General features: G+C 37.5%; 1 long non-coding RNA gene across 2 annotated transcripts; it reads right to left on the bottom strand.

Annotated features, from left to right (window-relative positions):
* Window positions 1-35,634: 35,634 nt before the first annotated feature.
* On the bottom strand, window positions 35,635-53,561 carry LOC132295055 (uncharacterized). Of its 2 annotated transcripts, XR_009478297.1 has the most exons (8): window positions 53,070-53,561; window positions 52,684-52,862; window positions 51,725-52,390; window positions 51,262-51,431; window positions 50,898-51,071; window positions 50,526-50,692; window positions 37,760-45,857; window positions 35,635-36,391 (listed from the first exon to the last, which is right to left on the bottom strand). It is a non-coding gene; the product is annotated as an uncharacterized LOC132295055 (long non-coding RNA). The 2 variants fall into 2 exon arrangements; XR_009478298.1 differs by having other exon boundaries at window positions 51,262-51,413; window positions 51,725-52,862.
* Window positions 53,562-72,089: the final 18,528 nt, after the last annotated feature.

The raw sequence follows: 72,089 nt of genomic DNA on the forward strand, positions 1-72,089 counted from the left end.
TGCTCTTAAAAATAAAATCAGAAAAATTAGATTGATTTTCTGAATAAAAATATCTCTCAAAGAAGGCTCTCAATTAAATCTGAATTTTGTATGCAAAAAGCCATGAAATCCTAATTGAGAAAACATGTTTTTATAGACTTTAAAAAACCTAGATATGCTTGGAAAATAAGGTAAATTCGTGCATAGAATTTTGGAAGGAAGTCTAGACCAAAAAGGAATCAAAACAGATCAGGAAACTGAAGTTACCAAAGCAAATATGAAGCCTTGAACTGGTACTGGATTTTGGATATCGGTTCAGGATGGGCAGAAAAGAATCCGACGTGATTGGCTACCTGTTCCCAAAGTTGGCTACCGGTTCAGGATGGGCAGAGAAGAATCCGACATGATTGGCTACCTGTTCCCAATGGACAGAATAAAATTCTTCTATTTGGCTACCTATTCCTTGATTTGGATACCAGTTCCCAATGGACAGGATGTAAACTTTCTACTTCAAACTTCCCAAACTTCCTAAATATTCTCACATACTCACATACCTTTCTAAAGCATTGTTCTCATCATCCCAAAGTGTATTAAAGTATGAACACTTGAACTTCTTCAAATCCGCATCCGATCTTCAATTTTGAAATTTTAAACCAAAAAATTACAACTCGATCAGACTTATTTTGACAACGAAATTAGCTAATTACAAAATATATATATCTCACAATTTTCCCAATATATATATATATGTATATATATATATCTCACAAATTGAACAACGTAACTTTGAATTGGGTTTGTAGGAAATCTAATTTAGTAGCTCATTTATTGAGTCATCTGGGGTTGAAGAAAAATGGTGCTAAAATATTTACCGATAATGTTCCCAAAGTGATTCTTCAACCCCAGATGACTCAATAAATGAGCTACTAAATTAGATTTCCTACAAACCCAATTCAAAGTTACGTTGTTCAATTTGTGAGATATACTAAATTAGATTTCCTACAAACCCAATTCAAAGTTACGTTGTTCAATTTGTGAGATATATATATCTCACAAATTGAACAACGTAACTTTGAATTGGGTTTGTAGGAAATCTAATTTAGTAGCTCATTTATTGAGTCATCTGGGGTTGAAGAAAAATGGTGCTAAAATATTTACCGATAATGTTCCCAGAGTGATTCTTGAAGCAGCACTGATGGATTGTAATCATACTTAATTTTTTTCTCTTTAATGAATTTTTTTCCTTACCTTGGGAAATAAAACAGGGGGCATTGCCTAGGGTTTGAACTTAGTGGTACTTCCTCACATTTCCAGTATAAGATAGATAGGTTCAAATCTCCAAAGAGACAAAAAGTAGCCTGGTGTGGTAGTTTCTTGCCAAGGTAGGTATAAAAAAAGGGGAAGGGGGGATGGGGGGCTTAGAGGTGCGTAATCGCTTCTTGAAGATAGTTGAAGTGTTTCATTGCTGTAAATGAAAAATTAAGCGGCATCATTAACAATCTCTATGTCCATAGAGTGGCACCCTTTATAAACCCATATGTTCAACTCTTTCCAACTATCCATAATAAAATTTAATTTGAGAAATTAAAGTTTTAGATTCGAAGTATAATTTCCAAGTTAAAATAATTTCAAACAACTTTTACTTTGAAAAAATAGCTTTTGAATGTATTAGTTAAAAATATTATCAATTTGGTATTCTTAATATTTTTGTCCACGGGAGCTTGAAGGTTGGAAACTTGCCCATCAGTCACATGGAATCCAACCACTAAGGTCATGTAACCAATTGACCAATATATTGATCCTTAAAAGAGAACCTGTGCGTTTATTCTTTTTGCCATTTTAATCTTGTCAGTTTCAGGGCTGAAGGATGCTATTGGTATTGGGGTTGGTTTCTGTAGTTTCAAGATTATATACTGGTCCCTCTCAATAGTCCAATTTGTGTTTGGAAATAGTGGAAGTTTTTTTGATGTCTGTTTTTGAGACATATTTTCTTTTGCATCTTTGTTTTTTTGTTTGTTTTTTTTTCTTTTACTGGCTTTAGATTTTGTTCTTTCCAGTAATTTTCTGAGGGTATGCCCTCTGTGAGTTTTTAAATATATATCTTTTTCATTTTATACAAAATCCATTTATGAAAAAAAAGATATCTACCAACTTGACAACTTCTTGTTTGTATTATAAAATAAGGAATTAATATATTTAAAAAATATTTTGAATAAATTTTACAAAAGGAAGCTAATTTAATTTTTGAAACATTTTCTAACAATCGGAAGTATAGCATGCTAAGATTTAGAATATGAGTTTGAGTAAAGAATTATTTGCTTTGTATGCGGGAAAAAAAAAAAAATTGTAAGTATAGAATGCTACGTTTTTTAATACGAGTTTGAGAAAAGAATTATTTGCACTGTATAAATAAATAAAAGTTAGGTTTTGTTATCTGTCAATCTCTCCCGACATAGAGGTATCCATTAGACACTTGAATACTCAATCTCTCTTTTATGATGATGTATAGTTTTAGTCAAGCATGTTACGATCACTATATGTTGAAAAGTAAAAGAGCACATGCAGCCTCACATAATTTTTATTTTTAATTTACTTAAAAGAGCATGGTACCAATGTCAGTTGATCACAGTGCCAAAAATTCAATGCACACATAACCGTGTAAAAATTTGAAGGACCTATGCGGGAACAACTTAGAGTAAGTTGTATAAGGCCTAACATGGGTTCCGGGTACTGGGTTGGGCTCCATGCACTAATACATCAATATTTTAGTGTATAAGAAGCACATGATCCCTTCTCGTGGGAGAATTCGATCTTGTGAGTCATGTGCATCAAAACGGTGCCATTGTGATGCACAAACACGCATAACACAAAATAACAAAACTCAAAACAAGAGTCTCACACTGGGCTATGAGTCTATTGTAATGGATGGGCGTTTCGCGATATGACCCAAAAGCTTAACCTATTAGGTGGGGCTAATACCCAACCCATTTATCATCATTTCACTTTCCATTCGGATCCGATGTGGGACAAGTCTCCATTGTAACATTCTCCCCCACCTGAACTCGCAACGCCCTCATTGCAGTCGGGCCACCCTGCCTATACAGGTGGCTCACCCGAACGCCTTTTCGGGTCGTGCGCTTGACGTGACACCGGATCAATGACTGAGTCTGTCTCTGATACTAAGTGTAACGGGTGGGTGTTTCGTGATCTGATTCAAAAGTTTAAGTTATTAGGTGGGGCTAACACCCAACCTATTTCTATTCATTTCACTTCCCATCCGAATCCGACACATTTTGGTGCACAGAAACATTGAGCTACGTGCCTATAAACAAACCGATACATTTCTAAAATTGAAATTTGACATCCCGGATTTTTTGACCGTTTTTCTTAATATTTTATATTTGCAAGGGGATGCATTCCACGTTGTATCGGGAGTTGGTTGGAACGTTTCTTCGGGTTTATACGGTTAGAAACACAATTGAGGTTATTGTGTTCATTTTTGGACTTTTGGATTAGGAGGTCCTGTGTGGCTTCGGGGTCACCCGATTGCTTGGGAATAGCAAGGGCTTAAATGAAAGGTTATTGGAGGGCATTATTGTTATCTTTTCGGTGGGATGTTACCTTAGTGTAAGTTTATGAAAGTTACTTGGAGGAAGGGAGTAATTAGCTATGAAAAATTAAGGTTAAGTGGCGTAAATAGAAGAAAGTTGTTTGGGACAATATATATGAAATGTTTGTCTAATTCCCTCCACTATTCATCATTTTCCTCCTCTATTTTCTCTCTCTATATCTAACCAAATATCAACCTCCATGTATAAGCTTGAGAAAGCTTAGATTTGAGGCCTTTAACCCATGATTTTGAGTGTACCATGAAGGGAAAGTTGCTCATCTCCTTCTCTTCTACACACCCATAGTAAGAAATTAGAGAGCCTTGGGATTTTTGAAATTCCTAGAGATTGGATTCGGAAGAGGGGCTAGTTAAAGAAGTTGTAGAGCATCTCTTGATCTACAAGATGAGGTGATTGGAGCACTTTAAGATTTTGACCAAGGCAAGGGTGGAGGCTTTTGGGGTTGCTTCAAAAGGAAAAGTTGGCCTCCTTCTCATCCTCTTCATTTTGGTGGCCATAGCTTGCATTTTGGAGTAGTTTTGCAATGAGTCAAAGCTAGGGTTTGTGACGACCCTGGTTTTTAGGCCAGCGTGTCCTGTGATGAACCGAAGATTAACCCGATAACGGATCCGATATGCTGAAGCAAAAACAGAAAACAAGACTCTAAGAAGTCAAAATGACCTTCCATGAGGTCGTGGAACTCAATGAGAACTGACGCGGAAGCAAAAGACCAAAAATATGACAAATAAGCCCCCAGGGGCAAAATAGTCATTTTTGAAAATTGTGGACTCGGGTGCCACCGAGCACACCACTGGAAGGAAAACGAAAAACTAATCAAGATGGACTCAAGAATCACTTGATTCGGAGTCCGAATGAGGAAAATATGAAACTCCAAAGTTTCATAAAAATCACATTTTTGGGTTTGAAATTAATGCAGCAAGGGTACTTCGCAAGGGGTAAAAAGGTCTTTTCAGACAAAATTGGATGTAACTGAGCATACCGTTAGATAAACTGGGAAAATTTAATGAATCTAGACTCAAGAATCATTTGATTCGGAGTCCGGACGAAGAAGATATGAAACGTCAAAGTTTCATAAAAACCAACTTTTGGGTTTAAAATCAGTGCGGCAAGGGTACTTTACAAAGGGTAAAATGGTCTTTTAAGATATAATTTGATGCAATCGTGCATACCGTTATATAGACCAGCAAAAACTAATAAACTTAGACTCAAAAATCACTTAATTTAGAGTCAGGACGAAGAAGATATGAAGCCTCAAAGTTTAAAAAAAAAAACAATTTTCTGGGTTCAAATCTAGGCAGAACCTGCCCAGATTTTTGGACTTCAAATGTGGTTTTGAGGGCATAAACCACATTTTTTGGCAAAAAGTTGTGAACAAACCCCCCCCCCCCCCCCCTCCCAAAATCATGTTTTTTACATGACCATGTTAAGAGAAGATTTTATTTTACAAGTGAAATACCCGAAATGCCCTTAGATCAGCACTTTTTCCGGAAAAACCTGGAACGACCAGATTTTCCAGATCTGCGAGTTGTTTTCGTCATCAAGATGATTTTTTTTTGTAAAAATATGAAGAAGAAACCCCCCCTAAAATCACGTTTTCTACCCGGACTGCGGACAAAAATGAAAAATAAACACTATAAAGTACCCAGAATACCCCTAGATCAGAAAAGGGCAAGAGGATTAAAAAGCTGCTATATGCATAACAGAAAACTGAACTTTGCGATCGATTTCTGGCACCAAGACGACCTTTTCTGGAAAAACACGAAAAAGAAACCCCCCCTAAAATCACGTTTTCTAAGCGACCATATTGAAAGAAGAAAATAAAACTGAGGTGAAAGGTTCATAATGCCCCTAGATCAGAATATGCAAAAAAAATGCGAAATGAATTCACAAGAGGCTCAAAACACAAACGATGAGGTTTTACCCGGAAACAACTATGTACGCAAACGTAACTTACCTATTTAGACGTGCTACAATGGTCCATGGCTTAAAAATATAGCAGATGCAAAATCCGACCCCCCAACGGGCAAAAAGGCAAAAATGGACTTGGAATGGAAAATATGGAATCCAAAAATGCAAAACGGGATCAAATGACCATTTGGCCCTTGGCCACACTTCATACAAGATTAATAAGACCTTATAAAAGAATGAAAATGGAATTCCCACACCCGATGCAACCGTGGTGAAGCCATGACTTGCGATTTTTCAAATTTTTCATAACATTTCATGAAGTTAAAAATTTCATAGAATACAATATACATGTCATTGGCCTCCGGCCTCATCTCATACATATCAAATACATTGAAAAGAGTGTACTTAAGTACACATTACATACATGGAATCAAACATACATATTTTGACATATAAGTCTACAAAATGACATTTCATGCTAATATTTGCATGAAATGGAAACTTGAAAGCTACTCGACATCCAAAGAATGCTAGGCTTCACGAACCAAGTCTTCGTACCTGAAATATGCCCCAGTGTCGTAGGGGTGAGTAACATAAAGCTGCTCGTAGGAGATGAGCATGCATCGACCTAGCATTTTACAAATTTATCACCTTAAGGTGAAACATGTTAAAGGGGCTCATGCCACCTAACGTCTATGTCCAAGTGAGACTCGGGAAGCATCCTAAGCTACCTTAGAGTCTAAGCAACAAGAATCATGATATACATACGTGTATGAAACGAATCATGGTTGGGATAATCTAAAAAACACGACAAGAAGAATGCTTGAGCATATATTAACATGAATTGCATTTTCAATACAATTGAACTAGGTCTAGAGTAATCCATACAACATAACAAAAGCATATTTGAATACAAGTTAACAAGAATCACATTATCCATACAATTCAACAACAAAAGAGCATGTTATACAATGCAACAAGGTTTAAGTTCTCAAAGCCATCAACTTAGAATCTAAAGCACAAAATAACAATAGTGGTTCATGCCACCTAACGTCTATGTTATAAATGAATCAATATGATCAATCTTAAGTTTTATTAGAACGTCAAAACACGATTTTCAATATCGATGCAATTTAACCAACATTGGAACTTCCAATACAACGCATAAAGTACAATTTCGCAAAGTTAACATCCTGTAACTTAAAATGGAACGACAAATAAGAAACAACAAGTTACAACATCATCTAGTTATCAACTTGAAAATGAAATGCGAAATCAAACAAAGTGGATACTCGGACGTCACGCCGGATCAGACCGACAACATAGTTACTTTAAGGTTACTAACCCATGGGTAACCTCCCTATGTGCGCACTAGACTATATATAGAGGGACTATCCCCCGTACTAAAACCACGTCCTAGCCATAGTCAAACAACGACATCCCCAAGTTTCCAAAATCAACAAGTTGTGTAACAACGCATATATCAACAGGAATATGCAAGATAATCAACTATCTACTAAGCACAACCAAATTTGGAAACCTATACAATACATACTTTAAATCTACAACTAATATGATATGATGAATATCGAATCTTCAGTGTGCGATTCGTTACACGCTATGCATGAAAGATGTTAAACACGAAGTGTGCAAATCATTACACAAGGCAACAATATATTCAATAAGGAAAACATATTCTCATGAATACAAACATAGCAACTATGTTATCCAATGTTCAAAACATAACTAAATGAATATACAACAAGTCCAAGTCTATGATTTGAATATAGAAACCACTTCTAAAACACAACTAGATCATGGAGTAAATTGATAGAATTTAAATAGATAAACACAATTAAATTCTCTAGATTTCCGATTCAATTTCAATTAACCTCAATTTAATACATGTTAAAGGGCATGGCAAGGTCATCACCTATATCCATTCTAAAACTCAATTAGGTTGTTAGAACAACAAAGTATAACTTTAATTAAATCATGCCAATTTAAATCCCAAGGTTCTAAAACAACTTCAGATAGTCCCAATTTAATATATACTAGTAAACAAGTCATGGCCAATACAAATATCAAGTTAAAACCTTAATTAAGCTATTGGGACCACAAAATAGATTTTAATTAATTCTTTTAATTAAGATCTCTAGATTTTCAAACTTAACCAAATGCTATCAATTTAACATATCTTAGAGAATATGTCAATGACTAATGTAATATCATATTACAAGTTTATTTCATTCAATTTAAGACCATGTGACTTAATGTTTCACTAAAGTTAAATATAAATTAAAAGTTGCAATTCTCATGCAATTAATCCCAATTTAATATATGTGAACAACCACACCAAAGCTTGATTTTCTAGCATACCACAATTCAATTCCAAGTTGTATATCACCATGAGGATTAAATCTTAAACAAGGAATTTAATTAAATGAAAGGTTTGAAAACTTAACCGAATATTCTAAATCAAACATATGTGAAGCTATATGGCATGTAAGTCAAGAATATCAAGTCGGAATTTAAATAGAGTGAATAGTGCACTCAGGGCAAATTAATTAATAATAACTAATTTTCAAAACACCTCCAATTACTTTCAAATTCAACTATGTCGGAGAGCATGCAAAGGCCTAATTTAATATACTAACACATATTGATTTTAAGCTAGTTAAGGCCATGTGAATTAATCTTTCACCTAAGATAAATATTAAATAAAATCTTTAATACTTATTCAAATGTTCCAATTTTAATACACGACAATGAGCATATCAAGGGGCAATATAAAATCATGCTACATGTTTAAACCAAGTCATGAGCAACCGGAAAAATTAGATCCCGTACAAAAAAAATATATAATAAAATCTCTAGATTTTATATTTAATCATGCAAACAAGTAGTATAAGCATCACAAGCATGCTATATAACAAGAATTTAAACCTAAAATATCTCCTACATCAATTTGAGATGAAAATCTCAAATACCATCAAAATGAAACGGCTCCGAATCCGACGAAACTACTAGGTTTTGTCAGGGACAACGCCTTGAACATAACCCCCATGAAAGCCCCATCAAAATCATAACTTGACCTCAAAACCAAACTCAAAAATGGTCAAAACTGAATTCTAGTAAGGGGGAAAGGTAGAGCACGGCGAGGGGAAAAACAAACGTTAAGGCCGAAGACTTTCCATCAAGGAAAAGTGAACCAAAAGAGGAGAGAGAAGATGGCAGCACCCCTTGGGCTGCCATGGGAGCTCCAGGTTGTGCATGAAGAGGGGAGAAGATGAAAAATGAAATATCTCACCCCCCTTTTATAGAAATATCAAAGAGTGCCCCGAACCGGCCCCGCCAGGTCTGAAAAAGTAAAATTTGAGCAGACGCGCTCAAATGGCAAAACTTTGTGAACAAAAAAGATTCAAAATGATAAAATATGAATAGCAGAAGAAACAGCGTTGAAAATTGAGTCCCGAGCAGAGAGTTATGCCCCGAACAAGTTCGGCGGCAACCGGGTCTAGAAAGTCTGAAACTGGAGAAAAACAACCAGAACAGAATTCTATGAATTTACAAGTCAACAAAAAGTGAAAATGAATCCCATACGAGGATACAAGCTCCAAACAAGACATTTTGTAATAACTTTCGTTAATTGCACAATGGCCCTTACAAAAAGGGTTAACTGCGAAACTGCCCCAGAATGAAAATATCTTCCAAAAGATATTTTCTTAGATGCCCCTGAAATAAAATATCTTCAAAAGATATTTATGAAAAACACCCCAAGAAATGAAATTAATTCCAAAGATTTATGCATCCATGTCTCTATGGGCACCGGGAGCAACCAGAGTACTTTCTTACAAAAGTAAAGATACATATTTCGTGGAAACCACTCACGATAAGGATACGTGAAGTCAAAAACCAACTCCAAGCTTGAAAAGTGAGGTTGTGCCAAAAACTGACAAACAGATATAAGACGAAATAGGGAAAATGACAATAGGGAAAAGACGAAATAACGCATAGTGTCCGAAAAACGAAAAATGCGAAAATGACTCGGTCCTCAAAGGAAGTTGTCAATTCACATGAAAGAGTCTCAGAAACCAATTCTGAGCACTCGAGATGACACTAAGCGACACGAAACAGAGCTCAAAAAGGAAAATTAAACGAAAAAAATTCATTCGTAAAATTTCAAGAAAAAGGAAAGGGAGGCAAATGACTGGGTCGTTACAGGGTTTGTGCATTCAAAAGGTAGAGGTGTCTAATTCATAGGGTCTTGGGTTTTTGTGACCATTTATGTGTTGATTTTGTGATATAGCATGTTATGGTTACTTTGTTGGTATAATTTGATTGACTATATGAAATTACAAATCATTGCCATGCTTTAAATGAGGTTTAGTTGTGTATACTTTGTGCCATTTATGTGGAAAGGTGACAAGCATGATCTGTATGTTAAATTTGTGCTAATATAATGCCAAAATGTTTATGTAAAGAAATTGTTAGCATGCCTTATATGATGGAAATATGCCAATTTTGTATATGAAGATGATAATGTGAATGTTTTATAAGCATGTTGAATGTTTGGTTAATTGGTTATGTGAAGTAACTTGTTGAGTTTTGTGTTGTGGAAACATGCTTGTATACTATGGTTTTGATATTGTTGGATGGCATATTCATTTGGTGATGCTAGCTAGAAGTATTTTAGCTCATGCATTTGGTAAAGAATGTGTGAGTGAAAGGGGAATGTGAAAAGGATAAAGTTTCAAGTTAGTGGAATTGTGATGGACGGAAGACAAACAATAGTCTTTTTTTTGAGATTTCGGTAGCTAAACACCAAATGGATTGGATGAGTGGTGCTCTTATGTGATACCCCTCGGATCCGAGACATGGGTTGATCAAGCCCAGGCCCAAACCCGAGGGAAATATCAAACAATTAATATATAACCGAACACAGAATACAAGATGAAATAATTAATAACAATAAGCTGGAAGAATACTAATTGAAATCCTCAAAATATCATTAATGAAAACTATTAAATCCAAACTCCAAAACTCCATAAGTTACAACTCGGGAATCCATTTAGTGGACCCCTTATTAAAATCCCAAAAGAAACTAAAATATCCGAAATAAAAGCTAAAGGTAAAAATAGCAAAGATTCCTACGTAGTCGGAGGAATGAATGTCTGTATCTGTTCTGCACGTCCAAGCTCTAACCCTGGAACTGACGAACACTTGAAAAATAAGAGAGTGGGTCAGGCCCACATGCAAGTCTTATTCTACTACGATCCAACCAGTAATTCGATACGCAGATACATCCTAGGAAGACTCAACAATATCTAGAGTAGTCCATATGTATATATATAGTACACACTATAGGACGATCGCTAGTCCAGTAGGTCTGTCTCAGCCTGAGTAGAGATACCATACAAATCGCACATAATGTAGTCATGTGTACCTAAACCTACTAGGGAACAACACCTATGTCCAGTTATCCATCCTAGGCGATATACGTGCCCTAACTATGGTCTTGAGACTCAAGCTCATACCATGGTACCATATAATAAATATATAAAGTCCGTACTCCTTTTAATACAAAATACCATCCATCTGTGTAGTGGTCAAGTATATGTATAATCATCCGTCCTGAAACCATATTAAGTCATCCAACTATTTTGTTAACTTGACACAAGTAGGTAATGGACTTAACCTATATGGTTAATCCGTACCTTAATCCAAATTAGGCAGGACTTAGTGTTTGAACTAGTCCATACCTAGTATGTCACCGTCCCATACCGGTACATACAATCCTCCAGTTTACACGGTTGACCAAACAGTGATAAATGCATATCAATTATACTCCAGAATAAGCACACATGCAAATCTAATAAGTGTAAGACCAAATTATATATCCGGTATATGATCTAGAAGTCACATTCTAGTCCTTTAAAATGTTAGAGGAAAACACAGCATCTAACTCCTTTAAAACAGTACCATAACTTGATGCAACAAATAGTATAGTTAAACATCAATTAATTTCCATTTAAGCATACCTATATTTTACTAGAATAAATAATATATGCTTATATAACAGTTGAACCATGAACAACAATTTAAAATTATGCTAGAAACCAAAATGCTTTATAGAAACGGTAAGCAACGTCAAGGTATAATTCAACCTTCCATATGCAGTGTATTAATTAAGTGTAGATTAACTCATGCTTCAAAATTAATATTAACATGCTTCCCAATCCTTTTACATCTCTAGAATAAATTTTATAAACCATCCACAGCCCTTGGAACCACTTAAAAACCTTCTTACCGGCCAAACCGAACACAAAACCACGTAAAAACCAAAAGCAGAGGCTGGAGCCGCCTCCCTCCACATTGGAGCCACCTCCACTGCATGTGGAGCCACCTCCAATGCATGTGGAGCCGGCCCAACCTCTTGTGGAGGCGGCTCCACCCTTGGGGTGAGCCGGCTCTACTCCACTGTGAGTCGTTGCGCATAATCTGATCATCTTCTTCGCCTCCGGTGAAGTTCAGAGGCTCTATACAATTTTTATAACTTATTCTAGAGTTCAATTGATGTTCCAGATTTAATTATAAGCATGGTCACATCCCACATACATGGAAGATTTTCAGGTTTAAACATTAACGCAAACAGACTTTCAAGTGAGAACTACTTCTAACCAACAACAGAATTATGCAACGATATAAAAATTGACACCCCATAATTACAAGATGAATTATAATATTTATTTAATCCATTTTAACATTGGTTTAATCCCTGGAGTCATCCTAAACATGCACAGATCACGAATTAAAGGGAAAGAGAAAAATAGTGACTTGCCTTTGAGTTTCAGATTTGAAACTCTGAACTGCCGTCTCCTGAATTTTTCGACGAGGTTTTCGACTGTTGTTCCACCTTCGTCACTCTAGGTTTAGTCTCAGTTGAAACCCACAACCCCAACTTCCTTCCTCTCTGTAACTCCCTCAAGTTCTCCTCTCTGCTTCTCCCAAAACCACAACTGTTGCTCTTTGTATATCTCTTTGTTTCACAGTCGTGACTATGAGGACTAGGGTTTTGCTTCTAACCCTCAACCAACGTAGAATATGCATATATATAGACTTTTAAATTCTAAACCCTAATCCTTATACAACTCGGCCCATTGAACAACCTAGGTTTAAACAGTGCCGGCTACATGAACTTACGTAAATTTATACGCACAAGAAAGAAAGAAATAAATAAATAAAAATAACCATTATCAACCAAGTAAATAATTAAAACAAATACATAATTAACAATTAAACAAAATACATGCAATTTAAGCAACACAACAAACAAGGAAACAATTAATCAAATAAAAACAATTAAATCAAAAATAAAATACCAGAAATATCCTTTTAAAATTAGGGGTATCACATCTTACCCCAGGGATAACTAACCAGTGTTCCAAATGGTGGACAAGCAGTAGACTTGTGCCATTTGGAGTTAGTGGCCTCTAGTATGGATTGTATAGTGAGATGGATTGGTTGGGAAAGTGCCATTGTGTGTAGGATGAGATTAAAGGATTGGTTCAGGGTGGATTCATGGCATAAACATTGATTGCATTTTTAGTTTTGTGGTGGAGTTGTGTGTGTGAATGTGGTTAAGTTGATACATATATGTTGTTGTTAATTCCGTTATTTCTCTTGTAATAGCGTGATCCTCTTACCTTGCTCTCCCTTTTCTATATGTGTTTATTCACGGGGTTTTAAGAGCCATGCCTTAGGTATACTCTACTGAGCGGTGATGCTCACCTTTTTACTTTAAACATTTTCAGAGCTTGGAAGAGAAGTGATGCGTGGTGTACCCATATGTGCTTAGGCATATATGTAAAGTTTATCTCCGACATTTTTTGTAACCGATGTTATATCTGTAAAGTTTTGGGCATGAATATGTATTAATTTGTAATTATTTTCATGAGACTGTAAATTTATTGTCTTGGCAATGACGTTTGGATGCTATATTATCTATGTATATGGATGCTTTAGGACAGGTTTGGCTTGGTCTAAATGACCAATTTATAATTTAGAGGAGACAGCAATAAAAAAAATGGGTCAATATAGCATTTTCTAGGTTCCGTCCTATCAATTGGATTTCAATTTGATCGATTGGATTTTTCCATACTTAGAATATTTTGAAATCTCTTTAAAATTTGCTCTCGGTCCGATCAATCGGATTTCAATCCGATCGATCTGATTTTCCCAAACATAGAAAATTTTAAGGTTGTCAAAAATCGCTTGGATTGGTCAGACTTCAAACAATCATAACTTGATTATTTCTAACCCAAGTTAAGCCACTCTTGAGTCTAGATTGATGCATTTTGAGCCACCTTTCCATTGGCATCAATCTGATTTTATAATTTTAACTTAAAATGACTATTTTACCCCCCGTAAGCATCTTTAATGATTTAATGTGGTTATAAATGACTAATATGACCTCATTATGATTCCTAACTCTTAGTAAGGTGCATAGTGCCATTTTGCCCTTAATTGACCTCTGGTTTGGGTGAGAATCCGGATAGCGATTCGGACCCCTCGAGTTCGGGTCGTTATATGAAAGGTCATAGAAATGTTTAAATAAATAAATGTCGCATCACTAATCATTATACTACCCATTCTAACAACAGTATAATTTTATAGTTCTAGGGGAAAAATATTTCTTTAGAAGTTACAGTAACGCCAAATAAAAAATTATTACCTATAAGGCAATTTATGGCATGTTTGGCAAGATTACAAAAATAAAAAATTAAGTGTGAGATTGCGAGAGGTAAAAAAAAATAACAATAAATAATAATAATAATAATAATAATAATAATAATAATAATAATAATAAACATTCAAAGACTTGAAGAACTTGTATCAAATCAGTGTCATATATTCAATCATCTTTATTGTTGCCATGTTTAAGGTACACAATCCTTCTGTAAAGAGCCCATTCTTTGATTTTCGTGGATGATCTGATTGAGTCATGGCCCCGGGCTTTGATTAGTTTTGTGTCCTAGCCATCAGGCAGTTGACCTTTCCATTAACTCGGCTGACCCTACCTTCTTGACCTGCACCTTGACCCTCTCTTTCCAAAACTATATTTGGAGTTCCTTAAGAATTGAGATGGATTGAGTGCTACCTATGAGTATGGGAAATGATGATTGTACCTTTAGTTGATCTCGGGTCTGAGTAAGGACCCGGTTAAGGATTCGGACCCAAGAGTTCGGGTTGTTACAAAAATCATACAAGAAGTGGCTCAAAAGTGAGCTTGAAAGTGTGTAACAATATTGGTAGAATGATGGAGGAAGAAAATAAGAAAGGAGAAGAAGGGTGGGCCGAAAGTGGTGGGTTTCTTATCCTCTCACATGTGTGGTCAAATAGTTGACCCACTTTTGACCACCAAAATGACTAAAATGCCCTCCCATAATCAATAAACCCCTATCATGCCACATTGATGCAAAAACCCACATATACCCTCACCTATACACCAAATAATATGTATAATATGTACAGGAATCTAGAAAATAACAAAATTTTTGGGCGTGTGGCCCGCGCGGGACATCCAGCCCTAAAAATCCAAAAAATGCTAAAATGCACCAAAATACATTTATAAGAGTTCTAACTCTAAAAAATGTCCCAAATAACCATCGAAGTCCTCATGGCACACTAATCGGTGCATGACACACAAAACGATGCATAAAAAATGTACCAAAAATTTTAAAAAAAAAAACAAAAAAATTTGATACGTCACAGATCAGCCGACCAAAACGATGCTCCAAAATATAAACTCTCAGGTCCAAAAAAGATGAACTGTCAGTCAACTGAAGATGAGGGTTCAGTCGGATAAAGATAAGGGTCCGGTTGGCTGACTAAGGTTGTTGACTGGCCGAAACGACACTTCCAAAGACCAAACTCTCTGGAATGGCCTTAGAATGCTCTGTCGGTCGGCTAACATGCCTTGTCAGCCAGCTGATAGGCCCTGCTATGCTAATATCTGCAAAAAATAGCTCCCCCCCCGGACTTGTTATGAGCCAAACCTGATAAGCAATCAATCCTGAGTTCACGACAAAATCAAAATGGCATTCCATAAACATACGCACCAATAAGTTTCCCAAATAACTCCATCATTTCCCATTCAACACAAAATGTCACATAGTCTCAATTTATATCAAAATACTGTGAAGAGGTCATAATTACATTATAAGATCATACATTACAAAATGAATACATTTTCAAGATAAGGCTTTACAAGAGAATGGATTCAAAAATACAAAAGACAGTTAAATAACTTCTAGTCCCTTCAAGCTTGTGGTGTATCATCATCCGCCACCTCCTTTCTATGTCCTGAAAAATGATAATGATACAATGGGGTGAGCCAACCGCTCAGTAAGAAGTGTCTAATGAAGACATACCTCTTACGACCCCGTAAATCCACATAAAACATAGTATAAGGTAACAAGTTCATGTTATTGAAGTAAACAAGCAACAACAATGACAATAATCAAATATACATATCATCTAACCACAATACACAATGTATGCCAATGAAGTGCAATGTCATGCCAATGTCACTCCCCGTTTCATCTTTTTCAAACCGTTAGTGTAATTCGACCCATGGCGACTCCATGACGTCACGAGAGGAGGATTGGCTAACTATCCCTGACCACATGGCAACTCTAAGGCATTGTTAAAGAGCCTAAGCAGCTCAACCATGCTAGGGTCTCTCCCTAATCCCCTCAAGAGCACACTAACATTACGGACCACTAGGCAACTTCCAGGCACTCGAGTTTTTTGCAAACATTTTCCGAAAACATTTTTCCCCAAAGCAAATTTCCAATTTTCTTAAAAAAAACTTTTTTCCCCTCTTTCTTTCCCAATGGATGCATGAGTGCTTCATGCCATCAAATACCAATTCAACAATAAAGTCTCATAATTCCATCTACATTGTAATTATATAATTGTAAGAGATTATAAAAATTCACTTTTTCACAACCACAATATCAATCCTCATGGCAATAGAAAATCATAAGATAGATGGTATAACCATCTTAAGCATGCTTCTTCACCACAATAGAAATAATCATATACAAGAACTCAGTTAACATTTAGCACACTTTCATCATTTTGAGAAGATCCAAATACAACAACCATAGGCAAATTAATTAAACTCAAATTAGAGAGGAAAATTCAAAAGAAATCCAAGAAATCATAGATTAGAGCACCCATACCTCTCAATTGAAGAACAAAGCTAGAAAACCCCCAAATTTTGAAATCCAAAACGGTGGCCAAATCACAGTTTGCTCTGATCAAAACGAAGGTCTCGACGAGCTCTTCAACTTTGCCTTAAGGTGGCAATATCAAATTCCCAAAGGTAAAAGAGAGATCTTGGCTTGAGATTTGTGGTAAAAGAAAAAGAAAAGAGAATGAGAGAAAGATATAGCATGAGAGAGAGTGAGAAGGTTGATCTGCCAAAATGGGCTTCGGTCCGTTAGAAATAAGTGACATTGGTGGGTCCCACCATGATAACAAAAAAAATCTCATTTTATAATATAATATATATAAATCTGTGTACACAATCACTTTACCACCACATTTAATCATATAATCAAATAAATATGCACAATATAACAATACATGAAATGCAATGGACCTGAAGCGCAACCCCCGTGCACGACGACTCCGGTAACGGGTCCCACCTGGACCTTCCGGTCCGAAAAAAGGAAAAATACCAAAATGGTAGCCAAAACAATTCCAAGAGTCCTGGACTCAAAGAAATGTCACAAACAACCCTCTGAAACACCCGGCACACTCCACGGTATCCAACACAAAAAAACGAGACAACATAATTTGTCCTGAAAAATCAAGAAAATTCCAGAAAATGAAAAATGACGAAATTCGGAAACATTACAAATAAAATGCCGTGAATGATATGAAATGTAATACACCCTATCCTAAACTCAGTCTCTACTAACCCAACTCACACTTTTTGAAACACGCAAACTAACTTTACCCAATTAATCAAGATTACAACATACTTTAGGAAAAAAAAAAAAAAAATTTAATTAGTACAAAGACAATTTTCACATCATTATTTCAAGAAAGGCATTTACAAGAATTATCCATAGGCATGGTCAACATAGAATTACATACACAATATCATGCTATCAAATAAACAGTAACACAATTTCCATATAACAAAATCCAGCAGGCCTTTAACACAAAATTGAAACAAGTCATTCTTTAACACTTAAACACATTCATAAAGCATTTTCATTTCAAGGTTTATAATCTTAAAAATATAAGGAAAATAAATAGAATTGCTCAATCAAAAGACAAAACTTGAGGCGTTAGGAAGACCCCTACCTCACTAGAAGATCAAGAACACAAGAAGCCCCGAATACTGCCCAATTTTCCCCAAAATTTGAAATCCAAAGTTGTTCCAAATGGTGCTTTGCTCCGATCAATACGAATCCCATGCTATGCTCATTGACTTTTCCTTCAGTAGCAAAGCCAAAATCCCAATGGTTTTGGCTAGATTTAAGCTTGAACTTGTGGGAAGAAAAAAAAAAAAAAAAAAAAAAATCAGAAATTGTGAGGGAGAGAGAAACATGACTAAGAGATGAGAATGTCATTTCTGTAATGACTTGAAGTCATTTGATAATGGTTGGCATAATGGTGGGTCCCCCTGGCTTTGTAAAAATATATCTTCATTAACATTAACATATATATATATATATATATATTAAACACTTGTAACCAAATATAAACATGTAGCCAAGTAATTGTTCATCAAATAATAGTGCATGAAATGCAATGGACCTGAAACACAATCCCCATACTCAAATACCACTGCTTTCAAACACATCGGGCACACCCCACGGTGTCCGACACGCAAAATGAGACAAGACAGAGATAATCACGAAAAATCGAAAAAAAAGCCCCAAAAAATGTAAAATAAGGAAAATCAGAAACATTATATTCTACCCTCTTTAAAAAGATTTTGTCCTCGAAATCTACCCTCTTTAAAGAAGGGGCCCACTACCATACACCTTCCCGAGTAGCACCTCACAACCCGCAAGACTAAAAACTCATAAACCTTATTACCTTTGACACTAGAAGTCAATAGGCAATCATATACCACTGCCACTAAAATATAATGCTCACCACCCTATAAGGGTACTCATCACTCACCACATTATAACACAAAACCAGATGGATTCTACACCCGACTCAAAATGGACATCGGTCCACTCTACACTGTTACGCAAGGCTCCAAAGGCCGAAAAAAGAACAATCACAAGACCACCAAATATGACGACATTCAATCTTAACTCATCCTTTAAAGGATACATTAAGCCCCATATAAGGAATCCCGTCCATCACATAATCGAACTCAAACCCAAATCTACACATCTCCATCAAACCAAACACTCGCTATCTAACACATAGCTACACCATCATATATTGGTATAAGTGACCACCAACCGCACCATTCGACAATCATTATACTTAACAACCTCAAGATAACTAAACAACGAATCTTCCAATGACTACATAATCATGAGTCACCAGAACAATAAAACGTACTATCCTGTACCTAGGACCTAAATCCTCAAAATGAGATCTTTAATAATCAAATGGTTATACCTCAACCCTTATTGGACACTTGGTCCTACCTAACATACCTCGTCACCCGAGACAACTACCTGAATCTACACTACACACCGATACAACGCACAATACCATGCTTTTGCTATCCCTGACAAATCGAAACAATCATTGTCCTTTGACACGACATCAAGCTAAAGAGGGACTAATTCAGGAGAAATGGTTGCCCAGGCCATTCTCATCATTGACCCGGTCTCAACGCAGATGTCGCTCATTTCCTCAGGTCCATACCTTAAATACAATCTCACACAATCTACAAGACAAACATGATATCCATTCACTATCAATCCATTATTCTACGTAACCTCAACAACTATACATTCACATACCAGCTCTAAAATCCCAATCATACCTTAATCACACAACCTATAACAGGTTAAAAACAACACAGCACCAAACGCTATAATCATCGACCAACATAAAAGCTCTCCTGTGTCCTCATAACACCCATACTTGGTAGACAACTCCATAATATCATTTGGTTCAATTCTTAACTCCTCAAAACAAATAATACGACTATCTCATGCCTGAAACCTCAATACCACATCAATCATTCCTATTATTCCTCTACAGAATCCCATATTCACATTTCTAATTGTTTAATACTCAACTAACACCAACACTGGTCTTCAAGACACTGCTCGAATCAAATGTCTATAAAATATCAGAGTACATGACTTACACCACATCACCTAATCATCCTTGAAATTACAGTTCACAACATATCCCCTAACCATCACCGCTAGTACCAGACACGGGAAACACACAATCTCTATTTAGCAACTCGTGTCTTACACACCACCGGTCAAAACCACTCTCAAAATAAGCACCACTTAAAACCAAAGACTACACCTCCCTCAGTGGAAATGAGTCGACCATTCCAACTAAACCCTTACCAGTGAAACCTAGCAGTACAACAAACCACACACGGGTCCATCCATCCACGGACATGCACAACTCCTAAATGGAGGACAAGACTCCCAACCAATGATGTCCTTGCCAGAACTAGAACAAACGAAAAGGGTAATAAACCCTGCATTCACCAGAGACTGACAACTTATACCCAAATGCACCTGACACGCTGTCACACGTTACTCACCAATCACCTAACCGTGGACTCCCAATCTCACCTGAGCTAAACTAAACTCCTTACGCACAAAGAGAAGAACCAAATAAATACATATACGGAACTAGGAACTTAATTCTCGGCAACCTCACCACTAACAGGCCGTCATACACTATTAACACCGGAACCTCACATACACTACACTGCGACACTCATGCTAGCCAAAATAAATCAGATCTATACCACCCATTCATCGAGTATTAGGATACAGCTCACAACATAACCATCAAATAAGAGCATCAATGGTCACAACATACTAACACTAAGAACGAACACAGCCCTCATTAGCTTTAAAGACTAAACCGTCCACAATCGCCTCAACCAACGCACAACCCCATCACCTACTTGATAACACGCAACAAATAACTTATACTCTCTAATCCGCCCTTGAATCATACCTTAAACCATTCTGCTCATCAATACTAAGACATCACATCACAACACCTTCATTAACATCATCCTTAAATGACAACTTGGACTCACATCCCACTAACTCAACAGGCTACCGCCAAACAATCTCCCTTCAAACATCCCTAGAATGACACCAACACAACAAGCAAAAGAGCATGTCTCACCCTTGATATTCCCAACAATAACCACTACTTGCTACTAGAAAAGGATCCTTATACAACAATACCACGCTGACAAATCCCAAAAGGAAAAATGAGCACAAAAACCAAAATGCTCAACACCTAACCGTCTCCTCAAAACCATCTACAACACAATTAGTCACTAATACTTAACTGGTTACCCAAAGTACTTATCCCAAGGCAGTCCACACGCCTAGTCAAGGAAACTTCACAATCTAGATTCAACATCATTACCTGTCCTCTGCATTATTGCTCAGAACACCCTTGGCCCCGACAAATGTTAAATGGGCTACTAGCAAAACCTATAGGGTCACCCTCGCCCCAATCATTCTAATCGACATCTTATCTCTTTGAATCCTCAAACAACCCACACTATCTCCTAACACTCCAAACATAACCGAAAAACAACTCTAGTCCACAGCTTTCAAATTCTAAAACACAATCCATTTGGTAACACAGTACTTACCACCTATCATTTCATCCGCACACGACCAAACACTCCAATGACCCCATACTACCTGCCTTATCGTGCAATCCTGCACTAAATAGCTAAAACTGACTACTATACCCTACCTCGAGACTCTCTCGACAACCTATAACCACGCTAATCCACCGAGCTATACAATCAACTTACCGAGAGTCAATTACCCACACCATGCTCTTGTAGCTATCTGAAATGGGAATCACTCCTCGGCCAACCAGTCTCTATGACACACTCTTACAAGACCACGAAATGATCCACACCCAACAGTCGATCACGCGGTACTAGCACAACTCCGGTCTATGCCTACGTCATCCTAGACTTACTAAGTCCAAAAAGTCCCCACAACAATCAGAACCAATACGCTTCCTTTGACCGTACCAGAATACCCAAAATACACATCTACAACTCATAGACTACACTCGTGACTCAAGCAATCTCTATCACACCTACCGCAAACCAGTTCGAAAAAAGAACCTCTGCACCAAACTATGACCCAAGTCATAAATACTAACCCCCTAAGGTCATACCTTTCTCCTATAAAACCCTCACTCCGTACACCTGACCTTTTCGGTCACATAACCCATGCACTAACACATGAAACTCATACGTCCTACCCTAGGCACTGCACTGTGTCACATGCAATTGTTTAAAATTTGTGCCTCAAGCACTACACTATGAAAACAATAGAAGGACCAAGATAACTGCACACCGAATATCTCAATACAAGAGCTAGAAATCCGCGACATTCATTCTATAAGAACCGACACCCAATAACCCTGGAACAACCAAGCTCCTTGCCTACTCAGGTCAAAACTTAAATAACCATCTATGCCACAACAAGTACTCTACCATACCAATAACTCTCCTATACTCAACCGCATATACACACATAAATATATATATAATAACCATACCCCATACCATGATACAATTGTGTCCCTTCATTTAAAAAAAAAATAAAAATAATTTAATGTTACACCTTCTTTCTAATCATCATCCTTTCATATATAAAACATACTGGCATAAACCATGCCCGACTACCCATCACATTATCATAAAAATAGCTGCACAACTCATGCCTACCACTTGCCACTGTTATGTACCTCATACTTACCATTTTATCACAACTAACATACTTTCAATTACTTTTATATTTTATTTACATGGTTAGATCATATAATTATCCTGCATACGTGGCCATGTAACACATATTTTAACATTTAAACATATAAGCATGTGAACACATAGTTAGCAAGAATGTCCTTCAAAACCGTAAACATATAAGCAAGTAGCAAGTAAGCATGCTTCATAAAACAATAAGCACATAAACACAAACACGTAATCAACGCAAGTCAACCTTCTACCCCTCTAGGCAAACCACTACCTGTCATCCGAAAGGTATTCAAACCTTCGCTCTGATACCAAATTTGTAACGACCCGAACCCGAGGGTCCGAATCGCTAACCCGATCCTTACTTGAACCCGAGGTCATTTAAGTCCATACCATCATATCCAATGTCAATGTAAACAATATATAACATTCCCGAATCAACAACTTTCTCAAAATAGTCCATCATCATCCCATTCATCTAGAACATAGAAGTAGTTGTCTTATACACAGTCTCGTGCTCATATACAAGAATTGTATTCCAATTACATCAACTTATACTCCATGAAACATAATTACAATAACAAGAGTCCATAAGTCTCAGTACTGAATACAACAAGCTAAGTTTTTACAAAAGATCAATATTCCATTTACAAAGGATAACAAAATATAGACTTTGGTCACAAAATAGCAAAATAAACTTCTAGTCCAATTTAAACTAGTGGTGGAACGTCATCCGCCACTTCTTTTCCGTATCTTGAAAATGATAAAAATAAGGGATGAGCACAACGGCTCAGTAGAAGTCACCTAAGGCGTCAGCTTTAGACTCGCTTAAGCCACATAACACATAAAGGAATGGAAAAGAAATTGGGGTCATGCATTGGGAGTCCATATAATATTTACATCACAACAAGCATTGTCCTCAGTCACACAACACAATTCAACAAAATGTTGTGCATGATATGCAATGTAATGCACCCAATACAAAACTCGGTCTCTATCGACCCAACTCACACTTTTCGAAACTCGCTAACTGACTTTACCAATGCGAGATTGATAGTTATCCTTGGTTCCAAATTCGGCAACCATTTCAGGCCTAGTATCAACTTTTTCATGCCCTACACCAGGCCGTGCTCCCTCTAAGTCAAGATAGCCTTGGACTCGCGAAATCCGGTTCATTTTACAAAAACTTCCCTTTTTTTAAATAAAAAAATGAAACTTTACTTTCTTGAAAAACCTTCTTTTCGAATCTTCACCAAATTCCCTTTTTATGTTATGTTATGCAATACAATGATTTTCATCCTCTTAATCTCAAGCTCATCAATATAGTAATATTAACATCTACATGGCATTACCAAATTTAGAGAATTTAAACAAAGTATTTCATGGCAATTAATCAAGATTATGGCATACTTTTAAAAAAAATAATTTAAATAGTACAAAGACATTATTCACATCGTTATTTCAAGAAAGGCATTTACAAGAATTATCCATAGGCATGCTCAACATAGAATTGCATACACAATATCATGCCATCAAATAAACATCACCGCAATTCCCATATAACAAAATCTAGCAGGCCTTTAACACAAAATTGAAACAAGTCATTCTTTAACACTTAAACACATTCATAAAGCAATAGTTTTCATTTCAAGTTTACAATCTTAAAAATATAAGGAAAAAAAATAGAATTGCTCAATCAAAAGATAAAACTTGGGGTATTAGGAAGATCCCTACCTCACTAGAAGATTAAGAACACAAGAAGCCCCAAATTCAGCTCAATTTCCTCCAAAATTCGAAATCCAAAGTTGCTCCAAACGGTGCTTTACTCCAATTAATACGAAGCCCTCGCTATGCTCATTGACTTTGCCTTCAGTGGCAAAGCCATAATCCCAATGGTTATGGCTAGATCTAGGATTGAACTTGTGGAAGAAAAAAATAATAATAATAATAATAAATAAATAAATAAAATTGTGAGGGAGAGAGAAACGTGACTGCGAGATGAGAATGTCATTTCTGTAATGACTTGAAGTCATTTGATAATGGTTGCTATAATGGTGGGTCCCCTTGACTTTATAAAAATATATCTTCATTAACATTAACACACACACACACACACACACACACACACACACACATATATATATATATATATATATATATCTATCTTAAACACTTGTAACCAAATATAAACATGTAACTAAGTAATTGTTCATCAAATAATAGTGCATAAAATGCAATGGACCTGAAACACAATCCTCGTACACAATAACCTCGGTAGCGGGTCCTAGGGGTGGCCACGGATTGGATCAAATTAGATTAGGCATCTATCCTATTCCGATCTGCTTACAACGGATTGGAAGATTTTGAATCCGCCACCAATCCGTTAGCCTATGGATTGGATCGGATCGAATCCGTGAAATGATGGATCAGATCGGATCTAATCCGCAAACTCCAAAATAGTCCAAATTAAAGGGGTAGCAGACTCCTCCATATGCCAAATATTACATAACCAAAACAACAAGTAGTACTGAAGTGAAAAAAAAAAAAAAAAAAGAAAAGGAAAAAGGGTAGCAGACTCCATATGCTATAACAATCTCTATGAAATTCATGAATCTCCTCAAACCATAGTCACATCTGCCAAGAAAAGGGAAAAAAATTTGAAGTAAAGTCTGAAATTTAAGAAAATAGAGAAAAAAACAGAATTGAAATTATTGTAATATAAATGTTATTCGATATAAGCATTTATGAAATAATTGAATGAATAGCTACTGTTAAAACAAAGCTATAGATTCAAAGAAAATTTTTAGAATAATTTTATGAAATAATTGAATTAATTTTTTTTAAGAAAACAAATTAACAAACTTCAAAATCATAGAAATTTAACCAGAAAACCACAACACAAATAAAAATAAAGAGAAGAGAATAAACTTTGTGAACTCACCGGAAATGATGCAGATCCAAACGATGAAAGTATCGTTGTTGCGGAGAAGGAGATGGCAAAGAAGATCAGAAGAAGATAGGTGGCTAGGTTTCAATTTGGTGAAGGATACGGCAGAGAAGATCAGAAGAAGAGGTGAGGCGACCGCTTTTCTCTTTGTTCTTCTTTGAGTTCTTTTATTAGGTTAGGTTAGGTTAAAGTAAAGAAAGAGTAAAGTCGGTGGTCCGTGGTCCCAACTCCCAGAGTAGTAAATAGGAAAAAAACTAAATTGTATAATTGTATATTGTATTTGTATAATATTAATATTATTTATATATATATGCTACGGATTGGCCACGGATCGGATAGGATTTTTGACAGCCTAATCTGTGATCCGATCCGTAAACTATGGATTCAAAATTTTTGAATCCGCCCCCGATCTGTGGGTCTAGCAATCCGATCCGATCCGTACGGATTCACAGATTCGTGGATTTTTTGCCCACCACTAGTGGATCCCACCTGAGACCACCCGACCCGGAAAAGGGAAAAATGTCGAAATGGCAACCATTTTATTTCCAAGAGTCCTGAACAAGACAGAAAAAAATCCCAAAAAATCTGGAAAAAATCCAAAAAATGGAAACCAAGGAAAATCACAAACATTACAGTTTATGTGCTTATGCCGACATAATGAAGGTATCCATCCTAATCTGAATATTATATTAACCATAAAAAGCTTCATCCTGTTCGGTTTTCTATCTTTGTTCAACTTTTAGTTGATTCTGTATGTGTTCAATACAAATACATAAGTGGATAAATATGTTTATGTAATCTTCTTGTTTTAGAAAATCATATATCAATTTGATTTAATATTTTGTGACATGAACAACATAATTAAGATCCTGTAACTTAAAATTGAATATAATATTTTATTTGAATATTTGAATTCAATCTTTTTGAAATAATAATGTGTGACATCCCTTCCAGGAGGCCAGAGGTTTGACAGGAAAGGAAAGCAAGTTTTGAGTATTGTCTAGAGGAGTTAAAGACGGATGCTGCAAGGAAATAGGGGAAGGTTTGCCTAACATTGCTCAAATTCCGAAGGTTTTTGTGCAACCGTTATGCCAATATATGGAAGGTATCCATCTTAATCTGAATATTATGTCCCCCATAAAACTCATCATCTTTGTGCTTAATATAAATATACAAGCGGACATACATGATTCTGTAATGTTCTTCTTATATCAGAAAATCATGTCAATTTGATTACAACATAATTAGCATCCTATAACTTAAAATTTAATCTAATATTTTAAATGAATATTTGCATTCAATCATCTTAAAATAGTTGAGTGTGACATCTCTTATTAGAGGTCAGACGTTCCACTTGATCAGGCACATTGCAGAGGACAGTCTGTTTGCAAGTTAGCTCTTTGTGTGTGCGTTATTTTTCCTTTTTTTTTTGTTTATTTATTTTTTTTTTTTTTGAAAAAAAAAATTATGGAAATAACATTGAGCTCTGAGATTTCTTAGATTTCGTGGGAGGAGCCATTGTTGGGGTTAGAACTTTGAGCTCTGAGATTGGCTCTGCTACTGCATTTTCTTTATTCTCCATTGTTTTTTAGCTTGGATGTCTGTCCACGTCCTCTCTACGCCTCATTCGTAGAAAGCCATTTGGACCTTGGCGGCGTTGAGTTCAGTTTCTGGTGTTGTTTATGATGGAAGAAATGGTGGGAGGAACAGAGGAGATGTGAGGGAGGGAAAGACTTACTATATATGTTGTATTCCACCCAATTTTTGTATTACAGCTGATGAAAGTTGGAAGAACTGGAATTGGACGTCAACTGGAAGCTTTGTTCCAAACTACTCTCTATCTGAATCAATAAAAAGTAATTACAGTATACGAGGGGTATTTACACCCCTCCAAAGAAAACAACAAAAAGCTACAAGGGCAGCAACCCTATCAAGCCATGTAATAAGCCCATGACACGGTCCATCAGGATTGGCCAACACCCAAGAGAAAGGCCAAAAAGCAAAGAACTACAATAAGTCCACAAAAAAGAAATCCTTCGTCGGCAGGCTGAAAGTGCATGATCAACCAACTGACTGAGATGGTCAGTCGGCTGAAATGATCTCCAATTTTGCAAACTCTCGGGACTTTGCTATAAAGGGTTCATCGGCTGGCTGAAAGTGAAGTTCGGCTGGCTGAAAGTGATGTTCGGCTGGCTGATCTGTAGGGTTGGTCGGTTGAAACGATTTCCCAAAATGAATGCTCTTGGGACTTTAAAAAAGAGGATTGTCGGCCGACCAAACATCCAACGTCGGCCGACTGACAAGGGGGGTTCGGTCGGCTAATAGTGTTTATCGGCCAGCTGAAACAACTTCGACATTGAATCAACCTATTGGAATACCAAAATTTTACAATATCAGCCAGTTGATTGCCCTTGTCAGCCAGCTGACATGCCCTGGAATGTTGCTATCTGCAGCTGAGACATCAGATGAGCTAGGCCCATTTTGAGCCGATCTATACCAAACCTGATATGCAAACAAATTTCGAATTCACGGTAAACACTATTCAACAATAACACAAAACATTCTACAATTATAGATATCAAGGATTACACAAAACATATATATGTTTCCCATTCATTATTATATGCTGACATAGTTTTACATTTACATTGAACTACTGTTAAGCGTCATAATTAAAATACATGGCCATGTTTCACAACGGATACATTCAGAAAATTGAAGTTTTACAAAAGAATGGCTCATATGCACAAAAGGTAGTAAAATAAACTTCATGTTCTCAAACTAGACTTGTGGTGGACCGTCATCCGCCACTTCCTTCCCAAACCCTAAAAATTGTTAATAATAAAGGAATGAGCGCAATAGCTCAGAGGTGCCTACGACACACCTCTTAAAACCCCGTGAATTCACAATGAATGGGGGAAAGGAAAATGGGGTCATGTTTAGAATGGATAATTGTTGTCTTAAGCATGCTTTGTGGTTTTTAAATTACTATGTGAGTTGAATGCTTCAATCTTGTGTTGTATTTTATGATGTATATTGATATGTTCATTTCAGAGGCTAGCTAGATGCATTCTTGGAGGCATTTTAGCTCATGCATTGGGTAGAGAAAGTAGCAAAGCAAAGGGGTGATGTGAGAAGGATGGGATGTATGTTGAGAAAGTTTGTAATGGACGAAAGACAAGCGATTGCCTTGTTTTCGAGTTTTCGGTAGCTAGGCATCAAATGGCAATGAGCGGTAGCCTTATGCCAGGGATAGCTAGCCGGTGGACCAAATAGTGGATGAATGGCTGGCTTATGCCATTTGGAGTTAGTGGGATATGGTGTGATTATGGTTAGATGGTTTGGGTTGAAAGGGATGGGGCAAGTGTGCTTAGGAAGAGGTCTTGGGGTTGGTTTGGAGATAAGACATGGTATAAGCATTGGTTGCATTGATGGCACTTGATAGACTTGTTTGTGTGTTTATATGGTTATGCTATTTGCAAATTGTTGTTACTAATGCCATGTATTGATGAGCTTTATTATTTTTCCCATGAAAGCATGACCCCTTGTCATGACCTCATTTTCCTTATGTGTTTACTCACTCGACTTTAGGAGCCATGCCTTAGGCATTCTGTACTGAGCGGTGGTGCTCACCCATTATTTATATACATTTAAAGGGTTTAGGAAGCAAGATAGAGGATGGGGCGTACTTACAAGCTTAGACATAGGCATATTGATCACTTTGATCATCCCTTGTAACAAAGACTTTTTTTTTATTTTTTATTTTATGTAAAGCATAGTATGAACTTGTAATATTTTGTAATCATTTCAAGGGAATGTAAGGCCATTGTTTTATTGATGCATGATATCAAGCATGTTATTGTTTTGACTATAACCCGATATGAATGTTTCAAATAATGTATGGGTTCTATTTTGTTGTCATTTATAGTCTTATATATATCATGTTTGAGTAGGTTGGAAAGTACCCAAATGAGCTTCCACGGGACCTAAGAGGTATCCATGACCATAACCATTCAGTTTTAGGCGTTTCTAGTCATTTTTCAGGGTTCTGGTCTTCTGGAGCTGGTTTAACTTTCATGGAACTGGTTTAAGGGTGTAATTGTTTCACGTTTGGGCATTCTGCCCATGTGGAACTAGTTAAAGAAATCTAGTACCGGTTCAAGTCCTCCAGTGCACTTTTTGGCTTTCACAGCTTGGCAACTTGGATCACCTAACTTCGTGTGGTCATAACTTCTTCGTTCCAAACCCAAATTGGGTCATTCTTGAGTCCATTTTCAAGGATTTTGAGATAGCTTTCCAAGGAAACTAACCTCACCTTCAAATTCCTTTCATGTTGAGAGATATGGTTGTTTTAGTGGGATAGTGTCAGAATTTCCCTTAGACCGAGTAAGGGCACTTTTGGGAAATCATGAGCAATGAACTTAGAGCCTCTTCGAAAAGCCATGAAAGGACTAGAATGTTTGTTTGAAACTTCATTTGACTAGCTTAAGGTCAGATTATCCATACTTATTGTAAAATGACCATTTTACACCTGGTGTGTCCTCGGGTTCAGGTAAGGACCCGGTTAGCTATTCGGATCCTCGGGTTTAGGTTGTCACAAAATTGGTATCAGAACTTTACGTTCAAAAACCTAAGGATGATGGGTAAGGTTGACCTAGATGGGAATTAGAAGTTGATTTAATGTCATTACATGCTTAAGTGCTATTTGTTGGGTTTATAGAAAGCATGCTTTAGAGTTTCGTGTTTATGCGCAAATAATTATGAGATTAATGCAGTTGTCATTAATATTAAGCATCTTTAAATGGTAATGTGTTTACATGAAAATTAACTATGTGATTAACAGGGTGTTTAAATGATTTGAAGTATGCTTATTTGTGATATGTTATGTACAAAGTGGCTAGGTGATTAGCTAAGTGATAGAGTTTTAAAACATGTTTGATTAATTACGTGCTTAACTGACAGAATGTTTATCGTTTCTTTAAGCATGCTAATAACCAAGACTGGGAATTCATTAAGCATGACATGTATGAGTTTGGCTGAGACTTATTTGGTTGATCGCATTTTTACTTGGTAGATGTTTTATTGTTGCGCAAGCATGGTTATATGATGAGTATTTTTTTATTTTGGGACATGTTTTTATGTCTAGGTGCATGATATGGTCATTTGTTCGTTGGTGTGTGGTTATTATAGGGAGCACGTTATAGTTGTTACCAAAATTATGTTAAGTATAATGATATAGTATATTTGTGTGGAAAGTTGCGACCTAGGAAAGTGTAGGGTTTTCTCATTTGAGTCAGCATGAGTTTTAGTCCCTATCGGACGAGTTGCGTGAATCTCTTAGCTTATGGATTAAGCTATATGACGTAATGTCACTTTTGACCATTTTCTTGTTGCTTTTATAGCACCGTACTTGAGGACGGCGTGTAGAGATGGATCCGAGTAGAGTTGAAGAGGGAGTGGGTGAAGGGCAGTCCCTACAAGACAGGGTCCCATTGGGACAGGGCCAAGGTGTAGAAATGGATGTTAATCCACAAGTACCGGTAGATGAGGCTTTGTTAACGAGGGCTGTGACCTCAGTTTTTCAGATTATGGCTCGTACCACTACTCCACAAGTGGTACAACAGCCAATTCCTCAACCACAGGAGATAGAGATGGAAAGGAACCTTCGGTGTATTATTTAGTTTGATAAGCTTATGAAGGATTCGTTTGATGGAGGTCCGGACCCATTGGTTACGGACAATTGGTTGGAATTGGTCGAGAAGCATTTCAAGGCAATGGCGGTGCCCAATGATTGGTTGAAGATCACATTAGCTACTTATAAGTTTACCAAAGATGCAAGGATATGGTGGAAGACCATAACTATTGCTCATGGCATTGACGGTATAAGTTGGGATACTTTCAAGGAGCTTTTCTTTGAGAAGTATTTTTCGATGACAAAAATGAGGGAATTGAGAATAAATTTTGACCACCTTGAGCAATGTGATATGACGGTGGCTGAGTATGAGAATGAGTTCACTTCTCTTTCATGCTTCGCTAGTGAAGTGGTAAGGGATGAACAGAAAAAGACTTGGAAGTTTGTTCATGGACTACATCATTCTATTAGGCTGAGTGTGGCGGCTTTTGAATTAGGGGTGTATTCAGAGACAGTGAGAAAGGAATTGATAGTTGAAGCTGAGGCTAATGATTGGTAGAGTAAGAGTGAAGGTGTTTCTTCTGAGAGATATGAAGAGAAAAGGCATAATAGTAATGCATCTTCTTCTCAGGGTCAGTAGATGGTGCGATCTGCACCTATTGTTTCAATGTTAATGGGGTCTCATCAGACCTAGGCAATGTGTTATCGTTATAGACAACCAGGTCACTTCAGGGCTGATTGCCCACGAGGCAGGCCTAGTTCCAATGTCTGTTTCAAGTGCGGTGAGTCAGACCACAGAAAGAAGGACTGTCTATTGAGGGGTGGTAGTGTAATTGACAATGTTGGTTTTCAGTAGGGTTTTCAGAGTTCACGACCCGCTAGGGAAGCTACCCCTGGAGCATCTTTTAGCCAGTCAGGTTTCCGTGGTGGTGGTTAGTGAGGACAGAGAGCCAGGACTATTAGTCATACTGAGGTACATTTCATTATGTATTTTTAGAGTTTGTGTTTTGGTTGGTTTTTATGCACTTTGCATTTTTATTATCTTATGTTGCTTATGTACTTAGTTTCATAAGTTGTATGTTGGTCTATCAGTAAGGTGAGTAGTAGGATTGACGCATATAGTAGTATGTTGGCATAGTCATGGGTGTTGTATAACATTTTGTATATGAGTTGCATAGGCATTAGGTATGTATGGTACATATTGAGTGTGATGTGGGATCACAGTTGTGGGAAGGTGTGCATGAGTATGGCATAGTTGTCATACATGCATTACATTGATGCATGGGAGTACAGATAGTGACCATTCCGAGGTCAACATTGTTTTGTGAGTATTGGTTTACAATTTTGAGGTGAATTTGTGACTTTACGGAAGACAAGCGGTAGTCTTATTTTTGGTGTCCTTTACCTAGGCTCAGGGTGGCTGTGTGTGGTTAACTCATACCAGGGGTGGCTAATTGACAATTATTCCCTAGCGATAAGCGGTTGACTTGTGCTAGTGGTTTTGACAGTTATGGTTTGGATTGAGCTGGGTGGTGACTATGATTGTTATTGGATGTCCCTGTAGAACATGACAGGGTTTGCATTGTGGTTGCTACTGACGGGTCTATGACCTAAAGGTAGGTAATTTTATGGTGAGTTCATTACATGTTTGCATTTTACGTGTTATTGTATTAGGGTTATGGCCTTAATAGCTGAGATTACGAGAAGATGTGTATGTGTGTGGGTTGTGAGTTTTGTAGCTACGGGCTAGCATCGGGACTGAGATATTTGTGGCATGAGTGAGTGACCATTTTATTAGTAGCTTAGTTATGTCTTGTAAAAAGGATTGGTTATGTCAGGGATTTGCTTGATAGGCTAGACTCGTTTTGATTCGAGAACGTCTTAAGTATTGATTCCTTTGGGATACAAGTGAGGTGTTAGAGTCGAGTTCTGAGTTGCGAGTCTCTAGTCTTAAAGAGCTTTTGATCTAGTTGTTATAAGATTTGAGTCTTAGAGGCCTTGTGATTTAGATGACGTAGATTTGATTGAGTATTTGGGGATTTAGGGCTTAAGCATATCGGTGACGATGTCATTGTTATTTGAGCATGGGACTGTCCAAAATGGACTGGCCAGATATTTGTGGACCATACCCCTACTCGAAACAAAATGTCAGGACATTGTTAAGCTTAACGTAATGATTGTTCATGTCATTAGAGACACTTACTACTTCAGAAAGCTTCGTAGTAGCTTGAATGAGGATATGCCATAGGCCTGTACTAGACGTTGGTAATGCCACCTTACTTGTGAGAACGCTATAGGCGGGTGCTAGGTACTGACGATGGTACCATGCTGACGATTATGCGTGGGCGGGTCCTAGATGTCGACGAGGTTACCATTCTTGTGAGTATGTGTTAACAGAGACTAGTCGCTAGTCAGATAAGCATATCAAGGAAGGTGTGTGTCATTTAATGATTGGTATGATTAAGGTGTGGAAGTATTCTTTTGGAACGGTGTTGGACTAACTGGTAGCAATGATGGTATTAATTTTTGGTAATTTATTTTTATGCATCGTTTTGTGTGTCGTGCCCCGATTAGCATGCCATGAAGACTCTGGTGGTCATTTGGGACATTTCTTAGAGTTAGAACTCTTAGAAATGTATTTTGGTGCATTTTAGCAATTTTTAGATTTTTGGGCCGGGATGTCCCGCGTCAGCCCTACGCTCGAAAATTTTGTGCTCAAATTTATTTTCTGGATTCATGTACATGTTATATATATTATTTGGTGTATAGGTGAAGGTATATGTGAGTTTTTGCATCAATGTGGCATGATAGGGTTTATTTGATTGTGGGAGGGCATTTTAGTCATTTTGGTGGTCAAAGGTGGGTCAACCATTTGATCACACTTGTGGGGGGACAAGATACCCATTTTTTTTTGTAGATTTCCCCCCACCACTTTTGAGCCACCCTTCTTCTCCCTTTTTCATCATTTTCTTCCATCATTATACATTGTTACACACTTTCAAGCTCACTTTTGAGCCATTTCTTGTATGATTTTAATGAAGTGATAGAAGGGAAGTTGAGCCTACATGTCGTGAGCTTTCTATTGATGCCATCATATTCACCTTTTGAGCCACTTGAAATTTCGGGTCTTGCTCCGAGTAGGATTTGAGAGAAAGGCTTAGAGGATATGTTGTTAGGCACGTTTTGATCTACATGATGGTCTGATTTTGGGGGCCATTGGAGGCTTCTTCGATTTTTGGCCAAGGTTTGAAGAGGGCTTTGTTGTGTCTTCAAGAGGGAAAGTTGGTCTCCTTCTCCCCCTCTTCATTTTGGTGGTGATAGATTGCATTTTGGAGGAGTTTCACAAGGAGCTAAAGCTAGGGTTTATGCATTCAAGAGGTAGGGGTGTCTTATTAATGGAGTCCTTGGTATTTTGTGAGTCCTTGTGTGTTGTTTTGTTGAGATAACAAGGCATAGTTTCCTTATTGTAGTGATTCATCATTTATATGGAAGATTCATGTCACTATCATGCCTTAGATAAAGCTTAATTGTGTAAATTACATGTTATCCATGTGAGAATGTGATATTTAAGCTTTACATGTTATGTTTGTGAGAATAACATGCTTAAAACGATTAAATTGCAAGCATACTTCAATAAGTAGAATTATTTCAAATTGTATGTTTGACGGAAAATTCCATGATAAAAGTGATTCAAATGATAAAGTTGTGTGTTCATGTTTAGAATGGATAATTGTTGTCTTAAGCATGCTTTATGGTTTTTAAATGGACTATGTGAGTTGAATGCTTCAATCTTGTATTGTAGGAGCATGCTAGTGTGTTATGTTTTTTTTTTATGATGTATATTGATATGTTCATTTCTGATGTGCACAAATGTGCACCACTTAAAAATACCACTTATAACAATAGCACATTCATCATTGCAAATTAATGCTAGAGTAGGGGGTTATCAAACCACAAGCATTGCTAGTTTATGGCAAACAGAATTATAAAACTACTTCCTCTATTTGATAAAAGAAATGATTTTAACTTTCATAAAACAATAAATAAAAATGGATTGAACTTATAAAGAAAAAGCTAGGGAATTGACTTCACTTTAACCTCGCAAACATGTTAAACTTGCATTCAACTTGGGGATTTAAAATTATATATATATAATGATGTGTAGAAGTATAAAACTACCACAACATTGTCAAGAAGATCACACATTTCAGGACTAAGCATAACCCATCAATGGTTGGCATGGTTCATCCACCTAAACTAGTTTATGGTATGAACTATCTTCCCTAGGCATGGCCTATCAAGGTCCTTCAATTGTATGTTGCAGCACATGAAATTAAATTAAATATCATAGATTATCTTCAGTTGGTATGGACCATCTACCTAACTAGATTAATCTAAAGGTGTAACATGGTCCATCTTCCTTAGGTATAACCTATATAAATGCTCAATTTCTTGCCAATATAACCATTCCATAAATTCTTTCCCATTGTCACTATAGGAAATCAAGTGTAATATTTGTATCAATATGATTTCTAAGACAAGAAAACAAATCAACTCGAACATATATTCATATGATAACACATGCATCAATTCAATGCAACATACATCAAGTCAATGTAACAACCTCCATGATTGAAACTGAATATATACTATAATCATCCCCAAATTGAAATACAAATCAAAACATGTTTACTTGGCCTAGGCTACATCAACTCCCTAGAGAAGGGGTTTAGCCTCTCATGAATATGGCAACAACCTCCATGATTGAAGAAGAGAAAGAATTCCCCTCTCTCACCATTGTTGCAAGCTCAGCCTCCAAGAACCCTAAAAATCCTCCCTCTCCTCTATCTTTATCCCAAAACAAAATCAAGACTCCTTTCTTCCAGCCTCTCCCCCTCTTTTATCCTCCCGTGAGTTTAAAATACCAAATCCCACATTTTAAATTCGAATCCCAACTCAAGATAGACAAAATTGAACTTAAATAAAATGGGGGCCCGTGGGCTCATGTCCGGAAGCGAAGAATGGTGTCTGGACATGAGCTGTTGAAGGATGTGGCATCTGGACGCCAGAATGGGTGTCTGGAAGCGAGCTGCTGGAGGATGGCGTCGGGATGCCATTTCTTGCATCCGAATGCTAGGCTTTCTACTCTGACACAAGCTTCTCTCTTTAGCTCCAGTTATTTCCATCGCCTCTTCATGTCATTTTCATTTGATGATCACTTGGAATGTAGGCCTGATATGACTTGTGCTTCAAAAACCCTTTAAAACTTTATTCTTATTCCTTATTAGCAATAAGGCCTGCAAAAACATAAAAACATAAAAATGTAGTTAATTTATATAAATAGATCAAATAATGGGCTTAACTAATGTAATTAAGGGCGCTTAAATATGCAATATTTGACGCTTATCAGACCCCAAACTTGCATTTTGCTAGTCCCTTAGCAAAATAAAATTGCAACACAGACTTCTCCTCTTTCATGGAAGTGACGATTGTATTTAGCATATACAACAAGCCTTTTAAACCCCTAGGTATCCCTAGAGGACGAGTTCAGTCTCGTGAGGGTGTACCAGAAATGATACCCACAAACACTAAGCAACAAGGCTCATTCTAGTATACATTGAAACATATGACTTTGGGGAAAACTCTATAAAAAAGACTACAACAAGTATGCATACAATGACATCTCAAAACAATATTCAATTTCTAGCCCTCATGCATCAACAGACTAGTCCACATACATGATCTTCAACATCTCATTTATAATAGAATTTCATCTTAAGATCCTTAGAAGTGAACCGAAATTTCATTTTCTTTTAAAATGTACTTTTAACCCTTTTATGGCTCATTTAACATTTTCCCATCCTTAATCTATCTTTTGAAATCATAATCCAAGGTATACATTTATTTGAACACATTTTGTGGGTTTTTATTTTATTTTTTATGTATGACCATGTGCAATGTCTAAGTTCCTTAAACTCTCTAACCACCCCATGTAACAAGTGTTGAGCCAACGACTCCCAAAGCAGATGGTCTTATGGCATTAAGTGTAAAGACACTCCTAAGGGCGTAATAACTCAGAATGGCTAGGCTACAAACTCAAACTAATCATATGTCTTACATTCTTTCCTTGTCTTCCTTTTTAATCAGTTGACATGTTAAAAGAATGTAGTTTTTTTTTCTTTTTTTTTTTTCAATATGCCAAGGATTATTTCATTTATCCGACTTACTAATTCAGGGAGTCAATTAAGTAAAACCACAAGGAGGGGAATGCAATTTTCGGTGTGCTCAATGTGCATTGTGAAGTCACTTAGAGACGAAAGACTCCAAAATAAAATATTTAAATCATGCAATGGACCTTTTTCATTTGAACAATCATGCTGACAACTTTCAATCATTCCTTGATATCCTATATAAGCATATAGGCTATATTAATCACATAAATTCCCCCCCAAACTTAGTTCCAACAATGCCAAAAGTCCTTTGCCTAAACATTTTTATTTTTTTATTATTATTATTTTTTTTTACTATAAACAATTCAACCATATTCAATAATGACAATCTGCCTATTCTCAACACCCCCAAACTTAAATGATACATTGTCCTCAATGTATGAAAACAAGTATAGAAACTAAGCATGTATAGAAGTGTAAAAAGAGATAAACTACCAAGTGCGAATCTTGGACTTCAGTGCAACCATTGGTAGTGAAACAGCGAAATATCTTCCCCTAAACTTGGACCTAATAATCTGTTCAGAAAAAACTATACACCAAGCATAAAAGCATAGACATTTATAAAGATATAAATATAAAGTACTACGTCATACTTTATTCAAAACTGGGAAAGAAAACCAAAATATATGCACATCAAAAAGTGCACCCACAAATGTCATGCCAAACATGGCCCAAGTCCTAAAATTATTCAAATCACACAAAACAAAAGTAAATAACACGACTAAATAAAACTAAAGAGATCCAGTTCACCCTACAAATTGGAGGGTGAAGTGTCGGCTCCGTTTGGAGCATGATCATCCATCGATTTCACCAGTTCGAGCAAGAAGTTGCTCCTTCCAATCTTTGAAATTGTAAACCTTCTTTATAGTTTCCCGCTTCTCATTAGATGGAATAACCAACCCTTGGTTCTTAATCAGCTTCGTGATGAGATAAGGAAATGGAAATGACCAAGTCATAGAACTTTCCTTTCTGCGGACAATCAATTTGTTATAAACCTTTAGGATTTGATTCATAATCAAAGTGGGAACTGAAAACCAAAATTCATTCTCTGTGGAAGAAAGACAATCCAAAAGAACACTGTTATTTGCTGTAGGTTTCCCAATTGGAAGAACATTTGTAGCCAGTAAAACCTCAATGAACCAAATTCGGGGTGGAACGAAAGATCTTTTAGGGGAAGTGCTATCTAAACTTTTGAGATTACTATACGCTACTTCTTTCAAAACATCGGTGAGGTCATCTAATAAATCAATAATATCTGGTAGATGAGCAAAGAGAGGTTAACCGTCCACATCGATTGGTGAGTCGATTAGACATCCACAATATCCTCTAATGTAACCAAACACATGGTGCCATCAATTTCAGTGAAAACCTTGGTTGGTTCCTGCAGTTTGTTTGAAAGATTCTAGTAAAACTGACGAACTAAACGAGGATGAACCACATTATGACATGGCTGAAAAATGGATGTTAATCCCCGTTTCCTAAGATTTTTTACTGCCAGTCTGTATCAACATGTCTACGAAAGACATTCCTAACATCAAATGTAGTTTCAAATTGAAGAGGCCATTTAGACCAATCCGGAGTAGGAGTGTCTTCATAAGAGTCATTCGAGACAGGAGGGCGCTTAGAAGCAGAAGAAGAAGCCATTTGAGTGAAAGAAGTTGGTTCAGGACTTTTGTCGAACACATGGTGTGCAAGACTGAAAAGTAGAGAACACTTGTGAAGATTAGATTATTTGAATCTACAATCGTGGATCTAGAATGAAAACACAACCTTTCTTCACTTTAAATAGAATTAATTTCCCACATGATTAAGTTCTAACCTTCATCTCTATGAATAATTCTAGAATTGAAAGATTGAAAAGGAAAGAACTTACCTCAATTTGGAGATGGAAACCTTGCCCTCTTTGATTGAATGATGATGATGGAGGAGGATGATGAAAGAGGATTATTTGATGAAAAATGGAGATTGGGAAGGTTAAAGACAAATTAGAGAAGGTGGGTAAGGTAGGGTTGGAAGGTTTTACACGTAGGGTTTGAGGATGGAAATGAGGATATGCAATTGTAAAAAGAGGGTAGCAAGTTATAAACATAAGACTGGACTCAGGTCCCTTCAAATAGGCCTTCTCGTCTAGACGCAAGCCATGGCGTCCGGACACGAACTGTAGTGGGGCGCTGAATGCTCGATTGTGGGCGCTGAGGGTTGAAGGTGCTGCATTGGCGTCCGGATGCTGGTGGTGGCGTCCGGACGCGAGAAGCATCAGGTGTCGGCGTCTGGACGTCGGTGGTGGCGTCAGGACGCGAGATGAGGCTATAATTGGCTTTCGGATGCTAGGGATGGCGTCCGAACGCGAGTGCTACTGTAGCTTTTGTGAATTGCTGATCAAAGACACCCAAAAATGTTATCAAACCGTTGTATGACTATAGAGACCCACTATGGCCACTTGAATGGACATGTAAATGATTCTTAAAGAATATGAAGTGGGAATTCTATTTAACCATTTGTAGAGAATTTTTGGTTTATGATAACAAGTAGAGAAAGAAGCTTAGAATAGAAAGAATTGCTTCCTTGGAATGCTAAATTTAATGTCGATAGCTAAACATTATGGGAATCCTTTTAGTCTTTATAAATTGGATCTGTTAAGATAATAGAATCCATATATCCAACCAGGACTAAGTTATCAATGTAAGGCTTAAGCTGCTGACCATTAACCTTAAAAAAGATTCCCATTCTTCAGGTCTTTCAGCTCAACTGCACAATAAGAGAATACAGAAGTGATCAGAAAAGGACCTTCCCAGCGTGATCGAAGTTTCCCTGGGAAAAGTTACAATCTGGAATTGAAAAGCTAAACTTTTTGACCTGAAGTAAAAGACTTCTTAGTGATATGTTTATCATGGAATGCTTTGGTCTTTGCTTTATAAATTTTTGCATTTGCATAAGCCTCATTCCGGATTTCATCTATCTCATTGAGCTGTAATTTTCTGTTAGAGCCAGCCTGATCAAGATTAAAATTAAACCATTTAATGGCCCAAAATGCATGATGTTCTAATTCAACCGGAAGATGACATGCCTTACCGTAAACAATCCAGTATGGTGACATGCCAATTGACATCTTAAACGCAGTTTGGTAGGCCCAAAGTGCATCATTTAGTCGTAATGACCAATCTTTGCGGTCCGGTCGAACCATTTTTTCAAGAATATGCTTGATTTCCCGATTAAAAACTTCCACTTGACCACTTGATTGAGGATGGTAAGGCGTGACAACCTTATAACTGATAGAGTATTTAAGGAGAACAGATCGAAAATAACGATTGCAAAAATGAGATCCTCCATCACTTAAGAGTGCTCGAGGTATGCCAAATCGACTGAATATATTCTTTTGAATGAACTGGACCACTGCAGTATGGTCGTTGGTTATGGTTGCCTCAGCTTCTTCTCACTTAGATACATAATCCACTGCTAGGAGAATGTAGATATAACCATATGGAGATGGAAATGGTCCCATAAAATCTATTCCCCAGACATCAAAGATTTCGATGATTAAAATGGAGTTCAATATCATCATATCCCTTTTAGACATAGCCCCAAGCTTTTGACATTGCGTACAAGACTTGCAAAAGTTATAAGCATCCCTGAATAATGAAGGCCAATAAAATCCACTCTGAAGGACTTTATATGAAGTCTTTTTGGCACTGAAATGTCCTCCATATTCAAGAGTGTGGCAGAATTTCAAAATGTTTTGGACTTCAAATTCAGGAATACATCTCCGGATTATTTGATCCGTGCAATACTTGAACAATTTCGGGTCTTCCCAAAAGAAATTTTTGATTTGAGCGAAGAACCAGTCTTTCTCTTGTTTAGACCATTTTGATGGAGTTTTTCCAACCGTAAGATAGTTGACAATATCAGCAAACCAAGGAGGTGACTCATGAGAAATCTGGAACAATTGTTCATCCAAAAACGGAGTCATGAACTGAATATAAATCAGAAGTGTTCTCAATAAGAAGCCTAGAAAGATGGTCTGCAACTACATTATCAGTTCCTTTTTTGTCCTTAATCTCAATATTGAATTCTTGGAGTAAGAGTATCCAATGAATGAGGTGAGGTTTGGTCTCTTTCTTCGTAAGTAGATGTCTTAATGCGCATGATCCGTGAAAATGATAACCTTGGATCCAAGCAGATATGAATGGAATTTATCCAAGGCATAGACAACTGCTAGCAATTCTTTCTCAGTTGTTGTATAATTCATTTAAGCATCTGACAAAGTCTTACTAGCATAGTAAATAGCGTGAGGAGTTTTATCCACACGCTGGCCCAAAACAGCACCTAATGCATAATCGGATGCATCACACATGATCTCAAAGGGGAGAAACCAGTTAGGTGGTTTCATGACTGGGGTAGAAGAAAGTAGCGAACGAAGCTTCTTAAAAGCTTCCAAACATGCTTCATCAAAGTCAAAGTTAGTGTCCTTTTCAAGAAGATGGCATAAAGGTCGAGATATCTTACTAAAATCTTTAATGAAATGGCGGTAAAAGCCTCGAGATATCTTACTAAAATCTTTAATGAAATGGCGGTAAAAGCCTGTATGACCAAGAAAAGATCGAATTTGTCTCACTGAAGAGAGAGTAGAAAGGCTATAAATTAATTCAACTTTTGCCTTATCGACCTCAATCCCTCTTTTAGAGATAATATGTCCCAATACAATCCCTTCTTATACCATAAAGTGACTCTTTTCCCAACTTAAAATCAGATTGGATTCTTTGCATCTTTGAAGGACGAGTGACAGATTATGAAGACAAGAGTCAAAAGAAGATCCAAAGACAGAAAAATCATCCATGAATACTTTAAGAAATTTTTCGACCATATTAGAAAATATGGATATCATGCATCTTTGAGAAGTGGCCGACGCATTGCACAACCCAAAGGGCATGCGATGATAAGCGAAAGTTCCAAAAGGACAAGTGAAGATGGTCTTCTCTTGATCGTGAGGATCTATAGCCACTTGGTTATAACCAGAATAACCATCAAGAAAACAATTGTAACTCTAACCAGCTAATCTCTCTAGGATTTGATCAATGAATGGGAGTGGAAAATGATCTTTCCTAGTTACAGAGCTTAATTTCCTGTAATCAATGCACACACGCCAACTAGTGGTAGTATGTTGTGGCACGAGTTTTCCCGTTGAATTTTTAACAACAGTGAGGCCAGACTTTTTTGGAACAACTTGAGTTGGACTCACCCACTTGCTATCCAAGATGGGTAAATGATTCCCGCATTTAATAGCTTAATTATCTCTTTCATGACAACCTCTTTTATGTTTGGATTCAACCGACGCTGCACCTCTTGGGAAGGTTTAGCTTCTTCATCCAAAAGAATGCGGTACATGCAAATAGAAGGGTTAATTCCTTTTAAATCAGCCACCGACCAACCAATAGCTTCTTTGTGCTCTTGTAGCACTGCTAGAAGGCTATTTTCTTGATCTTTTGAAAGATTCGATGCAATGATGACCGGAAGAGTTTTGTTTACACCAAGAAATACATACTTGAGATTGACCGGAAGTAGCTTTAACTCAAGTTAAGGTGGAGATTTCAATGAATTAAGGGACAGAAGGAGTGTTGGAAATTAATAGAAGAGATTCATTTGGCACTTTCCAAGGAGGAAAGTCCGAGATTACATTGGCTTCAAGCAAAGTGTTGACCTCACAAATGGATTAATCAATATCATAATTTTCAAAGTCAAAATGAGCCAAGCAAGTCTCAAGAGGATCTTGACTTAAAATAAATTAGAGAAATTCTTCAACCATTTCATCAATGATGTCAAGAGAGAAACACTCATATTCCCTTTGAGGATGTTGAGAAGCACTAAAGATGTTAAGCTTTACCTTCATATTTCCAAAAGAAATATCCATCACCCTTATTAGGCAATTAATTAAAGCATTAGCAGTGGCTAAGAAAGGCCGACCAAGGATCACAGGGATATGTTTTATTGGATTATGGACTGGTTCAGTATCTAGAACCACAAAGTCTACTAGAAAGTAGAAATTGTCCACCTTGATAAGTACATCTTCAATGATACTAAGAGGTCGCTTTACAGATCTATCTGCAAGTTGTAAAACAACTGAAGTGGATTTAAGTTCTCCTAAGCTAAGCTGTAAGTATACTTAGTAAGGAATCAGATTTACACTTGATCCTAAGTCAAGGAAGTCATTTTCTATCTCATTGTCTCCAATGACACATGAGATTGTCAGGGCACCCGGATCCTTAAACTTTGGAGGTGTATTATGTTAAATGATAGCACTCGCTTGCTCAGTTAACCTCACATTCTTTGGAATATTGCTCTTAGAAATGCGTTTTTGAGTACACAAATCTTTAAGAAATTTTGCATAAGGTGGAATTTGCTTAATGGCATCAAGGAGAGGAATGTTGATCTTTACTTGCTTAAAGACTTCAAACATATCCTGAATTTTATCGCCCTTTTTCCCAAAATGTGTGGACTCTATGAGGCACTGAGGAAAAGGAGCCTTTGGCTCATAAGATGTCTCAACATTTTGGATTGGCGGATTTGGAATTTCTGGACTATCTTTTAGATTTTTAGATGAAGAATGGTGATGATGGAGTAAATCGATGATGGCCTTAGGAGAACTACCTTGAATCATTGGGGGTAAGAATTCCAGCTTTTTCATAAACCTTATTGTCCACAACTCTTCCACTCCGAAGTGTGGTGATTGTTTTAACTTGCTTAATATTTGATCCACTCGGAGGAGTGATCTCATTAATCATATACTGCCCTTTCGGGTTCACTACAGTTTGAGTTGGAAGTTTGTGAAATGGATTTATTGAATTAGCCATTTGTCCCAGTTGGGTTTCAATATTAGCTATTAATTGAGAGTAAGTATTAATCAATTGCACAGTTGATTGCAAACCACTAAGAGTAGCCATTATCTGCTTATTGGAATTTATTAACTTATCCAATTGAGACTGTTGTGAAGGAACATGATTCTGATTTGAAAATTTTGCATTACAGGAAGGAGGACGATAGTTTGAAGAAGCTTGAAATGGCCGGTTCATGGACTGAGAATTAGATTGATTTGATTGTCCATGACCTTGGAATGATGAATTTTGTGGGGCTTGTTGCCTCCACGACAAATTTGGATGATCTCTCCAACCCGGATTGTATGTATTGGAATAAGGATTATTTCCAGGGTAAGAGAACATGACATTTACCTATTCTGGCATACTTTTAGAAAATTGCTCCTGTGTGGGGTAATCTTCTGCATTATGGAAAGTACTCATGCAATGTGCACACATGGCACTTGATAAAGAATTTTGAGAAGATGAGAGATATGGTGCCACAAGCTAAAAAACTTTGTGAGCTATAGCATCCACTTGAGAAGATTCTTCCCTAAGAGGTCGTGATTGACATGGATTTGAGGGTTTAATCACATTTGATGTAGAAGCTCTACGAGAACCATGTTACATAGAATTTTTGCTTATGTTCTCAAGTAGAGTCCATGTATCATCTGGATTTTTGGACACAAACATGCCCCCACATGAAGAATCAATTAATTGTTTATGTGGTTCTATCAAACCATCATAGAAGGCTTGTACCAATTGCCACTTTGGAATTTGGTGATGCGGACACTTCCTCAGAAAATCTTGAAGTCTCTCCCACGTCTCATAAAATATTTCCCCATCAATTTGGGAGAAACTTAGAATAGAACAACATGTTTGATTGGTTTTACTCACAGGATAATACTTTTAAGAAATTCGTGTTGCAATTGGACCCATGAAGTGATGGAATTAGCAACAAGAGAGTTCAACCAATATTTTGCTCTATCTTTCAAAGAGAATGGGAAGGGAAGCATATGAAGTACATCTTGGGGAAAATCCCTTATCTTGATAATGGAGCAGATTTCCAAAAATTCATCAAGATGTTTATAAGGATCCTCATTATCAAACCCGTGATATGTTGGAAGCATTTGAATTGTGGTAGATTTGATCTCATAATGATGGGCCTCAACATTAGGCATGACAATGCATGATGGAGATATGTATGTAGAGGGTACAAAATGGTCCCTAAGAGTCATTGGTGCTAAATTTTCATTTTCAGCATTAGGATTTCCGAGATTATCATGTTCATTAGCCATTTTATCTACTTCAATTTCAAGTTCTCTTAAAATTTCAGGATCTCTAATGTTCCTTCTTTGTTGCCTAAGAGTTCTTTCAAGTAAAGCGATATCAATTGGTTCCTCAAGATGTGGTAAAGACAATAATCTACATCCTACCATCAACCATCAAACACAACTATCACAACAACCCTTCACCAATACATCTACATTTGGTCCCGTTCTCCTCAATTCAATAATAATTAAACAAATTAAATTGGCCACGACAATGACCTAAGCTCTGAATAAAACAATAAATTTGCAATAGCCTCGACAAGGGCCAACAAAATATAACTAGGAATTTCAAAAACTTACCTAAAGTCCTTAAGACTTCAAATTTTGCAATTAAACCTTCTGGAAAGTCTTTAGTCCCTACCAACACCAAAACATCAAAACACATGAAAAGATATATACAATCAAATAATGAAGCAATTTTTAAATTCTGATTATAAAACCGTTTGCAATCCCCGACAACGGCGCCAAAAGGTTGATGTGCACAAATGTGTACCACTTAAAAATACCACTTATAATAATAGCATATTCATCATTGCAGATTAATGCTAGAGTAGGGGGTTATCGAACCACAAGGATTGCTAGTTTATGGCAAACAGAATTATAAAACTATTTCCTCTATTTGATAAAATAAATGATAAATTGATTGGTTTGTCACTTAACTTACGAATTTAACTTTTATAAAACAATAAATAAAAATGGATTGAACTTATAAAGAAAAAGCTAGGGAATTGACTTCACCTTAACCACGCAAACATGTTAAACTTGCATTCAACTTGGGGATTTACAATTATATATATAAAATGATGTGTAGAAGCATAAAACTACCACAACATCGTCAAGAAGATCATACATTTCAGGACTAAGCATAACCCATCTTTGGTTAGCATGGTTCATCCACCTAAACTAGGTTGTGGTATGAATCATCTTCCCTAGGCATGGCGTATCAAGGTCCTGCAATTATATGTTGCAGCACATGAAATTAATTAAATATCATAGATTATCTTCAGTTGGTATGGACCATCTACCTAACTACATTAATCTAAAGGAGTAGCATGGTCCATCTTCCTTAGGTATAACATTTATAAATGCTCAATTTCATACCAATATAACCATTCCATAAATTCTTTCCAATTGTCACTATAGGAAATCAAATGTAATATTTGTATCAATATGATTTCTAAGACAAGAAAACAAATCAACACGAACATATATTCATATGATAGCACATGCATCAATTCAATGTAACATACATCAAGTCAATGCAAATACTTCTAATTTATGAAAATGAATATATACAATAATCATCCCCAAATTGAAATACAAATCAAAACATGTTTACTTGGCCTAGGTTACATCAACTCCTTAGAGAAGGGGTTTAGCCTCTCATGAATATGGTAACAACCTCCATAATTGAAAAAGAGAAAGAATTCCCTTCTCTCAACATTGTTACAAGCTCAACCTCCAAGAACCCTAAAAATCCTCCCTCTCTCTCTATCTGTCTCCCAAAACAAAATCAAGACTCCTTTCTTCCAGCCTCTTCCCCTATTTTATCCTCCCGTGAGTTCAAAATACCAAATCCCGCATTTCAAATTTGAATCCCAACTCAAGATAGACAAAATCGGACCTAAATAAAATGAGGGCCCATGGTCTGGTGTCTGGACGCGAAGAATGGCGTCCGGACGCGAGCTGCTGGAAGATGTGGCATCCGGACGCGAGTTGCTAGAGGATGGCATCCAGACGCCATTTCTTGCGTCCGGACGCCAGGCTTTCTACTCTGACACAAGCTTGTCTCTTTAGCTCTAGTTGTATCCATCGCCTCTTCATGTCATTTTCCTTTGATGATCACTTGGAATGTAGGCCTAATATGACTTATGCTTCAAAAACCCTTTAAAACTTTATTCTTATTCCTTTTTAGCAATAAGGCTTGCAAAAACACAAAAACATAAAAATGTAGTTAATCTATATAAACAGATCAAATAATGGGCTTAACTAATGTAATTAAGGGCCCTTAAATATGCAGTATTTGGCACTTATCAATTTCATGAGGCTAGCTAGATGCATTCTTGGAGGCATTTTAGCTCATGCATTTGGTAGAGAAAGTAGCGAAGGAAAGGGGTGATGTGAGAAGGATGAGATGTATGTTGAGAAAGTTTGTGATCGACGGAAGACAAGCGGTTGCCTTGTTTCCAAGTTTTCGGTAGCTAGGCCTCAAATGGCCGATGAGAGGTAGCCTTATGCCAGGGATAGCTAGCCGGTGGACCAAATAGTGGACAAACGGCTGGCTTGTGCCATTTAGAGTTAGTGGGATATGGTGTGAATGTGGTTAAATGGTTTGGGTTAAAAGGGATGGGGCAAGTGTGCTTAGGAAGAGGTCTTGGGGTTAGTTTAGAGATAAGACATGGTATAAGCATTGGTTGCATTGATGGCACTTGATGGACTTGTTTATGTGTTTATATGGTTATGCTATTTGCAAATTGTTGTTGTTAATGCCATATATTGATAAGCTTTTATTATTTTTCCCATAATAGCATAACCCCTTGTCTTGACCTCCTTTTCCTTATGTGTTTACTCACTTGGCTTTAGATGCCATGCCTTAGGCATTCTCTACTGAGCGGTGGTGCTCACCCCTTATTTATATACATTTTTAGGGTTTTGGAAGCAAGATGGAGGATGGGGTGTACTTACTAGCTTAGACATTGGCATATTGATCACTTTGATCATCCCTTGTAACAAAGATTTTTTTTTTTTTTTTTATGTAAAGCATAGTATGAACTTGTAATATTTTGTAATCATTTTAAGGGAATGTAAGGCCATTGTTTTATTGATGCATTAAATCAAGCATGTTATTGTTTTGACTATAACAGGATATGAATGTTTCAAATGATGTATGGGTTCCATTTTGTTGTCATTATAGTCTTATATATATCATGTTTGAGTAGGTTGGAAAGTACCCAAATGACCTTCCATAGGACCTAAGAGGTATCCATGACCGCTTTTCTGGACATTTTTCAAGGTTTTGGTCTTCTGAAACCGATTCAACTTTCATAGAACCAATTCAAGGGTGTAATTGTTTCACGTTTGGGCATTCTACCCATGTGAAACTGGTTTAAGTCCTCCAATGCACTTTTTGGCTTTCACAATTTGGCAACTTGGATCACCTGACTTCATGTGGTCATAACTTCTTCGTTCCAAACCCAAATAGGGTCATTCTTGAGTCCATTTTCAAAGCTTTTGAGTTAAATTTCCAATGAGACCAACTTCACCTTCAAATTCCTTTCATGTTGAGAGATATGGTTGTTTTAGTAGGATAGTTTCGGAATTTCCCTTGGACCGAGTAAGGGCACTTTTGGGAAATCATGACCAATGACCGTAGAGCCTCTTCAAAAAGTCATGGAATGACTAGAATGTTTGTTTTAAACTTCATTTGACTAGCTTAAGGTCAGATTATCCATACTTATTGTAAAATGACCATTTTACCCCAAATGTGTCCTCAGGTTCGAGTAAGGACCCGGTTAGCGATTCGGACCCCCGGGTTCGGGTCGTCACATGATCATTTCTATCAGCCGACCGATCCTTGTGTTTCAGCAGGCCGGTATATGGCTGTCAGCTGGCTGATTCTGTCATTTGCATCTGTAGTTGTGTTTCTCCTGTGTTGTTGGAATTTAAGGTGTTTGTGGGCCTTGGGATGAGGTACGGGTTATGCATTGACTTAGGAAAGGACGGTAATACCCTTAATTGACCTCAGGTTCGGGTAAGAACCCGGCTAACGGTTTGGACCTACGGGTTTGGGTCGTTACATTATTGAATTGTGTTGTGTGACTGAGGACAATGCTTGTTGTGATGTAAATATTATATGGACTCCCAATGCATGACGCCGATTTTTTTTCCATTCCTTTATGTGTTACGTGGCTCAAAGGAGTCTAAAGCTGACGCCTTAGGCAACTTCTACTGAGCCGTTGTGCTCACCCCTTATTTCTATCATTTTAAGGACACGAAAAGGAAGTGGTTGATGACGTTCCACAGTAGGTTTAAATTGGACTAGAAGTTTATTTTGCTATTTTGTAGCCAAAGTCTGTGTATTTTGTTATCCTTTGTAAATAGAATATTGATCTTTTGTAAAAACTTAGCTTGTTGTATTCAGTACTGAGACTTATGAACTTTTGTCATTGTAATTATGTTTAATAGACTGTAAGTTGATGTAATTGGAGTACAATTCTTGTATGTGAGTACGGGACTGTGTATAAGATAGGTACTTCTATGTTCTAGATGAATAGGATGATGATGGACTATTTTGAGAAAGTTGTTGATTCTAGAATGTTACATATTGTTTTCATTGACATTGGATATGATGGTATGGACTTAGGTGACATCGGGTTCGGGTAAAGACCCAGTTAGCGATTCAGATTCTCGGGTCGTTACACTTAGTCACACAAATATACTCCAAATAAAAATTTATAAAGTGTAATGATGCCGAAACATAATCCCGTGCACGAAAAATCCGAGTGTGAGTCCCGCCCAGGACCTCCCGGCCCGAATATTCAAAAAATGTCAAAATGGCCAACAATGCATTTCTAAGAGTTCTGGACTCGAAGAAATGCCCCAACCAACTCTCGGAACTCACACAGCACATCCCATGGTGCACGGCATGCAAAATGAGACGATGAATAAACAGATTCAGAAAAATCGAAAAATCTCTAAAATTTGAAAAACGAAAAATTGCGAAACGTCACATAAACTATTGTAAGTGTACCGGAGAAGAAAGAAAGAAAAATATATAATACTATACATTAGGTTAAATTTTATATTATAGGATCCTAATTATGTTGTTCATGTCACAAAATATGAAATGAAAGTGATATTATAATTTTCTAATCCAAGAAGAACATTATTAAAACATATATGTCCACTTACGTATTTGTGTTGAACACATACAGAATCAACTAGATGTTGAACAAAGAGAGGGAAACCGAACAAGATGAAGAGTGCATGTTATGATGGATATAATATTTAGATTAAGATGGATACCGTCCATATTTCTGCGTCGTACACAAAGATTTGAGCAATCTTCCTCGCAACGTTAGGCCAATCTTCCTCGCAACATCAGTCTTTTAGCTCCTCTAGACAAAATCCTCGATATTTCTTGTACACAAAACTTGCTTTCTTTTCATGTGGAATCTCTAACCTCATGGATCCTAATGATGTTGGTCATGTCACAAAATATTAAATTAGAATGATATATGATTTTTTAATATAAGAAGAACATACACAAATATAGTTACCCACTTGTGTATTTGTATCGGACACATACAGAATCAATTAAAAGTTGAACAAAGAGAGGAAAGCCGAACGTGATAAACAATTTTAAGGTGAATCTAATATTCAGTTTAAGATGGATACCTTCAATATTTCTATATAACCGTCGCGCATAAACCTTCAGGATTTGAGCAATGTTCGGCCAAACTTCCTCGCAGCATCATCAATCTTTAAGGTCCTCTAGACAAAATACTTGATATTCTTGTACACAAAACTTGCTTTCTTAATTTTCATGTGGAATCTCTAACCTCATGGATCCTAATGATGTTGGTCATGTCACAAAATATTAAATCAAAATGATATATGATTTTTTAATATAAGAAGAACATAGAGAAATATATTTACCCATATATGTATTTGTATCGAACACATACAGAATCAAATAAATGTTGAACAAGATAAAGAATTTTATGGTGAATATATCTAATATTCAGTTTAAGATGGATACCTTCTATATTTCGGCATAACATTCGCAGAAAAGCCTTCGGGATTTGAGCAATTTTAGGCCAATCTTCCCCTATTTCCTCGCAACATCCATCTTTTAACTCCTATAGACAATACTCAATATCCAGTTCTTGTACACAAGACTTGCTTTCTTTTCTGCAGAACGTTTGACCTCTTGAAAGATATGTCACACTCAATTATTTTAAAAGGATTGAATTCAAATATCATTAAATTATTAGATTAAATTTTAAGTTATAGGATCCTAATTATGCTGTTCATTTCATAAAATATTTAATCAAATTGATATATGATTTTCTAATATAAGAAGAACATTGCAAAAACAAATATGTCCACTTAAATATCAATATCGAACAGAGACAGAATCAATTAGAAGTTGAACAAAGAGAGAAAAACCGAACAAGATGAAGCTTTTATGGTTAACATAGTATGCAGATTAACATGGATACCTTCCATATTTCGGCATAACGATTGCACATACACCTTCAACATTTGAGTAGACTTAGGCCAATCTTCCTCCATTTCCTGGCAGCATCCGTCTTTTTTAACTCCTCTAGAAAATACCCAATATCCAGATCTTGTACACAAAACTTGCTTTCTTTTCCTGTGGAATGTTTGACCTTTAGAAGAGATGTCACACCCAATTATTTTGAAAGGATTGAATTCAAATATCAATTAAATTATTAGAAAAAATTCAAGTTACAGGATCCTAATTATGTTTTTCATGTCACAAAATATTAAATCTAATTGATATATGATTTTCTATTATAATTAGAACATGATTCAGGATAAATAATATAAGAACATTATAAAAACATATATGTCCACTTATATATCTGCATCGAACACAAACAAAATCAATTAGAAGTCGAACAAAGAGAGGAAAATCGAACAAGATGAAGCTTTTATGGTCAATATAATATTCAGAATAAGATGGATACCTTCCATATATATTTCCGCTTAACAGTTGTACATAAACCTTCAGGATTTGAGCAATCTTAGGACAATCGTCCTCCATTTCCTCGCAGCATCCATCTTTTAACTCCTCTAGACGATACCCAATTGTCAGTTCTTGTACACAAAACTTGCTTTCCTTTCAGTGGAACGTCTGACCTCTTAGAAGAGATGTCACACTTAAATATTTTAAAAGGGTTGAATTCAAATATCAATTAAATTATTAGATTAAATTTTAAGTTACAGGATCGTAATTATGTTTTTCATGTCACAAAATATTAAATCAAATTGATATATGATTTTCTAATATAAGAACATTACAGAAACATATCTGTCCACTTGTGTATTTGTATCGGACACAAACAGAATCAACTAAAAGTTGAACAAAAAGTGGAAAACCAAACAAGATGAAGAGTTTTATGGTGGATATAATAATTCAGATTAAGATGGATACCTTCCATAGTTCGCATAACAGTCGCACATAAACCTTCAAGATTTGAGCAATGTCAGGCCAATTTTCCTCTATTTCCTCGCAGCATCAATCTTTTTAACTCCTCTGGGCAATACTCAATATCCAGTTCTTGTACACAAAACTTGCTTTCTTTCCCTGTGGAACCTCTGGCCTCTTGGATCCTATTGACGTTTTTCATGTCACAAAATATTAAATTAAATTGATATATGATTTTCAAATATAAGAAGAACATTACAGAAACATATCAGCCAACTTATTTATTTGTATCGAACACACACAGGATCAACTAAGACTTGAACAGAAGAGAGGAAAGCCAAACAAGATGACGAATTTTATGGTGGATCTAATATTCAGATTAAGATGGATACCTTCCATATTTCGGCATAATGGTCGCACTTAAACCTTCGGGGGATTTGAGCAAATCTAAGGCCAATCTTCCCTTAATATGCAGTTCTTGAACACACTCCTTCATGCAGTGATGTCCATTTCAGGCAATAAACAACAAAAAATTTTGGTGTGATGTGAGCTTGCCTATCCACTTTGTTAAACTTATCGAATTTCCAAAGTTCAAAAAAAGAATAGCAAGCGATTGCAGAGTGGCGATGCGTTGGGACCCGAAAGAAGAGACTACAATTTCAGTTATCCTATGATATCTAGAGATGTTAGGTTCCTGAGGCCTTGAAATTGCATGCCATTATCATCCCCAAGTGACAAATCAAGCTCTTGGCAGTTGCAGATCCGCAGGGACTCGAGGGCAGTGGGATGTTGCATCCCTCTAGACAATTAGAAATCCATAATTCCTGGAGAGAAGGCAAACGTTAAACAACAATTATTTACCAACTGACGAACGGAGTTCATTACAAGGCAAAGAGCAATATCATCGTTAACAGATCAATTAAAACAACTCTTAAAAAGAGAAATAATCTACCAGCTCACCAACTACGGAAAAATTTAATAAAGGGATAAAAAGCAAGCCAACTCCTCTGAGTATTGCCCAAAAGGCTTTTCTGAGGTTATGATTTTAATACTTTTACAGAATGGAATGGATAATACTGGATGGCAGTAAAAGAAGTGACTTTCGAGCACTAAAAATTACATGAGAAGCTTCACAGACTCAGCATATTTGCTATAATTATAGTCACAAGCGGAAAGCAACAACATCTAAAGGAGTGAGTTGAGCATTGAAAATGACACGAGAAACTTCACAGGCTTTGGTTATTTGCATTAAAGTGAAGTGAATCGAGAATTCTTCTTCAATTTGCAGACTGTGGTAGCATACTCATCTCATCTATTTTCACCCTTTTTTCCCCGGTAAATATCTATCTTCACCCTTTTGTCTTTCGTTGTTTACAAGTTTAGAGCAAGCTTGTGACAATCCAGATTTTTAAAATTTTAATTTATATTTATTTCATAATTTTTAGTCAAGATTGGATATTTAATTTTAAATTAGAGATTTTGAATTATTGATATTTTGTTAATTAGTGATTGTTTTTGAAAATATAGTTTTGTTATATATATATATAGCATCTGTGGATTGAGATAAGAAGGAGCAGGTGGACGAATTGATGGGAGAAGAAAGAGATTAATAATGTTGATATGATTTTACGGGACCCACAAATAGAGAAGAAATTGATTTGGTTTGTGCTGCATTTATATATATATATATATATATAGTGCATCAGATGGAACAAGGGCTGCCAGCGAAATGAGAAAGAAGAAAGATAATAGTTTGCGGGTCCCACCTAAAGATGATGAATGGGTTTGAACTTTGAAATGATTTTCTTTACCTAAGATATATATATAACTCCTTTTCATAATAATTATTAATTTGAAAAATTTTGATTCACTGCAACCTTTTATTTTTGAATCATTCGCTGTTACTTTTAGTCATATTCCTTTAATATATTTATATACTACCTATATCACATACTAGAGGTCTATTTTGATAATTTTGACTCAAAATTTTTGGAGTTGACAACTAAATAGGACAGAAGGAGTATACATATATAATCTGATAGAAGAGGGGGAGCACCAAGCCGAAGAGAAAAAAGGAGAATGGAAATGTGATTGTGATCATTCGCGAGGCCCATTGGGTACCTTTTTGGGCAAAGTTGCTTTGTGCTTTGGTTTTATGCACGTGGGCTTGTCTGATGTTGGTATATGAAATGATGTTGATGGAGGCATATGGTGTACACTAATGTTGAGTGTCGGAGGAATATTATCCATATATTATAGGTGTTTGTCTTGTGAGTTTAGTATGCAAACAGAAAGAATATATATATATATATATATATATATATATATATATATATATCTAGAGAGAGAGAGCCGAGAGTGCATAGAGAAGGCCGAGATTGAGAAGGCACGGAGATAGTGGAGAGTTACAGACGAGGCCGGGAGAGCTTGCGACTTTGATGATCTAGAGAGAAAAATTCATTTTCAGGGTAGGATTTCTAATTCCCAATTTCTTGTACCATTATGAATTTTTCTTTAATATTTGTTGTTAAGCATGCTTAATTTAAGTTGATTATCTTTAAAATGATTTAATTATGGTATATGGAATCCATGATTATGTGTAGTAATTGATTTATATAAAAAGTATGCTTAATTGATAATATTTTATGCCTATTATGTTTAAAATTTGCCAAAATTTCATGATGAAAAAGCATGATATTTCCTTTGGATTTCTTGTAAAATTATGCTATGTGAATTAAGTTTATATAAGATATATGGTAATGGACATTGACATGGCATGGAAGAGCATGATACATTCATGCATAGCATTAGGCAAAGAGAAAAAAAAAAAAAAAAAAAAAAAAAAAAAAAAAAAATGGGAAAGAATTCTTTTAAAATGAAAAAGGGGCTTGGGGAAAAAAGTTTTGATAAGTGGTTTTGAAATAACCCAGACGCTGAAGGGGTATTGAAGGTCAGTGGCGTTAATGTAACCTAGAGGGAATTAAAAAAATTACCCTAGCGTAGTTCAGCTATCTGGACCCCAAATGACGTTACGGGGTGTGATACCCCTCGGATCCGAGACACGGGTTAATCATGCCCAAGTCCAAACCCGAGGGAATATCAAACAATTAATATTTTAAAATGAATACAGATGACAAAAAGATTTAAGAAATAATTATTAAAGCTGAAAGAATTCTAAAATATATAATTCTCAAATAATAAAGATTAAATAATCCAACTCTCCTCAAAAACCTCCAAAAGTACAACTGGGGAATCCATCAGGTGGACTCCTAAATAAAATCCCAACTAAAACTAAAACAATTGGAAATAAAATCCAAATCCAAAACATGGAGTGAAATCCTATGTCGTTAGTAGATTGAACGATCGTCTTTGCTCCGCTGAACAAGTCCTAAGACTGGAACCGTCCGATACCTGAAAAAATATAAGAGTGGGTCAGGCCCACAAACAAATTCTAATCTAACTACAATCCATGCAGTGACCCAATACGCAGATACACCCTAGATATCTTAATAATAGCTATCTAGTCCATATATGTATATATTCACACTAAAGGGACATTCACTGGATTATATAGGGGGTTTCAACTTGAATAGAAGGTAACATGTAAAACGCACCTAAGTGGGCATGAGTACCTAAGCCTAACAGGGTATACCTCAACCTATCATAACCAGCTATGCATCCACTGCATATATGCGCCCTAACCATCGACTCTGAGACTCAAGTTCATATCGTGGTACCATAATCATATATATAAAGTCCGTCCAAAACCAGAGTATGTCATTCAATTCTTTGTGGATCTGACATAAGACTCCTAATCCGGTTAGCCACTCAACTTACTCAGTCAATCTGACTTAACCGAGAATAACAATAAATCCAGGTAGTCATTCAACTTACTCAATCGATCTGACTTAATTACAAACAACAATTAATCCAAATAGTTACTCAACTTACTCAGTCGATCTGACTTAAATAAAATTAGGATTCAATATTTTACAATCCTTTTCTTTAATCCAATAGGTTAGGTCTTAGCGTTTGGAGCTAAACCATCCCTACTATGCCACCGTCCCTACCGGTGCATACAATCCTCCATATCCATGTAAATTACAACACATAAATAATAGTTTAGCAATTTACAGTCCTAAACCATTATCCCAATAATTACAGAAGAATGTCTAATATTTTAGCAATTAAAATCCAAGCGTTAATCCATGCAATTACATAAAAAGGTTTAATATTTCAACAATTAGCATCCAGAGCATGCACAGATCAAAATTAATAAATAAATGACCCTATCAGGCATTTAAAATAAGTTTTATAATCCTACTGTATTCCATTCAATTGCTAAAATTTAATTATGCAATTAATTTCCTTCCATCCATTCACAGCATAAACAAATAGTTTAATTTTATATCGTTCGTCCCATTAACTTAGAGGTAAAGCTTAATCAATTAGAGTTCTTAATAACACCCTAAATTAACTACTTAACCCCTCCGTAAAGTCCTAAAATTAATCAAAACAGTTCAACCCTCAAACAGTCTCAATACAGTGCGTCAAAAACTTCAGAAAAGGAAAAATTGAGAGAGCCTGCTCCATAACTTTGGGAGCAGGCTCTTTTGTGCATGGAGCCGGCTCCATGACTCTTGGAGCCGGCTCTATGAGTGTGGGAGCCGGCTCCCACTTCCATGGAGCCGGCTCTCTCCTCGTCTGAGAGCCTCCAGTCTAGTTTTTTCCTTTTTCGACCATTCTGCTTCGTCTCTAGCCATTCCAACCCCTCTGTTCCTCTTTAATACTGAACCGAAGAGTCTTATATAATCCCAGTAGCATCCCAATGTTTTTTTTACAAGAGTTGAAAGCAATTATTGTGCTTACAACCATACCGATTTAACATGCTTAAAGAACAAAATTGAAACTCAAACATGCAAAAACTGAAACAGAATTTATTCAACGCATACTGATTATCACTATAACATATAATAAGCATGTAAGTTTCAGTTAATGATCAATTAAACCCTAGAGACTATCTAGGTGCACAGAACATGAGCCAACGGGAGAAAGGAAAAAAAGAACTTGCTTGTGATTTCAGTAACGAAATCTCGGCGTCGTCTCAAAGTTTCCGGCAATACTGAACACTGTCAAGCCTCCTACTACTCCAGCTCTTCCCTTCTCCTAGGTCCGACCTTTAAGCCACAATCGAAACCCTCACTGAACGTGCTTTGTTTTCTCAAAACCTCCCTCTGTTTCTCTCTGTAGCTTTGGTACGTCAATAGGGTTTCTCCAACCCTTACTACAGACTATAACCGTGTATTTATGGGCACAAATATGACCTAAGTCCAATGGTAATCCAAGACAGAAACCCTAATATAAGTTAAACCCTAGTCGGCCCATAGAACAAAACCTACATTAAATCTATGTCCGCTACCAATTAATAAAACTAAGTTACCTAATTAAAACATTAAATTCACTTAAAAACAATAGACCAAAGAATACAGTTAAACCAATTTCAAATTAAAATTAAAACATTTAATTCATTTAGCAAAAATAAAACAAAGAATACAATTAATTCCATTTAATTCAAATAAGTCAAATATCAAATAATAAAATCAAATAATAAATGCGAATAAACAATTAAACAAATTAATAATGAAACAAATAAAAATGCAATAAAATAAATAATAAACTGCCGAGACTATCCTTTTAAAATTAGGGGTATTACATTTTTTCCTCCTAACAAAAGGAATTCCGTCCTTGGAATTCGCTCTTACCTTCTTCCAATATTTCAGGAAATTGCGAGCGAATGACATCCTCCCGTTCCCAAGTAGACTCAGCCTCATTGTGATGACTCCACTGAACACGCACCAAAGGAATAACCTTATTACGAAGGATTTGATCACACCGGTCGACAATACGACACGGTGACTCCAAATAAGTTACATCCGGCTGCAACTCAATCTCCCCAACATCGATATGTTGATATCGATCCTTATCGCGCAGAAATTTTCGCAACATGGAAACATGGAACAAATTATGCACACGATCCAAATTATCCGGAAGTGCCAACCGAAAAGCGACAGCTCAAACTCGATCTGTAATCATGAATGGATCAACAAATCACGGCGACAATTTCCCTTTCTTCCCAAAGCGCATTACACCCTTCATAGGAGACACTTTGAGTTGAACCTGATCCCCAACCTGAAACTCCAAAGCACGTGTGCGACGATCGGCATAACTCTTCTGCCGACTCTGCGTAGTGCGCATGCGATCCCTAATAAGAGCAATTTTCTCAGAAGTATCCTTAATGAACTCAGGACCCAAGAATTTACTCTCACCAACCTCCATCCAACAAACAAGCGATCGACACGGTCGGCCGTACAATGCCTCAAATGGTGCCATACCAATAGTCTTTTGGAAACTATTGTTATATGCAAACTCCACAAGTGGCAAACAATCCTCCCTGGCCCTTGAAATCAAAAACACATGACCGAAGCCTATCCTCCATGATCTGATTAACCCTCTCAGTCTGAAGATGATAAGCAGTGCTAAGATGCAACTCTGTACCCAAAGCCTGCTGAAAACTCTTCCAGAATCCTAACACAAAACTTGAATCCCTGTCTAACATAATAGACAATGGAATACAATGCAACTTTACAATCTCGATAATATAAAGTCTCGCCAACTACTCCGAAGTGAAGTCAGTGCGAATAGGCAAGAAAAAAGCTGACTTAGTCAATCTATCCACGATGACCTAAATGGAATTTTGATCCTTGAAAGAATTTGGCAATCCTTCCACAAAATCCATAGAAATGCTCTCCCACTTCCATTCTGGTATCAGTAGTGGCTGTAGAGCTCCTAGCGGCCACTGATGATCAATCTTGACCATCTGACAAGTACTGTATCGAGAGACAAAAAGAGCAATGTCCTTTTTCATACCTGCCTACCAAAACTATCGCTTCATATCCTGATACATCTTGTCCTCTCCTGGATGAACAGAAAACTCAGAGTGGTGAGTCTCCGTTATCACATCTTTCCTCAAATCACTGCTGATCCGTGAGTTGTGACTGATAGAAGGTGTAACTACCATGCAAGCCATGAAAGCATCCGACATTCATCCACTGTCTTCAAAGCATTCCACTCAGTCGTGAACAGAGCAGAAAGACTACCAATAGGTCGGCGACTGAGTGCATCGGCCACCACATTCGCTTTCCCTGGATGGTACTGGATAGAGAATTGATAATCCTTCACAAACTCTAACTATCGATGTTGTCTCATATTCAGCTCCCGCTAAATGAACAAATATTGCAAGCTCTTGTGATCGCTAAATAATCTGAAGGACTCTCCTAATAGATAATGCCTCCAAATGCATAAGGCAAAGACTATAGCTGCCAACTCCAAATTATGTGTTGGATAATTAAGCTCATGAGGCTTAAGCTTACGAGATTCATATGAAATCGATCGCTCCTCCTACATCAAAACACATTCAAGACCCTGCAAGGAAGCATCTGTGTAGAAAAGATACTCCATCCCGCTCTGTGGGGTAAACAAAACTGGTGCAGAAGTTAATTTAGTCTTTATCTCATCAAAAGCTTTCTGACAGTGCTCATCCCATACGAACCGTACACCTTTCTTAGTCAAATGAGTGAGTGGTTCCGCTATCTTCGAAAACCCCTGGATAAACCTACGATAATATCTGGCCAATCCAAGAAAACTCCGAATCTTGGTAGGTGAAGTAGGCTGTCCCTACCCAACCACTGCTAAAACCTTGGCTGGATCTACCGTTATTCCCCTTTCTGATACCACGTGACCCAGAAACTTCACTTCCCGCTGCCAAAATTCACACTTCTCGAACTTGGCGTATAACTGGTGCTCACGAAGCGCCTGCAAGATTATCTAAAGATGTCTAGCATGATCATCTTCCGACTTAGAACAGATCAAGATATTATCAATGAAGACAATGACAAACTGATCCAAATAAGCCCTGAAGACTCTGTTCATTAAATCTATGAAAACTGTAAGTGCGTTTGTCAGTCCAAAGGGCATGACTCAAAACTCATAAGATCCATATCTAGTAAGGAACGCTGTCCATGGAACATCCTGCTCCCTAACCCGAAATTGATGATATCCAGACCGCAAATCAATCTTAGAGAAGTATGTAGCTCCCTTTAATTGATCAAAAAGATCATCAATCCTGGGCAAAGGATACTTGTTACGAAATATTAACCTTGTTCAACTCCCTGTAATCTATACATAGGCGAAGTGAACCATCCTTCTTCTTCACAAACAAAACCGGTGCTCCCAAGGGTAAAGTACTCCTACGAATAAAACCCTGGCTGAGTAACTGCTGAATCTGATCCCTCAGTTCTCGCATCTCCACTGGTGTCATCCTATATGGTGCCCTAGCAATAGGCGTAGTGCCTAAAGCTAAGTCAATCACAAAGTCAATCTCGCGACTAGGTGGCAACTCTAGAATCTCCTGAAATACATCCAGAAAGTCTTGTACAATTGGTATGCTATCCAATAATACAGTAGTCCCCTCCTCCGTTTCCTCCTCCATATGGAACAAATATGTGCTAGTAACCCCGTTAGAACGTGGCACAGCAACGGCGTACAAATCCTGACCAGGTATGGTAAAAATAACAGACCTATCATAACAATCAACTTGGGCATGGTAATGTGATAACCAATCCATCCCAAGTATCACGTCATAAGTGTGCATGTCTAGAACTAAAAGATTGGCTAGAAATCTGAGTCTACCAATATCTAATGTCACAGGCCCATCACTCTCATATAGAATGGTTGTATTGCCTAATGGTGTAAAAATACCCTGAGGTCTACTGCATACCCGTGTCATCATCCTAGATAAAGCAACAAAAGATCTAACTACAAATGAGTGTGAATCACCCGTATCAAATAATACACGACCTTTTGTACCATAGATAAAAAACGTACCCTCAATAGCCTGAGGTGCCTGAATATCCTACGGCATGGGGTTGAAAACCCTGCCGTAATGCAACTGCTGTGGTGCCTGTCCCTGAGGCTATGGCGACACTGGTAAAGCCGGATATGTCTGTCCCTGAATCCGTGGAACCTGTGGAGCGGGTAAAGGTACCGGTGCCCTATGTCCTTATTGCATATGCTGTCCATGTCCCTGTCCTTGTCCTGCTTTAGGACACTGCCTGGAGGTATGACCATACTCTCCACAAGTGTAGCAACTACCTTGGAAAGTACCAAATGGCCTCCTCTGTTGGTTAACCTGTAGCTGACCCTGTCCTGCCTGTGGTCCCCCATTCTCCTATCGTTGAATAGGTGCCCCATCCCTATGAGTATCTGAACCACCCTTGTGCTTCTTCCAAGGCTACTGTCCCTGGAATTTGCTCTTGTCATTCTGTTGGTGTCCGTTGCCATTCCCTTTCTCATCTGACTGATTAGCAGAGTCCCTGTTACCCCGCTTTTCACCCTTGGCCTATCTGAAGTCCACGGTCAACTGATACTGCTATAGAACAGCGTCTTCCACCTGAGCATAAGTGGTATAGGCTGGACAACCAGTAATAGATCACTTAATAGACCACATAAGTCCCTTAACAAAACTATTCTGCTTCTTTTCCTCTGTATCCACCTCCTCTAGAGCAAAAAGAGATAAGCGCGTGAATTGCTGCTCATACTCTGCCACTATCATGTTCCCCTGCTGCAGATTAAGAAACTCTGTCTTCATAGCTGCCCTGACTACATAAGGGAAGTATTTCTCATCAAAGCGAGTACTGAACTGATCATAAGTCAATGAAATCCTCTCCTATGTGGTGGTAGCTGACTCCACCACTGTCGTGCATCCCCAACTAGCTTGAAAGTAGCAAACATCTGCTTCTGAACCTCCATACACTAAACCAGACGAAGATGTTGCTCAATATCCTTCTTCCACTGATGAGCTGCTTTCGCATCGGTGGAGCCTGTGAATTCAGGTGGATTCCCCTTTGTAAAAGAACTCCTAGCTTTCTCCCAAGTATCAGTCTGAACAACCGGTGTTGGTATCGGTGCTGGCTGTACCTGAGGCTGATTCCGAAGTGCAGCCGTTACCCTTGCTTCTATAGCCCGAGCAATGAGGTCGTTGATATGAGGAGGATACTCTGGATCTCTGACCTACCTGAGTCTACTGTACTCCCTCCTACTCTACATGAAACTGACCAACATCATTCTGAAACTTTGGCATTTGCTACTCTTCCTCCATTTGCTGACGTCGCAGGCGATCTTGCTACCTACGTGCTGCTCTCATTTGCCTACTGTTCTGTCCTCCTCTCCTAGCGTTAACCATCTGTTAACACAGAAAGACAGACATCAGTATGAATTTAAACGAACCGTAAAGGAATACAATAAATCCTAAACTTAAGCCCTAATCAAGAGAAAACGCTACGCGGAAGTCTTAATACGAAACATCTGAGAGACATTTGAACCTGGAGTGCTCTGATACCAACTGTGATACCCCTCGGATCCGAGATACGGGTTGATCAGGCCCAAGCCCAAACCCGAGGGAATATAAAACAATTAATATTTTAAAACGAACACATATGACAAAAAGATTTAAGAAATAATTATTAAAGCTGAAAGAATTCTAAAATATATAATTCTCAAATAATAAAGATTAAATAATCCAACTCTCCTCAAAAACCTTCAAGAGTACAACTGTAATACCCCTAATTTTAAAAAGGATATTCCTGGTATTTAATGGTATTTAATTTATTATTTAAGTGCATTTTATTTGATTATGTGTCATTATTTTTTTTTTTATTATGTGTCATTATTTTTTTTTATTAGGTGCTTAATTGTTTTCTTTTGTGGAGATTTAATTTATTTAAATGATATTTATTTTTAGTTATTTGATTGGAATTACTTGTTAGTGTTTTAATTATTTAATTGGCATTAATGGTTTAAGTGTAATTGGTTTAGTTATTTGATTAGAATTACTTGTTAGTGTTTTAATTATTTGATTGGCATTAATGGTTTAAGTGTAATTGGTTTAGTTATTTGATTGGAATTACTTGTTAATGTTTTAATTATTTAATTGGCATTAATGGTTTAAGTGTAATTGGTTTAATTATTCTATGTGTGTCTTATTTTATGTATATTTTATTTGGTTTAATTGGGTTTACTAATTATTATTTTGTTCAATTAGATTATTTGTTAAGTATTTAATGGTGAATATGGTAATTAGGTAAATACATCTAACTAAGGTTTTAATTACAGTATAAATTAGGGTTTTATATTATAGCCGTCGTAGATTTCTACGTTAATTGGATAGGCCGGTTAGGATTGTGAGTTGGACTTAAATGAACCTAGGGTTTAGGAAAACTCTATAAGTATAAGGTAGACGTCTGTGTAGGGTTTTTTTTAAACAAAGCACACGTTTTGTGGAAGTGGAGAAGGAAAAACGCAGTTTTCACATTCTGCCAAAGTTTGATCAAAGCTCCGATCCCGCTTCGTCCGTGGTCCGATCGTGCTGAATTTTGGAAGAAAGGTTCATGACTCAGTGATGCATAATCTGAACGGTAAAGATCAGAGTTTGACCTCGGGAACAGTGATTCGTACTCGTCAACAGTAACTGGGTCGCACAGGTTTTTTCTATTCTGCCCAGATTTTATCAAACATCCGATCCCGCTTTGTCCGTGGTCCGATCGAGCTAAATTTTGGAGGAGAGGTTCATGACTCAGTGACGCACAATCTGAATTGTGAAGATCAGAGTTTGACCTCGGGAACAATGATTCGTACTCATGAACAGTAACTGGGTCGCACAGGTTTTTTTTCCATTCTGCCCAGATTTCATCAAACTTCCGATCCTGCTTTGTCCGTGGTCCGATCGAGCTGAAATTTGGAGGATAGGTTCATGACTCAGTGTCACACAATCTGAACGGTGAAGATCAGATTTTGAGTTCGGGAATAGTGTTTCGTACTCGTGAACAGTAACTGGGTTTTGGAACTCGCCGGGATTTTTTAAGAAGACGACGTTGAAACTTTGAACAAAAGTTTCTGAGGCAAGATTCTATCCTTACTCTTTCCCTTAGGCTTCATACTCTTTGCACTCTTAAATGATTCCAGGATTAATGAAGATTAAACCAAACTAAAATGATATCTGTTTTACTATGAAACTGGTAGTTACAGTAGTGTTGTATGCTTGTTCAACCTAGACTAAGCATGTTTGTAGATGCATTGTGATTCTGTGGTTCACGTTTTTCCTTACCACTGCTAGTATAAATTATTGGAAGGATGGGTCTAGATGATAGCTATCTTAACTTCTGTAATAGCAACTGTTGGAACTTAAATATTAGGAGGATTTGAGTTTAACACTAGATCGGTTTTGTGGAACACTATAATTTGAGCATGTCTACATACATACTGTGAATATTGTTTTGATGCTTACATTATCACAGTTAGTATCAACTGTGGAGGTTAGGATTTTGTGATACATACCCTACATATCTGTATGTCATTTGTAAGGTGTTAAATGGAAGTTTTAATTAATTCTGTCTTTATATCAGACTAAAGGGAACAACTTAAATTGGGCATGTATATGTTGTTGTTGTGACCCTGTTTATCAATGCTTATTTTATCACTGCTAACATTGAATGTTGGATGTTGGAATTTAGTTGATATATACTTGATTTATTGGTATTATTGACTACTGGAGGATTGGAAAGTAGGCACCGGTATGGGACGGTGGCATACTAAGGATGGGTTTGGTTTTTAAAACAATACCATTACCCACTTACTTGGAATAAGGATGGGATTAACTAAAAGTTAAGTCCCGTGGATTTGTATTGTCATGGCAACTACTTGTTGAGCGGCAATACCAGGGATTTTGGATGGATTTTATATATGTACTGTTATAGTGCCTCGGTATGAGCTTGAGCCTCAGGACCGATGGCTAGGGAGCGTATATGCATCGGGATGTGTAGCTGGCTACGATGGTTGGAAGTGTACCCTGTTTATGTATAGGTACATATGCCCACTTCGTGTGCGTTTTAGCATGTTACCTCTATCTAGGTTGAGACCGTCCTGTAGTCCAGTGAGAGTCCTTTAGTGTGACTATATATATATTTACGGACTATCAGCTATTATTGAATTGTTTAGGATGTACATGTGTATCGGGCCTCTGTTTGGATTGTAGTAGTATAGAACTTGCGCATGGGCCTGACCCACTTCTATTTTTTCAGGTACACGACAGTTCCAGGCTTAGACGTGTTCGTGTTGAGCAAAGGTCTCTATTCACTCTTCCGACGATGTAGGGCTCTCTCTATAGTTTTATTTCTGGACGTTTATTACAGTTGTTCTATCTTCCGTTTGGATGTTTAATAGGGGTCCACTAGAGATGGATTCCCAAGTTGTAAACTGATGGAGTTTTGGAGTTTGGGTTTGATGGATTTTAATAATTATAATATTTTGTGGATTCTATTTTTAGTTCCTTCCAGCTTTAATTTCATTTATTAATTTATTTTGTATTCCGTGTTCATTATAAAATATTAATTGTTTGATATTCCCTCGGGTTTGGGCCTGGGCCTGATCAACCCGTGTCTCGGATCCAAGGGGTATCACAGTTCGTTTCAGAGCACTCCAGGTTCAAGTGTCTCTAGGATGTTTTCATATTAAGTCTTCCGCGTAGCGTTTTCTCTTGAATAGAGCTTAAGTTAGGATTCATTGTATTCCTTATGGTTCGTATAGAAAGGGTACTGACGTCTGTCTTTTCGTGTTAACAGATGGTTAACGCTAGAAATGGACAGAACATGCAAGGAACTAGGAAGGAAAGGAGAACGGCACGTAGGCAACAATATCTCCTACGGCATCAGCAAATGGAGGAAGAGCAGCAAAGGCTTGGGTTTCATGATAACATGGATCAGTTTCAGGAGGAACAGGAGAATGTTCAACAGACTCTGGACCAGGTCAGAGATCCAGAGATTCCTCCTCACCTCAATGACCTCGTTGCTCGGGCTATAGAGTCTGGGGTAACAGCTGCACTTCGGAATCAGCCTCAGGTACAGCCTGCACCTGTACCAGCACCAGTGGTTCAGACGGATTCTTGGGGAAAGGCTAGGAGCTCTTTCACAAAGGGGAGTCCACCTGTGTTCTCAGGCTCAACCGATGCGAGAGCAGCTCACCAGTGAAAACAGGACATTGAGCGTCATCTTCGTTTGGTTCAGTGCACGGAGGTTCAGAAGCAGATGCTTGCTACTTTCAAGCTAGTTGGGGATACACTACAGTGGTGGGAGTCAGTTACCACCTCAGAGGAGAGGATGACATTGTCTTATGATGAGTTCAGTGCTCGCTTTGATGAGAAATATTTTCCCTATGCAGTCAGGGCAGCTATGAAGACCGAGTTTCTAAGTCTGCAGCAGGGAAACACGACAGTGGCGGAGTATGAGCAGCAGTTCACACGCTTGTCTCTCTTTGCACCGGAGGAGGTGGATACAGAGGAGAAGAAGCGCAATAGTTTTGTCAAGGGACTGATGTGGTCTATCAAGAGAGCTATTACAGGTAGTCCAGCCTATACTACCTATGCTCAGGTGGTAGACGCTGCTCTACAACAGTATCAGTTGACTGTGGACATCAGACAGGCTCGTGGTGAAAAGCGGGGAGATAAAGACTCTACTAGTTAGTCAGCTGAAAAGGGGATTGGCAATGGTCACTGGCAGAATGACAAAGGCAAGTTCCAAGGACAACAGCCTTGGAAGAAGCACAAAGGTGGTTCAGATGCTCACCGGAATGGGGCACCTATTCAGAGGCAACAGAATGGGGGACCACAGGCAGGACAGGGTCAGCCACAGGCTAACCGACAGAGGAGGCCATTTGGTACTTTCTAGGGTAGTTGTTACACTTGTGGAGAGTATGGTCATACCACCAGGCAGTGTCCTAAAGCAGGACAAGGACAGGGACAGAGACAGTATGTACAGCAGGGACAGAGGGCACCAGTGCCTCTACCAGCTCCACAGGTTCCACGGATTCAGGGACAGACACATCTGGCTTTACCGGCACCGCCGCAGACTCAGGGATAGGCACCACAGTAGTTGCACTATGGCAGGGTGTATAACCCCATGCCACAGGATGTTCAGGCAACTCAGACTATTGAGGGTAAGTTTCTTATTCATGGTTTGCATAGACGTGTTTTATTTGATACGGGTGCTACACACTCATTTGTAGCTAGGACTTTTGTTGCTTTGTCTGGGATGAGGACGAGGGTATGCACTAGACCTCAGGGTATTTCTACACCATTGGGTGATACAGCTATTATACATGAGAGTGATAGGCCTGTGACACTAGATATTGGCAGACTCAGATTTCTAGCCAATCTATTGGTCTTGGACATGCACACTTATGATGTGATACTTGGGATGGATTGGTTGTCTCACTACCATGCCCAAGTTGTTTGTTTTGATAGATCTATTATTTTTACCATACCTGGTCAGGATATGTATGTAGTAGCTATGCCACGTTCTAAAGGGGGCGGTAGCACCTATTTGTTCCATGTGGAGAAGGAAAATGAGGAGGGGATTACTATGTCATTGGATAACATACCGATTGTACAGGATTTCCCGGATGTATTTCAGAAGATTCCAGGGTTGCCACCTAGTCGCGAGATCGATTTTGTGATAGACTTAGCTCCAGGCACTGCGCCTATTGCTAGGGCACCCTATAGGATGGCACCTGTAGAGATGAGAGAGCTGAGGGATCAGATTCAGCAGTTACTCAGCCAGGGTTTTATTCGTAGGAGTACATCACCTTGGGGAGCACCGGTTCTGTTTGTAAAGAAGAAAGATGGTTCGCTTCGTCTGTGTATAGATTACAGGGAGTTGAACAAGGTTACGATTCGTAACAAGTATCTTTTGCCTAGGATTGATGACTTGTTTGATCAGTTAAGGGGAGCCACATATTTCTCCAAGATTAATCTGCGTTCTGGGTATCATTAGCTGAGGGTCAGGGAGCAGGATGTTCCTAAGACAGCATTTCTTACGCGATATGGTTCTTATGAGTTTCGAGTTATGCCGTTTGGGACGACTAATGCACCTGCAGTATTCATGGACTTAATGAATAGAGTCTTCTGGGCTTATTTGGATCAGTTTGTTATTGTCTTTATTGATGACATCTTGATCTATTCTCAGTCGGAGGACGATCATGCTAGATATCTTCGCATAATCTTACAGATGCTTCGTGAGCATTAGTTATATGCCAAGTTCGAGAAGTGTGAATTTTGGCAGCGGGAGGTGAAATTTCTGGGTCACGTGGTGTCAGAAAAGGGGATAGCAGTGGATCCGGCCAAGGTTTCAGCGGTGGTTGAGTGGGGACAGCCTACATCACCTACTGAGATTCAGAGTTTTCTCGGTCTGGCAGGATATTACAGGAGATTCATCCAGGGGTTCTCCAAGATAGCAGGACCACTCACTCATCTGACTAAGAAGGGTATACAGTTCGTGTGGGATGAACACTGTCAGCGAGCTTTTGATGAGCTGAAAATGAAGCTGACTTCTGCACCAGTTCTAGCTACTCCGCAGAGCGGGATAGAGTATTTTATTTATACGGATGCTTCGTTGCAGGGTCTTGGATGTGTATTAATGCAGGAGGAGCGACCGATTTCTTATGGATCTCGGAAACTTAAGCCTCATGAGCTTAATTATCCAACACATGATTTGGAGTTGGCAGCAGTGGTCTTTGCCTTGCGTATTTAGAGGCATTATCTGTTGGGTGAGTCCTTCAGATTATTCAATGATCACAAGAGTCTGCAGTACTTGTTCACTCAGCGGGAGCTAAATATGAGACAGCGCAGGTGGTTGGAGTTTGTAAAAAACTATCATTTTTCTATACAGTACCATCCAGGGAAAGCGAATGTAGTGGCGGATGCACTCAGTCGCCGACCTGTTGGTAGTCTTTCTGCTCTATTCACTACTGAGTGGAATGCTTTAAAGAGTGTGGATGAGTTATCGGATGCTTTTATGGCTTGCATGGTGGTTACACCTTCCATCATTCGCAAGGTTTTACAAGCACAACTCACCGATCAGCAGTGTGTCGACAAGGTCGCAGAGATAGCTTCCGGAGAGGTTCCATTCTACTATGTTGGGGCTGATGGAGGTTTAAGGTACAAGGGACGGTTAGTGGTACCTTTGGCTGATAATTTGAGGAAGGATGTGATGACTGAGACTCATCACTCTGAGTTCTCTGTTCATCCAGGAGGCGATAAGATGTATCAAGATATGAAGCGGCAGTTTTGGTGGGCAGGTATGAAGAGGGACATTGCTCTTTTTGTTTCTCAATGTAGTACTTGTCAGATGGTTAAGATTGATCATCAGAGGCCGCCAGGAGCTCTACAGCCACTACCAATTTCGGAGTGGAAATGAGAGAGCATATCTATGGATTTTGTGAAAGGGTTGCCAAATTCTTTTAAGGGGCATAATTCCATATGGGTCATTGTGGATAGGTTGACTAAGTCAGCTCATTTCTTGCCTATTTGCACTGACTACACTTCGGAGCAGTTGGCGAGGCTTTACATTTCAGAGATTATGAAGCTATATGGCATTCCATTGTCTATTATATCGGATAGGGATTCGAGCTTTGTATCTGGATTTTGGAAGAGTTTTCAGCAGGCTTGAGGTACGGAGTTACACCTTAGTACTGCTTATCATCCTCAGACTGATGGACAGACTAAGAGGGTGAATCAGATTATGGAAGATATGCTTCGGTCGTGTGTTCTGGATTTCAAGGGCCACTGGGAGGAATATTTGCCACTTGTGGAGTTTGCTTATAATAATAGTTTCCAGAAGACTATTGGTATGGCACCATTTGAGGCATTGTACGGTCGACCGTGTCGGTCACCTATTTGTTGGATGGAAGTTGGAGAGAATCGATTCTTAGGTCCTGAGTTCATCAAGGATACCTCTGAAAAGATTGCTCTTATTCGAGATCGCATGCGTACTGCCCAAAGTAGGCAGAAGAGCTATGCTGAACGTCGTACTCGGGCTTCGGAGTTTCAGGTTGGGGATCAGGTTCTACTCAAAGTGTCTTCTATGAAGGGTGTTATGCGCTTTGGGAAGAAAGGGAAGTTGTCACCGCGATTTGTTGGTCCATTCATGATTACGGATAGCATTGGAGCTGTTGCTTATCGGTTGGCACTTCCGGATACTTTGGATCGCGTCCACAACGTGTTTCATGTTTCCATGTTGCGGAAATTTCTTCGAGATGAGGATCGGTATCAGCATATCGATGTTGGGAAGATTGCGTTGCAGCCGGATGCAACTTATTTAGAGCCATCGTGTCGTATTGTCGACCAACGAGATCAGATTCTTCGTAATAAGGTTATTCCTTTGGTTCGTGTTCAGTGGAGTCATCACAATGAGTCTGAGTCCACTTGGAAACGAGAGGATGTCATTCGCTCACGGTTTCCTGAAATATTGGAAGAAGGTAAGAGTGAATTCCGAGGACGGAATTCCTTTTGTTAGGAGAGAAGAATGTAATACCCCTAATTTTAAAAAGGATATTCCTGGTATTTAATTTATTATTTAAGTGCATTTTATTTGATTATGTGTCATTATTTTTTTTTTATTATGTGTCATTATTATTTTTTATTAGGTGCTTAATTGTTTTCTTTTGTGGTGATTTAATTTATTTAAATGATATTTATTTTTTGTTATTTGATTGGAATTACTTGTTAGTGTTTTAATTATTTAATTAGCATTAATGGTTTAAGTGTAATTGGTTTAGTTATTTGATTGGAATTACTTGTTAGTATTTTAATTATTTAATTGGCATTAACAGTTTAAGTGTAATTGGTTTAATTATTCTATGTGTGTCTTATTTTACGTGTGTCTTATTTGGTTTAATTGGGTTTACTAATTATTATTTTATTCAATTAGATTATTTGTTAAGTATTTAATGGTGAATAGGGTAATTAGGTAAATACATCTAACTAGGGTTTTAATTACAGTATAAATTAGGGTTTTATATTATAGCCGTCGTAGGTTTCTACGTTAATTGGATGGATTGTGAGTTGGACTTAAATGAACCTAGGGTTTAGGAAAACTCTATAAGTATAAGGTAGACATTTGTGTAGGGTTTTTTTTAAACAAAGCACACGTTTTGTGGAAGTGGAGAAGGAAAAATGCAGTTTTCACATTCTGCCAAGGTTTGATCAAAGCTCCGATCCTGCTTCGTCCGTGGTCCGATCGAGCTAAATTTTGGAGGAGAGATTCACGACTCAGTGACGCATAATCTGAATGGTGGAGATCAGAGTTTGACCTCGGGAATAGTGATTCGTACTCGTGAAAAGTAACTGGGTGGCACAGGTTTTTTCTATTCTGCCCAGATTTCATCAAACATCCGATCCCGCTTCGTCCGTGGTCCGATCGAGCTAAATTTTGGAGTAGAGGTTCATGACTCAGTGACGCATAATCTGA

Source organism: Cornus florida, unplaced genomic scaffold (assembly GCF_030987335.1).
Source record: "Cornus florida cultivar Cherokee Brave unplaced genomic scaffold, ASM3098733v1 CherokeeBrave_3.0.0_Hap2_Chr02, whole genome shotgun sequence".
Lineage (NCBI taxonomy): Eukaryota > Viridiplantae > Streptophyta > Magnoliopsida > Cornales > Cornaceae > Cornus > Cornus florida.